We start from the raw sequence: 72,089 nt of genomic DNA, 5'->3' as shown, positions 1-72,089 counted from the left end.
CTCCAGACTAAACAGCCCCAGTTCCGACGGCTTTTCCTCGTATGAAAGATGTTCAAATCCCCTGGAACATTTAAAACATAAGAAAAAGATAAGAAGAAGATAATAAAAACATAAAACCATAAGAACATTAAAAAAATATAAAACTATAAAACATATAAAAACATAAAAACGTAAAACATAAGAAAAATATCCAGTGCTCTGGAACATTTAAATATAAGAAAAAGATATTTTACTGTGAGCATGAGGGAGCCTTGGCGCAGGCTGCTCAGGGAGGTTTTGGAATCTCCTTCTTTGCCTTCTCTGGAGGTCTTCAAGACCTGCCTGGACATGTTCCTGTGTGACCTGGTCTAGGTGGCTTTTGCAGGGAGGTTGGGCTAGATGAGCTCTAAAGGTCCCTTCCAACCCCTATCATTCTATAATTCTGTAATGCTAAAAAAATTGAAGTTGTATCTCACCTTTGAAAGCCAGAGGGTAATTTCAGAAGCTGTAACTTCTAGTCAGCAACATTAGCTATGGGTGATTAGGAATGTTTTGAACTAGAGATTCAGTGTCTAAGGATAATTATAAGAAGAATTAATTTTGTTTTCAGAAAATATTGACTATTAGAAACAGTATTTTTCTTTTATTTTATTCTGTATAAATAGAATGCATTCCTAAGGTAATGCAAAAATAATAATTTAGTATTCATATAAAGTATTTTCAAGACATTAGCAATTTCAGAGTTGTAAGGGTAACTCAATTTACAAACATAAACCAAAGATATTTGGGAGAAAGCTGATATTGAAATACCTATTAATGTAGTAAAAAATATATTAGAAATTTGCATTATGTGTTGAAATTATATAGAGCAACTCAGGTACTTTTTCTCAACACCCCCTTAATCATTGCAGCTCACAGATTTCTGTGCAGTTATAGTCCATAATACAATAATTACAACATAAATATTAAAAAAATTATTTAGATATCATAATAGACAATAGCAATAATAATAAGATTGACTTTTAGGGGGAAAATTCTTATAAAATATATTTAATCTACTTTTATGTTTTATTACTTTATTGACAACAGAAATATACTCTTTTAATATTGACCTTTTTCAAGTGACTACATTTTTTTTACAAACAGTTGTACTTGTGTAGAGAAAGGGAAGTGTATGTTTTTGTCAAGAGAAATATTTTGGAAACTTTTGTTACAATGGAAAGCCATTCTGTGATGAAGTGTTGACAGGAAAGAATCTGATGAAGAGATGGTATTTGAAAGGCAAATAACTCTGGTATATCTGATGTGAATATGCAATCAGTATGTTTTCTATTCAATGTCAGATTTTAACTATTCTGTACCCATACATATGCTAACATGGATATGTAATTTTTCCTTTCACTGAAAGATAATTTATGATTTCATACAACAAGAAATTGCATATATTTAAGACAAACTGTCAAAAGATGCATGAATACTAAAATAACACCTATTGGAACATATACATATACTAAACATAGAAGACTTAAGCCAAAAAAAGTTCAATTGGAAGTCTAGCTTTCACAGTGAAGTAATATACTGCCAAGTAATACTGCGTAACAGCAGCTTTTAAAAATAACAGCATGGGTGGAAAAATGAAATAAATAGTGAAATAAATAATGAGTTGTTTTCAGATGAGCCTTTTGTTATAAAGCCAATCTTTAAGCATTTGCATTCACCTTCCTGAAACTGAAACCATGGGAATAGCCTATTATTTTGAAGTGACATTTGAGATTCTTATATGTAACAGGATTCTGCCTGTTCTGATTTTATCACATTTCTGATAGATGATTTTATCATCTGTCATCTATGATAGATGATATTGCTCATGTTAGTAAGGCATTAAAACAAACTTACACTGAACAGCTCCATATTTAATAGGAATTTGATTTACTTCAAGTGTTAATAAATTCTTATTACAAAGAGTTTGTTTTCAGACAGGTATGTCTGAATACTAGTTTTTGACACAGAAAAAAAGGAAAAGAAAAGATTATGACCCAAAGATGTGAAAGGTGTCCCTAAGAAGTGAAAGTTAGGTGAGTTTTGTAAATGAAGTGTGCATTGAACCAGGTTTTTAACGCTGTCCACTCTTCGTAACTATAAATGTCAAAATCATAACTGCTTTGCTCTTATTTTCCTTCTTACCATTGCTTGATTAGTTGGTTGATGCTGACCTGTAAACATTTCTCTTATATACCTACATGATTGCCCTGGCAGAGAGCCAAATGTATTACAGGTGTTTGAAAATTTCCCACAAATATTCTAGCAACACCTTGAAGGAAGGACTTAACTGGTCGTGGTTGGTATTCACTCAGTTGAAACCATTAATCACTGGAAATGTGGCAGCCCTCAAAGATCTGCTTTTGTCATGTTGGTCTGCACTTGTAGGAAGTATTTTCTAAATGTTAGTTGTAAGTGCTGTAAACACAGCACTAGAAGTTTCATCTTTTTTCTTGAGGACTGCTGTACCACCCAGCCACATCAGAGTCAGTCTTGGAAACAGGGAACCTTGGTAGCTCTACCTTCTTACCGCTTTTGTAGAAAGCCAGCTCTTAAAACTTCAGTGGTGCAGACTCCATTTACTTGAAAGTAGTCGGTGCTTTTCTTGTACCACAATTATGTATGCCTCCACCACCGCTCTCTGTGCTGGCCCTCCACTGCCTGCCCAGGCAGCGACAGCTAGGGTCCTCATCCCCTCTTGTACACCTACACAAAGACTGGGTATATTTCACATACACAGAAATTACACAAGACTTAAGCTAAATTTATGTAGATTGTTTTTCACCCATACCAAGTATTTTGCTGTTTTAGCTATAATCATTGCCCACATTCAAACGCAATTGCTCACAGTGCTTTGAGGTTCCAGTGCAAAAATCTCACAGCTGGGTGAGGTTCAGCTTTCTCACCAAACTGACATGACTAAGCTTGCCTTGCTGAGCTCATCAGAAACCATATCACTTGCTGCAGCTTTCTTAAATTACTTCAAAACATGTCTTCACCAATCAAATGTATCTGTACACAATATATTCTGGATTGTATGTTCTAAAATGATATATCTTAGAATTAAATTGAATTATACTGTACATTTAAAAATTTTGTCAGAGTGTTCTGGTGTTGAAGAGTGGAATATTCAGATATGACATAGCACATTCAAAAAGAAGATAAGCTTGTGGGAACCATATATACATATATGTGTGTGTGTATAGATATATAAAATTCCCTCAGTTGTACTAAATGTGAGGAGATAGTTTTACTTTCACCCATATGCTTAAGGTACATGGGGAGTTTGATGCTGTCATGTGACTAAACATGTTCACATGAAGATCAAGCAAAACCATGAGAAAACCCATCTAATATCCTGTCTTCTTTTTTTTTAATTCTACTTTTTTATTTGGTTTTGTATTTTTTCTAGCCCAATTCAGAAGATGTGCACACGTCAGATTAGGCATGACCCTTAAATTTGCCTTCTGTAGACAAGCCAACATGTCTAACCTAAACTTTGTTTTTCTCAGAGTCTATTTACCTTCTTACAGACTGGAAACTAAGTCTAAATTAGTTGGGCTCCTGAATAATGTCTTGGCCTAATTCCGTGATGTCCTGTTAACCAACAAAGGACTTCAATTCACTTGCAGTTTCTAATGAGGGAAAAAGGCAGTTGTTGCCATAAGGCCAGTAGCTTTATACCAGCTGAAAACTGCACAGCTGATGAAGCAAACTGCCTCCCCGTTCCAATTATAACAAAGCTCTAGGAGCCTGTATTAAACAGACACAGGAAAGAAGTGTTGAGAGCTTTTTGAGCTGTACCACCAACACTAAACTACCTGTTTTTCTTGTTTGGAAGAGGAAAGGGCCATGAGTTTTGGTATGGAGTAGTCCACTCCTCCTTGCTGAACATGCACTGGGATTGTCATGGAGCTTCTTTCCTACCTGTGAATACCACTCCCAAAACAGGGAGAGGTGCAGGCTACTGGGTGAGGTGAGGCAAGGCACTCCTGTCTGGCCTGAGGCTGAGACTCCATTAGCCAAACACTCCCTGCTCAGGGAGAAAGAGCTCATTAGTAAGGAAAGGAGGTGAAAATACACATTAAAAAGGCCTAAGGTATTCCTCCTCTACCATCCATTTTCTCCCTTTTTTTTTTTTTGTGGGTACACTTTGCAACTTCCCTCCTTGTTTTTGTATCTCTGTTTTTGTGAGTCATATCCCTAGTTTATGCTGTGACATTTGTAAAATTAGTATCAATTTCTTTTCCAGCACTGGAAATATTTTTTTTATAAGCTCTTTTTTTCAATGTAGTTTTGTTTAACTTCTGTTCATTTTTCCTACCTACTGCTTATTTTTATATTTCCATATTCTTTGCTTTATTCTATAAAAAATATCGTTATTTTCTTTTACTTCTTGCCCAGTCTTTTAACCTCATTTACTTTGCTTATTACTTTTCATTCTTTTTTTTCACATCTATCTATCAGCTCTTCTCTCACATTCCCCTTTAACTCTTGTTATCCTTCCTCTAATTCCTTCATAGTTTTTTTTTAATAACTTTCAGGCAGTGTCCTGTATGTCTTGTTTGGTCTTTCAAGCCCCAGGGAGGAGAGAAAATGAGGAAGGAGAATGGCTTGAATACACTGTCATCCTACAGGAAAAAAAAAAATGCTATCTTCGCAAAGTCCATAAACACAGTTTGACTGACTCACTGTATGCCATACTGAGTAGCAACCTCCTTTCCTAGGATAATGAAAGCCTTGGAGGGATGGTGGTTCCCTGAAGAATGAAAACATGAAAGAGGACTTCCCCAAAGCCATTGGGTGGAGCACAAAGGATGTGGAAAGACTGGAGGGCTGGAGAGTAAAGACTGATGATAGATAAAAGTGAGGAATTCAAGCACCACAAATATCAACAATTGAATGCCCTAACATTTTGTCCTCCATTGGCCAGTCATCTGTTGAGCCTGATGAAGTCCACATTGTTTCTGTGAGTCTGGTTAAGCCCAGTGCTATGAATTCTATGAAAAGAACCAGTTTCAAAGTATTTAATAACATTTATAGTATTCATGAAGTAATTTAACTGAGAGATTAGAAAGAATTTTTAGTTTTTTAAAGATACTGAAGAGACTTTCATTTCCATGTCAATACAGGTGCTTCAGCAGATTCTAGTGATGTTATTTTCATACAGAATACCTAAACCAGTATACAATAGTCAAGCAAAATGTGTGTATACTAGAAACACAGTTCATGTAAGCTTAACTTGAAAAAAATATTTTTTTATTCTTAAATGTATGAGATATAAACTTCTTTACTGCAGATACAGGCTTAGTTTTTACAAAGTAAGTGATGGTATGTAATTTGTAGATATTGTATAAAATACCTTAGTGATGCTCCTAAGTCGCAACAGGGATCTCCTATGTTTAAACACCACCATCTGTGCCAATAATGTCTCAGTTGTACATTTGTCATTTTTCTTTCTTTTCTCCTTTTTTAAAATACCAGCTGTTTGGATGGTTTAATAAAAACATGGATTCTATTGATTACTCACTCATATTTCCTTTCCATTCTTCCTACAGTCTGATTAACTTCTTTTCAGTGCAGCTCCCTATAATGGAAAATTGTAACAAATGTGTCTCCTTGTAAGCCACTTTCTCATTTTATCATGTGAAAGAATCATGTAATGGGACTGTAGTTCTCTACAATTGGTTTTGTGGTTTTATTTATTTTTCTAAAAAATGAGCACAAAATTATAAAACAAAATCAAAGTCTAATTTACATTTGTTTTTCAAAGATCTAGATTTCTATGAAAAGCTTCAAGAAGCAGAGTCAGGCTCACAAGAACAACTGTCGTGATACCAAAAGTGATGGTTTATGATATAGTTTGAAATTGGATCTAATGTACAAGTTTAATTGTTCACACAAGGACTCAAGAGTTTAAAGGTAGAGGAAAACCCAGGAAAGTTTGTCCTGTGCTGGGCAGCTCATGCTGTGTAAGCAGTTGTACATCCTCATAATTCAGGTCTCTGTCTGCTGGATCTGTGTATGTCAATGAGAGATATATATACTGGTGATATGATATATGATATTCCAATATTATGTGAACCTTGGTCTCCTTAATCTTCACAATCTTCACAACTAAAGCTCTGTTTCATTTTGTGGTAGTCAACAATGCAATAATGTACCAAAGATAAAAGCTGCTTAATGTCATTTGCTCACAGCAACACAATGAAGAAGAAAATTAAAACCATTTTATTTTAATTTTTAAATAAGATATTAATTCTTTTGAATATCAGACAAAAGTAGAGATCAAATGAAAGAAAGAAGAGAAAAGATACACAAAACAAACTGATTACAAGAAAGGGTATAAATTAATTAGACTGGGAAGTATTTTGATTTTGCAGTCATCTACCTCTACAATCTCATAAAACATCTAATCTAATAAACGCTAAACGTGTGCCGAAACTGCTGCACGTGTATCAACTTGTCTGTGCTTACAAATGGAATAATTTAAACAGAACATGGCAAGGGAATTAGAAAAATAAAGAAACAACCACACCTATCCTTGTAAAGCATGTAAAACTGAGTAACATGAAAGAGCATGAGTGAATGAAAGAAAATTGTATGTGTGTCTGTATAAGCTACTTAAGGTAAATATTAAATGAATGTATCACTAATGCAAGGTGGATGAAGTGGACCCGGTCAGATTCTTCTTACCATGACAGAATAAGATCTGATCAACAGAATAATTAAACAAATGTTTCATCTGTTAATTGCTCTGTTATTGTCAGAGTTTTAACATTTCTTGTGAATTTAAGCCATAATGCTGAGATTTTTCAGGAAAAATATTTTAGGATTAAACTGCTAAAATGTCAAGATTTTAATGAGGAATATAATCAGGACAAAGATATTCTGCTTAACACTTCTGAGATTATAATTTTATCCAAAATGTACACCACACATTGTAGAAATCACAAGAGGTCTTCTTTTATAGTTACTGTAGCCACCAAACCAGAATATCATAACAAAATTCCATGGCATTTGAAATTGATCTCAGCAGGAATAAATCTAAAAACAATCTAAAAACCAAGCTACAAGCTAGGGACTCATCCCAGTTCAAAGTTTTGCCTTGGTAATGCAAGGCAATTGTTAATGGATTCTCTTTTCAAGGCAGGCACATATTTGCAGACTTTTCTATAATACAAATGGAAAAATAAAACCACCCAACCAAACCAAAATTACTAAGTATAAGTAACCTGAGAGCAATATATAAAGTGAAAGATATGACATTCTTGAAAATATCCTTCTACCTATCAATAAGGAAATACTTATTTCTTATTTCGGAATTTGAAAATAACTTTTGGTAGTATAACAATTCTATGTATATTTTTAGCACATTTATCTTTTAGCACATACGACAAGACTTGGGAGTCCTCCAACATCAAGCAGAGAATCCCAACAGTGTCCTGACAGAAATCAAAATCATCCCACTTTCTCACCACCTCTTCTCCTCAGTGTTCTGACTTCCACTGGATGGGAACTTGTGCATGCAGACAGCCCTTTCTATGTCAATATGTTCTGCCCAGTGTAAAAATGTTTCTCCTTTCCTCAGTCATGATTAAAAGTTTTTCTTGGGGATAGTTTTCTTTGTGTCATATGGCATACAGAAAATAATCAGTCTCCATTCAACCTTCTGAGAAATAACTGTTACAGGATACGATCTTTTGACTTATTTTTTTTGTCACAAGTCAACTCCTCTACCAGTAGGCCCAGTAATTTGTGCGGATTAATACTTAAGCATCCTTTAGTGGTTGAGAAGTAATTATTCTGAAAAGTCTCTGGTTTTAATTTAAGATCTTCAGAAGTATGAGTCTCCAATACCCTCACTCCTTTTTTTTTTTTGCTATGGTGGACTTTTACGATCTCTCACAGTGTACCAATTTAAAAAAAATATTTGCAGCTTTTTATCTATTGCATTTAAATTCTTTACCACAAGAATCTTCATTCTAGTACTTTTCTCACCAGTATTGGATACAGATGTAAAACTTCTATTTTTTCCCCATTCTGTATATATCTGAGGGTCATATGAACTCTGCTTTTTGACTCCTTTCATTGGAAACTTGTGTTCACTTGCTGCTTCTGGTATAATTCCTTCAAAAGTAAAAGGCCAAGATACTTATTTGACATCATCTTTGTTTGTAAGACCTACCTTTATCAATTCCTGAGACCAGAGGGAGAGTCTGCAGCCAGGAAGGCTTACTCTCAGCGGAGAAGAATCAGGTCAGGGAACACTAAAACATACTGACTGTATAGAGATCCATGGAACTAAAGGAGCTCACTGATGACTTTTCAAAGGCACTCTTGATAAAAAAAAAAAAAAAAATTGTGGCTGTTGTGAGAGGCTCCCAAGACTTGGGAGAATGCAAATGTTACTCTTATCTTCAAGAAGGCTGACGAGGAGGATCTAGGGAACTACAGGGTCGTCAGGCTCACCTCAGTTCCAGAGAAGGTGATTGACCATGTAATCCTGCAAACCATTTCCAAACCGATTAATGATAAAAAGGTGACTGGGAGTAGTCAGCATAGATTTATGAGAGACATCCTGTCTAAACAATGTGATGAAATTACTAGCTCACTGGACAAGGGAAAAAACACAGTGGATGTTGTTTGCTTTGACTTTAGCAAGGCTTTTGATACTGTTTCCTGTAACATCCTTAGATAAAAAATATTGAAGTATGGGCTAGATAAATGGACAGTGAGGTAGATTGAAAACTGATTCAACTGCTAGGCTCAAAAGGTTGCAACTAGATGCACAAAGTCCAGCAGTTGGCTGGGCACGACTGGAGTATCTCAGGGGTCATCACTGAGTATGATACTGCCAAACATCTTCATTACTCTCCTAGATGGTGGACCATCTCCTCGATATGCACCACAGCTAAAATTTTATAGTAACTTCAGGTATCTGGAAACAAAATGAATGATTCATAGTGCTATGTATGCTATTTTGAGACAATGATTTACCTGAATTATAGTAGGATAAAGACTGGGTATTAACACACTTCAGGGTGTGTATATCTCAAAACTAATATCAGAATTGACTTGAGGCATCTTGACAATGTAGTCAAAGTTAGGTAGTGGCAAAGGACATTTCACATGCAAGTAGGTTAGGATCATGGAAACTGAGAGTTTGGTCAGACACTGGAGATTGAAGAAGTAGTTTCTACTTCTCAGAAGGCTCCAATAGACATCTGTGTGTGATGAGGTAGAGTTAAAACACATGGGTTACTCAGCGAGCTTCATTGGAGGGAACGGAAAAGGCCCGTGTGAATTCTGAAGCTGGAAGATCTGAGTGCCTTTCCAGGCTCTTAAGCTAGGCAGAGGCCTGGGATAAGATGTGGAGACTTCAGGAGGCTGTAGAAAGTTCCAGAGAGGTTCGGAAACTTCTTTTTTTCTTCTCACCTTCGTCTTCAATTACCAGCTGATTGGATTTAAAAAGGTGGTGTCTCACACAGAGCAGCCAATTCAACTGCCTATATGGAGTTATATGGGAAAGTTATATATGTTATCCTGTCATATTGGGAGCTGTAATGTATGTAGGACAGGGCTGCTCCTGCCATAAGAAAGATGAAAGAGTGAAGCTAGGCCAGGGGGCCAGGAGCAGAAATGAGCTGCTGATCTTTGATCAAAACCAGAGAGATGACCGTAGCAAGATGCAACGTCTGTTATAAGAAGGAACCAAAACCAGCTGCCAACCACTGATTTGAACTCGTTCTTTGGAAGCAACTGTGCAGCCACCAAGATAAGTGTGGGTACAATTGCATGTATGTCAGTTAGGATATTACATGGCCTTCAATGTGAGCTACACACGATAACACATCTTCATATACATCTCTGAGAATGTATACAAGTTCCAAGATTCTGTTTGACTCTGAATACTTTGTCTGGGTCAGATTTTATAGCAGTGTGCACAGGGGTGGTTTCTATAAACAAAGAGTAGCCAGAGACTTCCTCTGTAGCTGACAGGACTAATGCCAGTCAATTCTAAGATGGACCCACAGCTGACCAAGGTCTGGCCAATTAGTGATGGAGGTAACACCTCTGTGAATAAAGTATTGGAGAAGGGAAATAAGTTGCTGAGCAGATGCTAAACTGCAGCAGCATCAGAAGGGAGTGAGAATGTGAAAATAGCTCTGCAGACACCAAAGTCAGTGGAGAAGGAGGGGGAGGAACTCACTGCAAGAGAGTTTCCACTATGAACTGTGGTGAAGACCATGGTGAGGCAGGCTGTCTTCCTGCAGTCCATGGAGGGGCAAAAGATCCACACTGGGGCGGGTGGATGCCTGAAGGAGGCTGTGACTCTGTGGGAAGCTCATCCTGGAGTAAGTTCCTGGCTGGACCTGGGAGCCCATGTAGCGAGGAGCCCATGCCAGGGCAGGTTTGCTCTCAGGAGTTGTGATCCTGTGATGGACTAACATTGGAGCAGTCTGTTCCTGAAGGACTATTCTTCCCATGGATGACCCATGTTGGGGCAACGTGTGATGAGCTGTCTCTCTGGGAGGCCCCATGCTGGAGAAGTTCTTGAAGAACTGTGGCCCATAGGAAGGCCCACATTGGAGAAGTTTGTGGAGGACTATCTCTTGTGGGATGGACCCCACAGCATAACAGTGGGAAGTGTGAAGAGGCCTCCTCCTGAGATGAAGCAGCAGCAAAGTCCATCTGTAATGAACTGACTGCAGCCCCCATCCTCTGCACTGCTTGGAGGGGAAAGGAAGGAGAGTCCTGGGAAGAAACAGGGGTGGTGAGAGTTGTTTTAAGAGTTACTTAAATTTACTTTAAATTTTACTTCTCATTTTTCCTTCTCTGTTCTGATTGTTCATTAATAAATCAAATAATTTCTAAGTTGAGTCTGTTTTGCCCGTGACACTGATTGCCGAGCGATCTCCCTGTCCTTATCTCAACTCACAAATCTCTCACTATATTCCTCTCTCCTCTGTCCAGTTTAGGAGAGGGAGTGACATTACGACCTGATGGGCACCTGGCACCCAGCCAGGGCTAAACCACCACAAATACCTATGCCAGTATTGGCTTAGCTTGTCAATTATTTCTACATTTCACAGAATCACAGAATCTTAAGGGTTGGAAGGGACCTTGAGAGATCATCTAGCCCAACCCCCCTGCCAGAGTAGGCCACCTAGAGTAGGTCACACAGGAACTTGTCCAGGGGGTTTTGAATGTCCTCAGAGAAGGAGACTCAACAACCCATCTGGACAGCCTTTTCCAGTGCCCTGTCACTCTCACAGTGAAGAAATTCTTCCATATGTTTCTTTGGAACCTCTTATCTTCCAGTTTATACTCATTACCCCTTGTCCTATCATTGGACATCATGAGAACAGCTCCTCTTCTGAAATACTTTGAGGCTATTGGAAGGAAGTTCCAACCTGGGCCATACTTAACTATAAAAAGGTTTCTTTAATAAAAAAAAGTTTCCTTTAATAATGTTTCAGAGATATTCATGAGAACACAAATTTCACAATTCAACTAAGGAGCTTTCATTTCACCTGTCTTCCTGTAGAATGATTCTTTAATGGTCTTGATCAAGGTCATAGCTGGCCTTGCAGAATGAATGTATATAGAAGGCCTCCATGTTACATTTTCAGATGGCACCCCTTTTTGGACTATTGCTAATTACATATATATGACTGATATCAATTTGGGCAAACTCTATTCTATATTGCAGAAGCAAACTAAAGAGTAAGGTAAACATATACAGAAATAATCTTAAAGACTAGTACTAGTTCTATAAATACATTTTTTTACTAGTCATACCAAACATCAAACTATGTAAATCAAGATTAAGAACCCAAAAATGATACATTATCTATTTGCTTTTCTTAAATCAACAATGCAGTTTCTTTTGTTTGAAATGAAGTAATCTCTCTAAATACTTTAATTGCTTTTATTCTTTACTGGCCACAGAAAACTGAGAAGGATCCAAATGTAAACAACCTAAGTAGGAAGCTTTCACTTAGAAACATCAACTAATCGCGTATATAGTTTCTGTATACGTAGTGGATGGTGTTCCAGTCCTAGTGCGATCACAAAGAATAGGCTTTTTAAATGTTCATTTCAGAATACAGAAATGAACAAAACTTTACATAGTACAGATTAAAGAAAGTTGTTGGATGCTTTTTTATTTTATTTTTTTTTAATTTCAAGGAATTAAATCTAGAAGGTATAAAACCCGCACTTTCTGAAACACTTTCCTCTAAAATTGACACAGATAAATGAGTTTGATCACAAATCATAGAACTGCACACTTTTGAACGAAGAAAAAGAGCGTGCTAGTCTCAATCACTACCTAATCACTACTCTAAGAAAACCCTAATCATTTCATCCCATATTTACTGAAACGGTGATTATTTGCAAAGCTTTTCCATATTTTTTAGTAACAATTCCAGATGCATATAGAATTTGCAGTTTGGCCATTTGCCAAATGAATTCATTGGCATATCACCTTTTTTTTTGTTGTTTTTTGGTATCTTGATGTGGATTTTTTCAGTTTTATTACGTCTGCACAAATAACTAGAACATTAGAAAGACGCATAACATGCCATCTCACAGAATCACGGGATCACAGGATCACAGAATCACAGAATGGTAGAGGTTGAAGGGACCTCTAGAGATCATCTAGTCCATACCCCTGTCAAAGCAGGTCCACCTAGATTAGGTCACACGGGAATGCATCCAGGTGGGTTTTGTAGACCTCTAGAGAAGGAGCTTCCGCAACCTCCCTGGGCAGCCTGTGCCAGGGCTCCCTCACCCTCACAGTAATATAGCTTTTTCTTATGTTTAAACAGAACTTTTTGTGTTCCAGCTTCATCCCATTACCTCTTGTCCTGTCACTAGATACAACAAAAAAGGGGTGCCTCAACCTCCTGACATCCACCGTTTAGATACTTGTAAATATTAATGAGACCCCCTCTCAGTCTTCTCTTCTCTGGACTGGACAGCCCCAGTTCCTGTGGCCTCTCTTCATAAGGAAGATGTTCCAGTCCCCTAATCATCTTGGTGGCCTTGTGCTGGACTCTCTCCACAAGTTCTCTGTCCCTCTTGGGCTGGGGAGCCCAGAACTGGACACAGGACTCCAGATGAGGCCTCACCAGGGCAGAGTACAGAGGAAGGAGAACCTCCGTTGACCTGCTGGCTACATTCTTCTTGATGGATCCCAGGATGCCATTGGCCTTCTTGACAATGAGGGCATCTGGCTGGCTCATGTTTAGTTTCCTATCAGCCAGGACTCCCAAGTTTCTCTCTGCAGAGCTGCTCTCCAGCAGGTCAATCCCCAGCCTGTACTGGTGCATGAGGCTGTTCCTCTTGAGATGCAGGATGTATATTTCTATTTACAATAACTAATTTGGCCTAATAATAGTAACACTAAAACATTTACTGAAGTTTCTATGAGCTAATTAAAAAAATGTTTAGAAATCAAGGAACAGTTTTTAATATGTTAAAACTGTATTTGTGAACTGAAAGTTTTATCTACAATTAAATTGTGGATTTCACTAGCACAACATTGGAACTTGGGGTTAAAAATTTCCTGGTCACTCCTTTTTCTTCTTGAGGTCAACAGTTACTTGTTTCATCAGCCACAAGAAATACTATTGCCCTTTCGTAAACTCCTGCATAGAGGCCATTCCACACATTGGTCTTCTCAGAAACCCTTTGCATCTTGAAATTTTGCTACTCTTACGTTTATGTAAGAGGAAAATGAAGTATGTTAGAGTTGTACAAATTTCCAAGTACCAGTCAGGAGAAGCCACAGGAACCTTGAGACTTATTGCTTTTATTTCAACAAAAGATGAAGTGCTGTAAAACAATTCACTGCACATATCTCCATTTGCTACCTTCACCTATAGATGAGAAAGGAAGACTCAACAATGAATGAAATAGAATGAAAATAGAATGAAAATGTGTGTATATGGTTGCCAAAGGAAAGACCTTTTTTGGTTACAAATGCAAATGTCTATTTTAAGATTCTCAAGGCTAGTTTCTCAATGCCATTTATTAGCTGAAGCATTACATTTCTGTAATACATTTTTCATTCTCTTTATACTATTTGCATATGCCTCTCTAACACACTTATAGATATTCTTCCCTATTGTACCCAGCAGAGCAAGGAAACAGACTAGATGTAGCAGGACTAGATGTAGCAGAGCAAGATGTAGTAATAGAATTACAAAACAATATAGTTACAAAACTAGTACCAGCTGTAGTAATATTTTCAAAACCTGTTTAGTCATTCTACTTTCTTTCTTGTGTCTGTAATAATATTTTTTCTGACGTGACACAGTACCTAAATGTCACTGAATCACGGTTTTCTGCACAGTACTAAACAGTTTTGTTGGGTTTTGTTAAGAAAATTAAAGTTTGCAGACATACTAGTATTTGTTAAATTCACTCTGTTGTTTAAATAATCGGATGACCTAAATAATGTGTTTTTACACAGAAAAAGAAAGGAAGTAAAAAATATTCTTGGGCAATTCTCTGCTTGCACATAGAATACCAAATGATTGTTATTCATTTTCATTCTGGCTTTCATTTTCATCAGCAATGGACAAGTTTTTAATGATATTACTGATGCATAGAAAAGTACTGAAATTTCTTTTAGAGACTTCCCCTTCCAGGAAGGTTCACCTTCCTGAAAAAGCTTCCATATGATGCTGTATGGAAGAGAACAGGGGAACATGTCTAGAGTTCAATGACACACACATATATTGAAGCTGTCTTCAACAAAAACTATCTGAATGAGAGACTGATGTACTAGGAACTTAACCAGATCTTTTACCAGAAAAATAGTAACATACTGCTTTGAACTAGAGTCCCTCATTTGCCTGAACAAATTGATTCATTAATTGGAGTGAAACAATAGTTCTTCTGGCAATCTTTCAACATCAGACTGCTACTTTTGCCCTTTGCTATGTGCCCGCTAGGTTCTTTCATTACTTATAAAATAGTTGTCTCACATATTCTGATCATAACCCTGTATCATTAAAATAGATAATTAGATTTAGGTCCTTGATTTTAAATCCCTTACCCTTTGTTCTATGTTGTCCACATCACAATATTGGTATTCTATTTTCTTCCTTTTATAACTACCACATCAGTTACTACTTTGCTATATAGAATATAATCAAAGCAAACCCATTATTTAAAAAAAATGATTAGTGAATTGATATTTCCTGTGAAAAATGATGCTCTGATATTTCCTATTTTGCTTCAACTGGAAATTATTCTATGGCAATACACATTCTAAAAACATCCTTAAAAATACACTTTTAATTATATATTCTATGTCTAAATATTTGCCCAATATTTGATAATCTTAAAAGAGAAATTTAATGTTCATATGCAGATGTGCATAAAGATTAATGTCTAAAAAGTATTCTCAGCTTTATTTTTGCAGTGCAGAAAACTAAAGAAAGTTGATGTCAGATTCTTTTAAATTTCCTGAGCTTTCACCAGTGCAAAAGTTAAGTTCTATAAAATTTCACCAGGCTAAATGACAGAATACAGTCTTTTTTTTAATTTATTTTTTATGCTGGGGAAGTTTTAAGCAAAATCCAGAATACATACATTCTCGTGAATACAGGATAAATAACAAATCATTGCTTATTAGTGAGTTGAGAGGATACACTACCTGACCTGGTACCATCAGCAAATCAGCAATATGAAGGCAAAAGAAAAGAGGAGGAAGTTAGAGTAAAAGAAAGAAGGCAAGAGTAAGATTTATTATACAATACTGAGTCAATATAGAATCAGCAGTATCATTTCAGAGAACAGCATAGCAATACTTCTATCACAGTGGTAGTATTACGTTCATACTGTCCCAGTTGTCTTCTAAATCTGTCCTGCTAGAGCTTAACTTTGGGAGCTAAGGAGACTCTCAGAGTTGCTCGTACGTGAGGTGTTACAGTCCCTTCATAATTTTTGTAGCCCTTCATTGGACTCTTTTCAGTATGTTCATGTCTTTCTAGCACTAGGGAGCCCAGATCCGGACACAGCGGTCTAGGTGTGGCCTCACAGTGCTGAGTAGGAAGGGAAGAACCACCTCCCTCAACCTGCTGCCAGCACTCCAGCACTTCTTTGCAGAAGGGGTACATTGCCAGCTCATGCTCAATCTGACATACACCAGGATCCCAAAGTCCTTTTCTGCCAGGCTGGGTTGTCTCCCAGCATATATTGCTACATGAGATTGTTCTTCCCCTGGGGCAGGCCTATGCACTTCCCCTTGTTGAGCTTCAAAGTAAAGGAATAAAAATTCCCCTGGAGTCTAGGCTGTGTATGAAAATTTGTAAGAATTTCCTCTTGCCTCACATACAAATTCATTGAATCTATGATCCATGGAATAAACTGAATTCAATAAAAGATGCTGCAACAAATACTGGCAGCGTATTAAAAACAAGTATGAGTCAGTAAAACACTCCATAAACTTCATGACCATTATATTTAAAAAATAAAGATTTCTTATCTATTCTACTTCATTTTAAAAGCATCCAGAGTTTCACTCTTTTAATGCCTTTTGTAACATTATTATGCCTAAATGTTTCTCCAGCTCTAATGATTATTCAGATGAATTTTAAAGAATAATCGTATCTCTTCTAAAAATTCAACTTTGACAGATTAAATAGACTTTTTAACTGTATAAAATACGTTCTCCTAGTATTATATTTGCTTTTCTCTATCTCTGTTCAAAGTTATATTATTTTGTAAGCATGGGTGAAAAAAATTTGAAGTGACATTTTAAAGAACTTCTTGTTATTACTCTGCACTGTGACACTGTATTACATTCTCTATTAACTGAAAATAATTTTTGTGACCATAAAATGACTCTGTCATCCTAGACATGATAGTCCTCTTGTGATCTACTCTCTATTGAAATTCCAACTCCAGCTTCAATAACCCTTCAATTTAGAGAAAAAAAATTTGGATTTAGTACCTATGTGTATTACTTTCAACTTTGCTATTTTATCCTGCTTCTGTAATTCCAGTTCATAATGTGTGACCCACCTGTTCCTATCAACACTGGCAGGATCCTTCAACTGTTGCATAATTCATACCATGCCTTATTAATACATTAATATAATTTTTTTAAAAACACTATTATGAACACTGATGTTTACCAGAAGTTGTTCCAAGACTGGTTCTTGAAAAATACAATTTCTAGCCTCTGTTCATCTGGACAAGTCTCTTATCAATGTATCTCACTGCAGTCTTTCCTTCAGCTATCATATTAATCTTTCCATAGTCCTTGTTTTAACTCCCATTTTTATTTAATTTCCATTGACATTAATTTTAATTTATTTGAATTAATGTTATAGTTAAAGATAGATTATTAAAATGACGGCATCTAAAGGATATCAAGGAAAGATATAAGACACAATCCACTTTTGGTAAAATCCTATTGAATTTATTTTATTTATCCTCTACATTCTTGGCTACTCTTCCCTTCAAAATGCGCTACAGCACATTATATGAAGGAGAAATGAAATACTCTTTTGGAGTACACTTTGCCTTTTCAGATACATCTATCAACTTACTATTCCTAATGAGAATAAATAAAATACCACTCCCAAAATTGGAAGTTCTTTTAAAATCACTATACTGGACAATATCTAGGCTGTTCAGATTTCACACAATACATGCTTATTTCTATATCCACCATGGACATGATCATTTCCTATCTTTGTTGGATAATATTTCCTTATTTGTATACTCAATTTCTTCTATTAAAACTGGAGCAAAGTATTAAGATCTGTGACATCTGATGCCCCGTAATTTGATCCTTGGGATATGGCCCCACTTTTCCCCTTTGTTTTATCTCTGTAGTACTATGATTAGAAACTTTTTTATAATTTCATTTAGTGTCTTTGAAGGGTCCAGCTGAGATATTTTATCAATCTCAAATTAATCTTATACTTTCTGACACAGATTGATAATCTTCTCATTTCAGCAAGCTCCTTGATTACCAACAATATCCCGTGTTAGATGTTTAGCGGTCCAGGTGGGTCCATAGCTCTTCCCTACTTACATACTTATGCTTGAAACTCAATCCCAGACAAGTGAAATTTAATCTTCATGTGATCCCATACATTTTTGTCCATGAGTGGCTCTTAGTTGTTTTATAGCCTCCTGAATTCCGAAGCTTGAATTATTACTAACCTGTTTGTCTACTCTGCACTTGAACTTAATATGGCAGTTTTGAACCTATCTGCGCTCGTTTATTCCAAGATTAATTTCTCAACTTTTCTCATTGCTCAGTCCTCACTCTTAAGATTCATGGCTTTTAAAGTAAATGTTAACATGGCAATTCCATCCTTTTACTTAGTAAAAAAAAATCTGTCCAATGTTGTCTCCACCAATAATTGAGCTACTATCGTGATATGATTGATTACTATTGTAACTTGTTAGCATGTTTTTTGTCAAACTTCTGCCTAGGAAATCTAAAGTTTCCCATAACAACTCAGACTATTATGTGTTTTTCTCATATTTTCATATCAATTTCTAACCCCATATCCAACTTTGTTTTGCAGATTGTACCAATTGTCCAATGTGTTAGGGGAGTGCTCTTGTTCTTTTTAAAATAAAATAAAATAAAACAAAATTAAATTAATTTTTTTAAAAAAATCACCTCTTCTTGAAGTTATTTCTATTGAATTGTTCTCTTAAATGTAAGGAATATGAATATAGGAAGTTTCAGTTTTGATACCCAATATGAGTAAAAGGGAGTCATAGGATTAGTACAGATAGTACATGAAAGACATGTTTGATGAATAACACTCAAGCAACTCTTATATCAGTCCCTCCTATGCAATTTTTATGCTTCTTTGATGTAAGACAAAATAATGCTGAGCAAAACAAATACTTCCTGTTTAAAAATGTTCAACAAGCTACTTTCTTTTTTGTTTACATTTAGGTATACTACTTTCTTAAATTATTATCTTAGTACGTAACTAGGAAAATATAGAAGAAAGCATGATACAGAACTAACTCGAGAGTTTGAATGTGCCCTATGAGCTTTTTAAAAAGCAAGGAAGTACTTTTGTCTAATATCCCTTAACACTCTTTCCTCTGCCAGATCTCTTGAAAAATTCAACAGAAAGACTTATGAGAATAAAATTAAATGGCTTTACCTCATTTTATTGAAGGACCATTAAATTCATCTTCTCTCTCACAGCAGACAGGAACTGATGTTGAGGGGAAAAATATAAGCAGCAAAGCATGTCTGGCATAGCCTTTTCCCTGTATACTCTCCAGCTCTGCCAATCAATATTTAGATACTTTCAAAGGTCTGTCCTCCCTAATATGACAGCACTGAGTGGCACCATTTGCTTATTTACTGTACAAATAAAAGCACTTGCTTTTATTTGTTTTATTGCTATTGCCTGATAATTTCCTTTGATGCCTTCAGAAGTCTCAGCTTGCAAGAAACTGTGACTAAATATTCCCTAATTTTCACTGTAAATCACTTGTTACCTTACAAATCTCTGTTATAGTCCTTTTCCACATGTATGAGTGGCAGTGTTAGGTTAGTGGTTTGACTTTATGATCTTAAAGTTCTTTTCCAATTGAAATAATTCCATTATTCTATATCATCTTCCCTACTGTGACAACAGGTACACTCAGATCATGAAAAGTGTCCCTTTTGCTAGGCAAACAATGTTTTTTGAATAAGAAAAATGAGAATTTTTAAGCCTGAGCAAGAAAAGCTATTTTAAATACAGAAGTTGTGTTTTATTATTCTGTGATGTAGAGCAGATATAACTTAAAATTTAGAAAAATGTTTAAATGAAAGCAATTTCAAAAACATATATTTAATCTTAAATTTCAGAGTACGCTGGTACTTTTTTATGAGGGAAAAAAAAAAAAAAGTGCAAAAGCATGAGGCCATAGTCTCCAGAGTCTTATTCAATCCAACCCTCATGTGGGAATGAGTAATGTATAAATCTTCAGACCACTAATAATAATTATTGTCTAAATTAAAGATGAGCTTTATGCCATCCTCTTTGATGATTAAGAAAGCCAAATTTTCAAAGCTAATTAGTGTCTCAGTTAGGGTCATTGTTGTTTATTGTTCAGGCACCCTTAAGGTAATTAATGTGCCTGACCTAAATGAAGAACATTTAGCACATTTTATTAACAATGCACGATAGATACCACCTAAACAAAATATGTGCTGACCCTCTGTCTTCTGAGGTGGTCTACCATGGAAGCAAATTTCCCATCCAAGGATGCTTCCAATCTAAACATCCAACTGCAGGTTCTTGGTTACTTGACTAGCAAACATTGCACCATCCCACAGCACAGGAAAAAGTGGAAAAGTGGCTTCCATGTTTTCCCAGTCCTTTGTTGGTGTTGTATCGCTCTGCATGTTGTGAGGAGTTGAGCATGGCCAGCCAAGAAAGCTCTCTGATCTACCTAGGGATGCAGAAAGAACCAGTTTCCTCTTCTAGCGCAATAGTGTGCTGCCATCAGAAGTAGAAAATAGATGATTCTCAGAGAAAAACAGTAGAAGTCAGAAAATACTGAATGTTCCTTCCTGTCATGTACCCTGCCTACTTCTAACAGCAAGCCTTTTACAACTTTCTGAACCAAAAATGTCAATGCTATTAAAGTCCATGGTCTAGTTACTCTGGTACTCAGATTATGAGGAACAACAAGCAGTCCTTCCCAACTCATCTTCTAACAGTTCCAGTTGTATAGACCTCTGTCATACCTTCTTTTCTCCAAGCTCAAGATTCCTGCTCTACTCAGTCTTCATAACCACAATCCTTGTTGCTTTTTTGTACCGTTTTTACTTTTACTACTCCTTTTATGAAATGGATTAATAGAATTGCAGACCAATTGTTATACGTGAAGTTACCTGTGGTTACAGAGAATATCTAAAATTAAACATAAATAGGTTTATGATGCTTCTTTCTAAATAATTACTAGTGTTTTATTTCCCTTTGACTGACATTAGTCACTGACTAAATTTTTATTTCCTTTGGATTGACATTGGTCACTGAGTCATGATATTCCCAGAGAACTATCCAAAATCTATTCTCACCAAGGTAACAGCAAGGTTAGAGTTTGTCATTCTGTTCGTATAATTTCAGTTAATCTTTCCATGATTATATTAATTTAAAATTTCAGTTATCAATTTATCATCTGTTTACTTAATATGATAATATTCTCATGTAACATTGAATAGTCAGCCTTAGATTTTGCTGCCATGAACATTACTAACTCTCCACTATCAAGTGTGTTACTTTTAATCTCCTCTCCCACATCTTTTATGGGTATATGGACAGGTTCTAACTGACAATCTCGCCTACAGAAGTACTTCCATAATTACTCTTTTCCTTATTTTAAACCACTTATGATCGCAGCAAAACCTAAAACCACCTACTGTAATATTCACTAGGATTTTTTTCGATGATGGGCTTTATAAAACTTTTTGAACTCTCTTGCACCAATTAGGTAAAACTCAGCAACATGCTTATTGAGTCCAGCGTTGCACTGCAGTTGATTTGTGAGATATAACTTCCTTCTACAAAAGTCACGCTAATTCTTCTCCAAGAAGCCGTCTCATAAAGCCTATGTATTGATAATTCCACAAATGAATTGGACTCTGAGCTAACCAAACAACAAATAACTTTTTTTTTTTTTTTTTAAAAAAAAAAAGATCTTTTCCAAGTCTATGGTGCATAATGGTATCAAACTTTGGCTTAACATCATTGGAGGATTCATTGTGCAAGAATGTGATTCTGCTGAGGATATTCGTAGGGTCTCTGTGCTCAAAGTAGTGTGAAACAAAGGATTGCTTTTCCTCTCACATTCTTGTTCCTTAATTGTAGCCCTAAGAATGCATTCACAGGAACTTTAAGTATAAGCATATCCATGCACACCCATGGCCAAAAGCATTGCAAAGGAAGAAAGTTAATTCAAAGCTCCCGTTATGAGAGGTTCCTCACATTCAAACAAAACCCTTGAAATCTGTCTGTAAGCTCATGGATCCATAGCAAACAGGGCAAGGATTTAATGCGATTATGCAACATAACTCTTCTCATGGGCAGGCAAGCCCATTTTCAAATACCTCTCTGCTGCACAAATGCTTCCTGATGATGAAGAAGAAGGTAGTATGAATGACTCTAAGAAGTGCTATGACAAAAAGGCATCTACTCACTTGGGTGGAACAGCAGAACAACTTTGACACTACTGACACTAAGGAAGGCTCCAGATTCACTGGAAGAAACTCACAGAAGTACAGGAACACATGAGTGACCATGTTGTGTCAGACCCAATAGCCTATCCAGCCCACTGTACTTTCCCTGGCTGAGGATACCATGACCCCATCCTGTTGCTATTGCTATGTCTTCCACCAGTAATTGCTCAGTCTCCCCTTGAACTTCTCACAACCACTGAAGGAGCTTCACCTTCAGTGTAGAAGTCCAGTGTGTTACAGCAAGTAATGAACAGCACGTAGGAGGAGGAAAACATGAGTGGTACGAAGCCAGGTTAGCGTTTTAAGATTATTAATTAGGACTTTGGAATAGACAGTCTGGGTCAACTGACTCTAGGCACCTATTCTGACAGCTGTGGGTTTCTTCTGCACTGACACTTGAATTAAAAAAGTTCAAAAAATGAAGCTCTGACCACAAGGTTAGTGTTCTAGGTTATTACGCTTCAAAGTTATTACAGGTCCAGATGAAGTCATTCCCTTTCTACGTCCACAGTTACTTGAAGAGAGCGTAATGAATTGAAATACTTAGAAATTAGACCCTGTGCCTCACACACTGTGAAAACTGCTATGGCAAAGCAAAGGTCTGGGTACAGATGGCAGGGGATTGCAGAGGGCTGCGGGCTTTTGCCATGTGCTTAGGTGAATGGCTGAGGTGGGGCACATCAGATGAAGTTGACTGAAGGCCAAGGACACAAGATTGCTTCTTAAAACAAATCAGGCTTTACCAGTTCAAACAAACAAAAAGAAACATTGCAGCAAATTTTCCTCTGTTCCCATTGAGTCTGCATGACAAAGTTTGGTGCCATGTTGTGTGTTTATGGTGCAACTGTCAGCAGAGCCAATCTGCAACACCAACATGCCATGGGGTACTGCAGCACACAGCTGTAAGTGTTATCATACGTTATCATGAGTTACCTCAGGTTATCGCAGTGCCCTATGCCTATGGAACTTTTCCAATCCACTTCTCCCCCAGTGCACCGGGCCCAGGATGAACTTGCTTGTAAGCAATCCATACAGCACACACCTTTATGGATTGCCCACGTGACTAGAGGAGAGCATGGCCGTGTTCTCAGCCACTCCAGCATGCCTTATGCCTAAATAAATGTGCAAGTGTCCTACTGCAATTGCCTGATGGCTATACCTCTCCCTATCTACCTTCTTGCCGCCTACTACAATATTGGTGAGCTCAAACAGTGAATGTTTCATGCTTTCACGTGCAACAATGTAATTTATCCCCCTTATTAGTTTGGAATAGTGAGAAATTGTTTATTTGTTTAACTTTTGGTTCTCCTTTGAATATAATCAAGTATTGAAATGTATCTACCAAACCACTTGACCTTCTTTGTGATGTGCTTTGTGATGTGCTTCGTGATTGGCAGATAAAAAGTTACAAATTAGTAATAATGGTTTCTAAAGCAAAGCGTGAAATAAAACTCCCTCTGTCAACTAGCTTGCAAGAGAAACGCCACCCCCTCCTCGGGCTGAAAGGTCTTGTTCGGGGTGTTTCCTTGGAAAACCCACCTCCTGCGTGGGCAACCACATTTCTGGGGTTATTTCTTCCTTTATTCACATGAAACCCGTCTGAAACCAAGGACATGCTGGTGAGCACGTGTGGCCCGAAACAAAACATCTCTCCCGAAAAAAAAGTACCAAGTCCTGCCCGAAAAGCAGATGGTTTCGCTCCCAGTAACCACCCGCATTCCTCCGAACGACCCGGCGCGTTCTCCACTCCCGATCCGGCCGGGCAGGCGGGGGCTGTCCCCAGCGGCACGGGAACCAGCGCCCCGCGAAGCGGAGGACGGCTGCGGCGGGACGGCGCGGCGAGGGGGCCGGGAGCTGCAGCGCAGGCTGGAGCACGAACGCTGCGGGCCGCGGGACTCCGCGCACTCCCCGTGAGCAGCTCCTCGCATTGCTGGCGCCGCGGCGGGGCGGGGCAGCGAAGGGCGGGGAGGGAGCCAGCGCGCTTCGCCGCGCAAGTGGGCGTGCAGAGCCAGGCTGGGCCGGGCAGGGCAGGAGGGCGAGCGCGCTGTCCCAGCGCCGTGCCCGGGACAGGCATCACCCAAAAGGTGGATTAAAAAAAAAAAAAAAAAAAAAAAAGAGAAGTAATTAAAGTCGCCGCTGCTGCGCGCGGTCCCACCCTCCCCACCGGCCGCTCCTCTGCCAGACGGGAGGGGACAGCGGGAGACGGCCCACCGCTGAGACGCGCCACCTCCGCCTCCTCCAGCACTGCCACCCCGCACTCGCTCGATCGCCGCGGCAGCACCGGCGGCGGCTGCTCCCCCCTTCCCGCGCACCCCCGCGCGCACCATGGCCCCCGCAGCCCCCCGCCTCCTCCTCGGCCTCCTCGGCCTCCTGGTGAGTGGCGGGGCGAGATGGGGGGCGCCGGGGGGCAGTGGAGCGGCCGGCGGCGGGGCGCCCCTGGCCGTGCCGCGACGCTGATCCTTCGCGCTGATTCGGGCTTCACCGCGGGTGCGCAGCGCACGGAGGAGCTTCTGAGGGGTCGATCTGCGGCTCTTTATTCCCGATGAGCTTTCCTCGCTGCGGGATCCGTGCGAGGGGCACGGCGCGGTGCGGGAGCGGCCGGCGGCCAGGGCCCTGCGCAGGTCAGCGCAGTGGCTGCGCGGCGCCGGGGCGCATATCGAGGCGGGGTAGCTTCGGTGAAGGGACGAAAGCAGTTGTTTGTTGGATTAACTTTCGGACCTGTGGTCGGGCGGCTTTTGGAGCGTCCCGTGAGGTTGGGCGGCGAACACATGGTATGGTCGTTGATGATACTTGTGGTGATTCCTAGAAAAAAAGGACAAAACCGCGGTTCGTTTCATTTAAATCTCCGCTCTCAGCCTCCCTCGGCGGTTATCCCCCTGCCGTAGGAAGGGTTGTGTATACGGTGCGGAGCGTGTGAAACTCCTCTGGAAGACTTGTCAGTGCATTGAACGGTTTCAGCGTTATCCTTTGCCTTCAATTTACTGTGTTCGTACATAATTATCAGCTACAGAAAGGCCATTGTCGAGGAGAGCGGGGCAGGTCCCTCTTTTTTTTTTTTTTAGTGGATGAGTGAAAATAATTTGTCTTTTGTTTCTTATCCTCTTTCTTCTCTACTTTCCTTGCGTTCACAGAAAGAGGGTAGGTGATCGTTTATGCCTGAGAGAAAAATGCTTGGTAGTGCTGAAGCAGAGAATTTATTATTTTTTTATTAATTACATATGCACATTTTAATGAAAGTGTTGCTATTCCAGACACTGTGTGCCTGTCTTTGGTATTAATAATAAACCCAAAGAAACCCAAGTGAGTTTACTCATACATCTAATTAAAGTAAAAGAAATACCCATGTCAAGTAGCAAAAAACCCTACTTGTGTGTTACCCACACCCCAAAAAAGCTGCTGTAATGTCCGATTTGTATAAAGTGAAAGGACATCACCTCTTATTTTTACTTAGTATTTCCTTATATCTTAATATCTGCAAGTAAGAACAATTAAAATTTGTTTAACTCCTCAATAGTTCTTCGGTGACATCAGACTAGTTGGACTTTACTATCTTAAAAATTAGATGTCATTGATTTTTAAAATGTCTTAGAACAATGTGGGAAGATGATGTGATTTTAGTAACTTAAAAATTAGTACAACGTCTATCTGTTTATAAAAAAGTGCCTACAAACACATAAGGAGGAATGTTTAAATTGTTTCATGTATACCTATTTTTATATCTCTGTGTGTATATATATACGGGAACAGTATGAAGAGCTTTTACGAAGCAGACACAGCATTTAAATTGCTTTACTGTAATGATTAAATTCCCCATTTCAACTTTGTTCTTAGCAGATCATAGTTTTTCTAAAGGTTCCTAATGTCTTAGAGATTTTAAAGAATTTTTATTTAAACATTTTCTTAATAAGAATCACAAGTAATTTTCAGAATTTCCATTAACTGTTTACTTCTTTACACGTTTAATCCTAAAAGTGTGTGCAAAATAACAATTATTTTCCTTTTTGCTAGACTTTCATCCTGAAAGAATAAATGTACTTAGAAGGATGAATATGTTTATTTACATTTCTCTATTTCTTTGTTTAATGGACTGCTATTTTTGGGTTCCAGTTTAAAAAATCTGGATAGAAACTAGGTGAGATACATATATATATATATATACACACACACATACATAATCTGAGGTCAGGACTAAATTGTTCTGTGCTCAGGAAAATCTTTGTACCTCCATATGATTCTTTTTACAAAAAGGTCTGATTGTCTACTACTCACTTGAATTTTGAGGAGGACCCCATTTTGTAACTGGTTATATGGGAGTGGATTGCTGTGATACACAACTTTTTATTTATGTCATATCTAATTGCTGAAGCTAGGTTTAATTAGTTTGTTAAGAATGTACCTTGAAGATGCAAAGTGATATGTAAGTGCAAGTGTCGTCATGTGGTTTTAGTAAGATACTTGTCCTTTCAATGTTGAGCATCGCCACAGTTCTACCAAACTGAGTGTTGATGGATTGAACTTTAATACTTAAAAGACCTAAATTGGCCAAGAATGCTATTGGAGGGAGTGCACGGCAAAGCTATGTTTTCTTTCCTCTAGTTAAGTAATAGTATAGGTAAAGTCTTCTAGTCAAAAGGAACTCTTGCTGTTAGTGCCAGTGCTGCTGGGATTTTAGGAAAAAACCTCTCACAAGTCTTGGATAGATCCAGGAGCAGTGTTCAGCTCTTGTTCCCAGTTTGAAACGTTACACAGTATGCTGCAGATTACCCATTTTTTTTTAGATGAAGAGTGCTTTCTGTGGTGTTTCATTGGCTTTTTCTTAAACACCAAACCAACCAAAGGCAATTTCAGTATCTGTAGTTATTGTTCAAAATACCATGTGCTTACTTTTTGGTTTCCCCCCCCCCCCCGATTTTTTAATTTGTTTTCTAGGTACCGAGTTTGTGCTGTGAAGCTTGCAAGAAAGTCGTTTTTCGTGTTCCTTCTGAACTAGAGGCTGACACATTAGTTGGCAGAGGTGAGAAACTGCAAGATGCCTGTCTTAACAATACAACATTGTGCCTTTGCTGGAGATGCCATCAACAGTCGAGGAGACTTTTATTTTTTTTGTAAAAAAAAAAAAGGAATGAATGGATGACTGGACAGCCAGTTAAACAGCTGGATCAGCTTTTTTTTTTTTTTATTGATGGATACGTCCTATGTTCGTTATGGATTTGATCACTGGCTCCGTGCATCCATTTGACTTTTGCATGAACAGATATTGTCAAGTTATAGTATTTATGTTAAAACTAGAATGGCAGAGTGTAATGTTTTAAAACTTTTAAAGCTCACCCAAAGATTTAAATAAGTGGTTTGATATTCCAAAGCGTACCCATATGACCAGAGTCATATGAAGAAGACAATATGTCATTTGGATAATGGAAAACAAAAAAATAGAAGATAAAACCCATGCAACCATGAAACCATCACCCAGAAACTGCTGCTGTGTGAAACATGGACGTGAGTGCTCAGTGGTGTGGTGGGCATTCAGGGCATGCAGAGAGACAACATTGCAAAGGTGTCCTGCAATCACATTCAATGGGGAGAGCACTCTTGTCTGACTGGACAGTCTGTCTTGGTTTAGGGCAGCGTGCAGGTGACTGAGAGGAACAGGGGAGACCAGAAAACATACCACTCCCTTTTTTTTCAGACCAGTGTTTGAAAGGCGGATTTTAGAGGTGTGGCTGCAAGGTTCTGTGCTGTCTGAGACTGAATTTGAGCATTTAGAGGTGTCCTGTTTCTAGGACAACAGAGGAATATGCTCCAAATCTGCAATCTTGATCCACATTCCTACAGGAAGAACAAATAAAGTGGATTGGTAGTTCATCACAATACAAATGCTCAGAAAGTATAGCTTTAAAAATGAAAGTTCATTGCTCTCACTACTAAATTTAAAATTAAAAGGTACTGCAGGTGAGTATTTAGTGTCTTCTCAGAGACTTCTGCATTTCTCCGTGTAAATAAACTTGGTTTATATAAAATCAAAACTTCGTGTTGTTACAGTGCCATGAAGGAAGTTGCATCACATTGAACTTAAGCTTTTTTTTCCCCCCTCAAACATTTAACAAAATCTTTATGGCCTGGATAGCATTACTTAAACATTTATTGAGAAAGCACAATATATTTTGCGTTGATACAAAGGCCATACCTTGACAATAAAATGAGTCAAGGTTTTCCTGGTGGTTGTTTTATGTTTCTGACTTAGACAACATATATGAGAGGCTGTAAAGAGAAAGGTCCCACAAAGCTGTGGTAAGCTGATCATAATGTTAACCATCAGAAGCAAAATCTTCAGTCTGGTAATCTTGGAAATGCGATGCTGTAATATATGGCAATATAAGACACCTTTAAGTGAGGCAGTGATATTCTCACAGTACTACACTTCAGTATTACAGATTGACAAAGGAGAGGAGTTGCTGCTGCTGTGCTGAAGAAAGTCTAGGAAAGTGCTTAATTGGACAGTTAAAAGAAGGACTTACGAAGGGGAGGGAAGAAAACATATTTAAAATTGTGCCTCCCATCTGTTCTTGCATTCTCGAAAGAGAAATGAAATTTGTTCTATTGGAAAGATCAACTACATAGATGTTATTTATATGAAACTCTGAATCTGCTCCACTCTGGGAATTTTGCAGTCAGCTTTCATAGAGCAAGGCCCCATCCACTATCACAGTGGTATCACTGAAGGAGTATTGAAAAATTTTCATATTCAGAACATGACAATGACACCTCTTGTACTACACATGGGTCATTTGTCTAGAGTTTAGGTCACTGGCTGTCGTATTTTTCAGGGTGCCCAGTTCTTCTGGCTTAGTGCTGTAGTCCTGCTTCAGTTCATTATTACTATCCTGACTTTGCTTTTTCCCCATCTGTACTGCTGAGTTACTCACTGATGAACCAAGTTTAGTGTAAGTCCATTAAAGTTTATTTTAGCCACAAGTGATAGAAAATGCAGTTAAAAATACCTCACGAGTATACTGAATTTACTTGGTACTTATACCTGTAGACTGCATGGGACTCTATTATGTACATATTAAAGAACTGCCAATTGTTTGTTCTAGAGTTAGTCTTTATCTCTCCCATCTGTCTGCCTCATAATTTAAAGGCCTTTGTCCTCCCAAGACTGTTCAATCACATAGGACTAGTCAGTGCTTTCTTCCTGAGGGCAAAACTTCCAAGATGTAATAACTCCATTGGACATTTGCATTAATTAATCATCTTCACTGATTTGGTGAGGCATGAAGGACAAGACAAATATAATAGGTACTGATCCAGTAATGAGCATGTCTACAGTGTTTTTTTTGCATTTGAAGGTATTAGTTGATCTGTAATGCTTCAATAACTTTGCCAGTGCAATAGTGTCTTGTTGACAGATATCCATGAAGCACAAATGACCTTTAGGAAACATTTGTGAACAGAAGAGTGGCAATTCATGTAAATTTGGTCAAATCTAAGTGCTAGAGTCTATATTTCTGATGCATAAATACTGAGTGAAGAAATTTTTGCAGACTCCACGTGTCAGTAAATAGGATTTTTACTTGGGGAATGGGGTTTTTCTTGTTTTGTCAGGGATAGTATTGTTGTACTATTTCAGCCATTGTCTCAATATTTTTTCTTACAGTTGATTTGAAAGAATGCCTTCAGTCTGCAGAGTTTATCAGTTCCAGTGATGGGAACTTCAAAGTTCTGGAGGATGGTTCTGTGTACACAACATCTGCTATTTCTTTGTCTGCTGAGAAAAAGACTTTTACCATATTGCTTAAAGACATTCAAGAACAAGTACAAAAGAAAATACATGTTAGCTTGGTGGAAGAAGAAAAAAAAGTGAGTTTCTATTTCAAGATACCTTACTTATTTGGAAATACTGTATCATAGAGTACAGCTTTGTGTTGGGTAACTGTAGTTGAATTTTGGAATTCAAATGGTCAGACAAAGCAGTCTGCTGTAGAGTGTATTTTTATTTATCAATTGTTGTTTACTGTGTAGCTTAAGTCAGTAGACTTCTGATCTGAAATGGAGGATGCTAGGTAGGAGCTTAATCAGGAATGTCAATCGTAAAAGCCATGTTTGAGGAACTAAAGCAGATTTTATTTGTGTATAACAGTGAATGAAAAAATCTTTTGGAATACTATCACAGGTATAATCAGAAATGAAGACCCTGGAAAAGCAAATGTTCAGTAGGAAAAGTAGAGTGGAACGTGAAGAGATAGAAGACAGTAGTTAAAAAAGCCCACACAGTTAAGAATGTATGAATATATTCTTACCTGTCTTTTTGTCTTCTAGGCCCTGGCACAGAAGACCAGGTATGCTAGAGATACAGTTCTTAAGCGAACCAAAAGAAGATGGGGACCTATTCCATCTGTTATGATAGAGAATGCACTGGGACCTTTTCCACTACAAATACAGCAGGTATATTTTATACAAATCCTAATTTTGTGACACAAGCTATTTTTATATGTGACTTTTATGATAAAAGAAGAACGAAAGTGAGCCGTCTTGCATTCCCTACTGATGCTCTTCCTGCTTGTTCTATCTTGTTCTCTCCTGTTCACTGTGTATCTGGTGATCTTGTAGCTGAAATAACTTGTGATCGTGTTTGTTGGGGTAAACTAGAAATGTGCAAATTTGTAAAAGGAGAGGCATACTATGAGAAGAGAGTTCTTTGGCCTGGAAATCACTGAAACGTGTAATTAAAAAAAACCTCAATGAGCAACGCCCCCCCCTGCCCCCCCAACATTGCCTAGTAAAACAGCGGGGGAAATGCTACCTGCATGTCTACATCCTTTCTGGAGTTTGAGGTGTATACTTGTAGCCTGGAAGACTGAGTATGGCCTATATTATTAGCAAAAATACTTACTGTAAGGAAACAAGTAGGCGTGAAAGAGAAATGCAAGAACTAAAAGTTATCATCGATTCATCTAGCCTTCGCTAAATTACAGAGTGGCTGGTAGCAGATGTGTAGAGACAAGTGTAATAACAGAGTCTGTGCAGAGCAATCATTCTTCTACTAATCTTACCTTTCTAACTCCTGGCATACAGTAGGTAAGGAAAGTATTTGGGGAGGAGAGTGTTTATCTATAAATAGATAACTGCTAAATGTTACTTCCTTGATACTTGTCATGAGATGCAGAGAGTCTACCTGAATTTGCATACCTCTGGACTATACTCTAGGTGGTCTTCTTTCTTTCTGTCCTTCCGTCTTTCTTTCCTTGCTTTGTTTTTTGTTCTGTAGTTGCAAACCACATTCTTAGTGAGTGCGCTTAAACCAGAATGTCTTGAACAGAGAATCAAGACTGTGCCTTGTGTGTGTGTTATTCTGGGTAGATTAGATTTCAAAACAGTGTTGGTTTTTTTTTATTCATACTGTTATTTCTTTAGTTATTTGACAATCCTAAACATTTCTGAGTGTGAATGTTTCTCGTGTGCACACATTAAAAAAAAAAAAGGAATTACATGGCAAGCAGTTCTATTCTGTGAAGTTTGTGCTGCTAATAAAGTAGAAGTAAATGAAGTTGTGATTTTTTGTGTTTTTTTTTTAAAGCTCCTATTTGTGCTAAATGTTATCATGAAAATGGGGAAAATGTATTAGAATGACAGTGCTGTTTTTCCTTGGGCTTAAAAATGCATTCTTTACAGGTCCAGTCAGACACAGCTCAGAACTACACCATTTACTATTCTGCAAGTGGACCGGGAATTGATCAAGATCCAAAGGGTTTGTTTTACATAGAAAGAGAAACTGGAAATATTTTTGCTACTCGTGCAGTAGACCGTGAGCAATATCCAAGCTTTCAGGTACAAGCCTAAACTGTTTAAATATAATTAAATAGTGTTGTGGGGGTTTTTTTTCTCATGCATATATTTGAAAGCTGGGTTACAGGGGAAACTGGGAGCAGACAAGATCGAGAATCAAGTGGCATCTTTCTGTTCCAAGTAGTATCCTTGGTGTTACAGAGGTGAAATGAGTAACAAATGAAACAGCTGGTCACCTGGGTCTTGAGAGTAGTTTTGATTTTGATTACTTAGACTCTAACTATAGCATAAGTGTAGTGAGCTATTGAATTTGCACAACTTTTGGAAAGAGTTTGAAGTTATCCCAGAAATTTTCAGGGAAGGCTGAAAAGTTCTAAATAAAAAGGGAAGGTTGAAAAGTTCTACATAAAAATCATGAGTAAGTCTAGACGGCTGTGGTTTTTTTGAGCCTCTCTTTCTCAAGCTGTTCAGTGTTGGTGTTTTATTAACAAGGTAAATTGCTCTCTCTACTGGCTGAGAAATGTAAGAAGGCAGTTAGCAGAAACAAACAGCTTCTAAATAGGTGATTCGCTGTATCTATGACTGCATTTTATTAAATTATGTTGTAATGGGCAAATAGTTTAGCTCTTGTTCTTGATTAAATCTTTGGTAATGCTGAGATTGCCTCACGGACACCTGGAAAAATGTATTCAAGAGACTTTGAAAAAATGACAGAGTTGGGTTGAAAAAAAAATAATTAAAATACTTGTAGTGCGAGGAATGGAAAGGGGAAAGGTTGGAATACATGTAAATATTGTATGTTGCAGTCATCATAAAGTATCAGTCACTTCCCCTTTCTTGTGGCTGAAGAGCCTACTGTTCAGAAAAGTATACTTGGCACACTGTATTTCCTACTGTTGACTTCTCCATTGAACTAAAAGTGTAATAATACTCCATGTTGCCTAAGCATGAAGTGAACTAATGAATTTATGTCTTACAGATCATTTGCTTTGCAACCACTCCAGATGGTTATTCACCAGAGGTACCACTTCTGCACACAATCAGGATAGAGGATGATAATGATAATGCTCCATATTTTACACAGGATCTTTTTGAGTTTTCTATTCCAGAGAATTCCAGACCTGGTAAGAGTTTTTTTAAATGAGTGAACACAGATACCACTACTCAACTCAGTTCCATACTATTATAACTAGATGTAATCCTGTATTTTAATCAATGTCAATGGGATTTCCTGAGGAATATTCTTTATAGCAAAAGCTGGATTTGTAAAGAGCAGCTGAAGATTTCTTAATAAGTAGAAATACCAAAATACCATCTAAATCACAGTGAAAAGTATAGTTTTAAAAAGTTTTTTTAAAAACTGAGGTGATCCTAAAACAGTGTAAGAATTTCAGAACATTGTTCGTTTCATTTTATCCAAAATTATTGGGTAAGTTACTGGTTTAAAATCAAGTTCCAAACCCACTCGGGCTATAGGGATTAGGTAAAGCAGCGCTCCCTGTGAGGCAGAACTACAATATGAACATGTCAGAAAGCACTGAGCTTCCCACTCCATCCCCCTGGCAACTCCTCTTCAGCTGTGTTTGGGATGCTCAATTAGAAATCACCATCAAAAACACTATCTGAAATCTAAACTTCTAGTATTGATTTTGATTATTCTTTCTGACAGCTGCAATATTTACACCATGGTCTAAGAAGGAAGAAGATAACCAGCTGATTAAATGTAGACAATTTTCCACTACTACTGTATTTTTACCACTGTTTACTCTTTTTTTCAGCATCATTTTTCTTTAGAGATATAGGACCAAATATCTGTTCTCATGTATCTAAAACAGAAATACTTGTTCACATAATTTTTTATTTTTTATAGATTTTTCTGGAACTAAAAATTGCTGTATTGTGTTTGCAGGTATAGTTGTTGGAAAAGTGACTGCGGAGGACAGAGATGAGCCTTACACTCTGCATACTACGTTGAAATACCGCATTGTGTCACAAAATCCATCAGTAACCCCAGCATTTTCTTTACATGGTGACACAGGTGTCATTACTGTATTATCACCACAGCTGGACAGAGAGGTGATCTTTCCTGAAGCATCTTTAGCTGTCTTCTAGTGCACACAGATAGCTTCTTAGCTCTGAAGTGATGGCATGAGAATCACCGGATAAAAAGTTTCTGTTGGCCGTTTTTTGTTTCCCTCTCTTAATGAGCTTCCAGAGCTTTCCAGAGACCTGTCTTAAGCTTTTGCATAAATCTACCATATTCTAGCTACTCTTGGCAGGGGACCTCCTGCTGCTCAACTATTTGACCTACATATCGAAATCCTATGGATTTTTATTCTTTCTGTATTAATGAATTACATGAGCAACTGTTTCCTCCTAATCAAACTTCATTTGAGGTGCTTCTTACTTCTTTCTAGGGAAGATGAACCAATTTTTCCTGGAAGTAGTCAGTCATCCTGTACTCAACAGAAATAGCTCCAGTATCTGAAACCTAAACAGTAATATTTCCTAAAATTAAAGTGCAAACCATTTATTCTTATCAGCTAGCTTTCAATTAACTAAGATAGAAGAGGTTTTAATATTTATTGTATTTGTTTGGGTTTTTTTGGATAAAATGTCATGTGAGAGATTCTTTATGCTAGAAAAACTGTGACGTGTAATTCAAAATAATAGCAGAGAAAGAAATGCTGCTATAGGTACATCTTTTTTGAGGATAAAAAAAATCTTATTCTAGCATACTTAGGTTGCTTCATGGCTGAGAATCCACCTTAGCAGTGTGTTGCGAGTACACTGCTCAACTTTTTTAGCAAGAGAAAAATGCAGTGACTGTAAGCATCACCATAACTACTAAAGAAGAAATTGCAGTGACTATTGAGGGAAGGAAACCTTGAAAAATTAGTTCACTGCTTATGTTTTTAAGATAAACTTTTGAAGTGGAACAAGAGATTTCTTCCTTCCACCTGAGAAACCTAATGCTACTTACAAGTATTCAAAACTAGAATTACTGTCTTGCTTTACAGACTCCCTCATTTTGTGACCACTCTCCCCCAGTCCCCCTTCCCTGGCTTGTTCAGGAGTTAATAAGGCCCAAAAAAGTCTTCTGTTGTTGTGACTGAAGTCAGGGATTTTAGTGGCCTGCTTATCAGTAGTCCTCTTGGAACTGATAAGAGCATTGACTTCTTCCATGCCAGACTGTGCCAAATGGCAGGCATTGTCTTGTCATGTGTAGCCCAGACAAAGACTGATTTTGGCACTGTGGTCATCCTCACTGAAGTGAGACACTGAAGCACTTTACCAACTGGAAACCTAAGAGAATACTCTGCTGCTCCAAGGAGGGGACAGAGATAGCAGATCAAAGTGCATCACTTATATCTTTCAAAAAACTCAGGTATTGAAAAATAACGCTGCTGTTGTGAGTAGCTTTATTTGATACAGGTTATAGCGTGCACATTACTAACAGATACTGAAGTCAGTGCTGCTTAGCCACTGAAAAGCATTTCACTTGTTTTCTTTTTGGAATTATAGGGAGAAAGCCCCAAAGCTAATTGCCTCCTTTTGTAGGGGAGCACTGAGTTTAGAGTGGAGTTGGATAATAGGAGTAAAATATGTTGTTCTACTCTTGTGTGTAACTATGGGATTAAAAAATGAAGATGTCAAACTTCTGTATGCTTTTATTCATCTTTGCAGATGGTATCCAGTTACACTTTATTAGTTGAAGTGAGAGATATGGCAGGTCAGCCTTTTGGTTTGTGCACTACAGGAACAGCTGTCATTATGATTGAAGATACAAATGACAATGCACCATCCTTTAAACAGATGCAAGTAAGTCTTCTGGAACCTAAAGAGGATCTACAAGAAAGCTGTAGAGGGAATTTTTACAAGGGCATGTGATAGGACCAGGGATAATGGCTACAAACTGAAAGAGAGTCAATTTAGATTAGATATCAGGAAGAAGCTCTTCCCTGTGAGAGCAGTGAGACACTGGAACAGGTTGTCCAGAGAAGTTATGGATGCCTCATCCCTGGAACTGTTCAAGGCCAGATTGGATGGAGCTTTGAGCAACCTGGTCTAGTGAAAGGTGTCCCTGCCCATGGCAGGGGGATTGGGACTAGATGATCTTTAAAGTCCCTTTCAACCCAAACCATTTTGTGATTCATAAATGAAATGTCTGTAAAAAGGTTAAAAAAACTCCTCTACTTTTATCCTTTTTCTAATTTCCTTATGGGCAGTCCCTCAAATATGAACCCTCTTACCCTGAGACAGTTTGTATAAACATTTCAGAATGTCCTGTTTGGTTGATGTGCTATTTGGCAATTAGACCTATTGATATATTAATTGTATTGAATCATTTGCCTTACCTCCACTGGGGGAAAGCTGACAGGATTCATTCATTCACTTATATTCCAATATTTTTTGGGAGAGGAGAGATTTAGTCCTAAGTGTTACAATTTTGTTACCATTTGACCAGCTTTGGTCAGCTTCTGTATTGCAAATGAAAATGTAGTATCAGTGAAGCAGATGCAAGGGTTTTCACCTTAATTTTCTAATGTTTTCTAACTTTTTTTTTCTTCTACCAAAGTATTATTTAAGAGAATTGTTTTTCACCATTAGCTATAGCTCAGCCTTAAGTCTTTGCTTATTGTAGCCATCTGTGTTATTCAGGACAGAGAGTATATCTTAATAACATCATATACAGCTCAAATACCACAGGTGATTTCGTAATGTGAAATTTATGAAAGATAATTAATTATCCATGAGGAATACACATACCTTATCCATTGCACTCACTACTGTAGAACACCATCAGTTAATTCAGAATCACTCTTATCTGTGCTTCTTGAGCTTGTACACAGCTCTTTAAAAAGATGAAAAAAATAAATCCTTTTGTCCTTTTCCATCCAAGTAGAGATGTATTTCACCCTTCCTGGCTTTTCTTCCAGTTCTTGTAAGTTTTATAGATATTTTTTAAAAATTTCCCCAATAACTTTTCTAAATTTCATCTTCATCATGTTGTATGCAACTTAGCATCTGTATCTGATGTAACTGAGGGGAAGTGTGCTACTATACCTTTTCTAGAAGGAGAATTCTAGATTTAATCATGTCAGTGATAGTTTGAATATATGAAGGAGCTATCAGCTGTTCTGACAGAAAAATTTACTGTTTCACTTAGGATGTAAGGGAGGAGTGGGTGAAATACACTGGCTAGTGCATGAAAACAAAATTAATCATTACAGCAGCTTGGTAAATTGACACCTTAGGTTTAAGTAGTCATCTCAACACAATGTTTTTCAGTCCTGCATTGTGGAACAGTATTCTCTGGTTTAAATTGTTTTTTTAAATTATTTTTTGTTTTTAATCCCTGTAAGTATGAAACACGAGTGGAAGAAAACAGAGTGAATGTAGAAATACTCAGAGTCTCTGTTGTTGATCTTGATGAACCTGGTTCACCTGGCTCAGGGGCAGTGTATGAAATTATAAGAGGAAACGATGATCGGTCCTTTGAAATTACGACAGACAAAAACACAAATGAAGGAGTGCTGTGTGTTGTTAAGGTAAGTAAAAATGGAACTGCTAGAGTAATTTTATGTATCTTCAGGTGTTACTTTTAAAACCAATAACTATTTTTTTTTTTTCAAACTACCTATGACTTAAGACAAATCACACTTTCTTCCTGATCTGAACTCTCTCCTAGAACAGATTGCACAATGCGCTACAGATGAGGCTTGTGTGTTGTTGTACACAACCTACAAAACTCATCTTTCTGATTGTTCCTTACTTTTTTGTGTGTGCAGAATTCAAGGTTTTCCTTTTGGTTTGTCATTCAGGGAAGAAGTTGGTGCTTTTGCCTGGTTCCACAGTGGAATTGTTTAGGCTTCGGGATGTAACTGAGAAATGCATCATGGCTGGGTTATTAGCAGAAATGGGAGTGTGGCAAAGGAGGGGAGCATCTCTTCCAGTCATATCCTCTCTGGGAGTTGATTAAACTTGCTAATTCAGCATAGAACTCTCCAGATTTTATTTTGCAAAGGAGTGACTTCAGGTTTGCTTTTCTGGGGTGTGAGGGAGTCTGCATACAGATAAGACTATGCATTAATTTAGTTGTTGTACACAGTACTTTACAGATGTGAGGTTAAAGAACCACTGTGCCTGTACTGCAGCATGTCACTTTGCCTTTCGTGCCTCTTTTTAAAAACTACAATAACAAGTAACTTATACAGACCAGAGAAGATTAATATTAAGATAGAAATTGTAAGAATAGAGATGCCACTTATATTTGTTTTATTTATGCGTTTATTTGGGGTTTTTTTTTTTGCTAGTAATCATGAGAGCTTTTCTAAAGCTATGGCCCTGGTAGATGAACTCATTTGAAATTTCTTATATTTAGTGTAACGCTGTAGTAGACCAGAGACTGTTACAAGTTTGGTATATAAGTAGCTTCATTAAAAGTGTATGATGATGTTGGCGAAGCTGTCTGAAGAGAAAATGGTAGATACTTCCTGATCAGCCCCACAAGTTGTGACATACATGCAATGGTTAAAGTCTTACTAGGAAATAAATGTAGAAGCATGATTGACTAGTACTAGAAAGAAAATGCATGTGACCTGAAATAACAGCCAACTAGATATACGAGGGCAAAATTCCCCGTTACATTAAATTCTTATCTCAGTTCTATTAGTAATTGACTATCAAAGTAGTCACCAAAAATTTTATTGGTGCTGCTTATCCTTTTAGGGATAGTTCCTCAGGTTCTTTTCTTTGACTAACTGTGAACTCACTCTTTTTCTTCTTAAATCATGTTGCTTTACTGTGTCTCAAGATGGATGTTCTAGAAGGATCACTGACTTTTTAAAATAAATGCAGTACAATTTTATCATTTAATAATTTGGCAGTGAAAAAAGTGCTAAGTTTTGCATTGGTTTGAAGGGAAAATAAATCCCAACATCCTACTTTTCTTACAGGGACTGGACTATGAAAGCGCCAAGCAAAGGGTCCTTGTGATTGCAGTCAATAACGAGGCACCCTACATACTGGCACCACATTCACAACAGCTTTCCCAGAGCACCAGCACTGTTACAGTGAATGTTCTGGATATGGATGAGGGGCCAGTGTTTAAGCCCTGTTTCCTTCGCATAGACGTTAAAGAGTGTGAGGATATTGGGACAATCATTGGGAGATACGTAGCAGAAGATCCAGAAACTGGAAATAGTGAAGGAATAAGGTATGAAACAGTGTTATCTACTGGTTTATTTGGAGTATAGCATGGGTGGGTTGCAGGAATGGGGAAACACTGTTTGATGCTGTATGTGTATATATCTGTGTGTTGGCATGTGTGTGCACACACCTGTGTCTGTCAATGAATACATGTATCTATACATGTCTATATGTGTATGTACATACACATGTTTGTGTATACTGAACACTTTTATCTAACGAACAAATTATTCTTGACAGCTACCGGATACCACCTGGACAATGTAATTGGATCAACATAGATGAAAGATCAGGTGAAGTCAGAACCGTTAAAGTCTTGGACCGAGATGTAGGAGAAATGAGGCGAGGTCAATGCAATATCACAGTTCTCGCAATAGACAGAAGTGAGTAATAAACGTTGTCAATATCCTTTTTAGGTTTGTAACGATGCTTATGTGCAAATTGAGTGTGGGAACAGCAACACTGCTTCAGACCTAAGGCCACCTAGTCTGTTGTCATGTGTTTGGGACAGCTCTATCAAATGCTTAGGGAATGTTACACAGCAGGGAAAGCATTTAAGAAATTGAGGCAAATTCTCAATGTTTAAAAAAATTATCTGTTTCCATTTAAAATGCTTTGTTAAGTTTAAATTGGTTTTTCCTATGGATTGAATTGCTTTTTCTTAACTATTATATTTAAGCCTTAGCACCTGGCAGCCATAAAGTTGACAACAGAGAAAGTAGGGAGAGAACTTTTTGAAAAAAAGCTATTGACCTTTTAACTCTTACCATTTCTTCCTCTGTTTCACTTCTCAGTGTCTTGCTTTTGAAGCCCTTAATTTAAAGGGTCTTGTTTTCGTTGCTGTATGTTATTGCATTCTTAGTCTTATTCTCAGTCATGTAGATTCTGTGTTTACACTATGTGTTACTCAGGTGATGAGCTCTTACAGATTACTCTGATTGTGAAGGAAGAAGAGTTGTACACTCAAATTCTCATTCTAAACCAGGTTTTGGTTCTGATTTAATCTGAGTAATCATCTATTTGTTCTGATTAATTTGAATGTATGCATTTATTGTAGGAAAAGACAAAGTTTTTCCTCAGTATCAGTCTAGCCAAGAAGTTTAAATGCACTTTTCACTTCCCAAATGCTAAGTGTAGCAAATTGATTATCAAAGACAAAAATAGTAGGCTTATAGGTCACATTTTTAATTTTTAAATATATATATATTACATTAAAAAGGGAAAATGGACTGCCTTTATAGATCCGATGGCAGGATTTAGCTTGAGACTTTATGTCCTTAAACATAAGTGTGAGTAAAGAGCAGGCCTCTGGAAGCTGCTTTACGGCTAAAAATTAATTCTGGCCAAAGCTTGCATTTTAAAACTAAATGTAAATAATATGAATTTAAATTGTTTAGAAGTTCTGTTACACCTGCAGTTGCACACCTTTAGATAACATTTTTTAAAGTGGGTGATGTCATTTCACTGGAATATATAGCCAAACATTGACCATTCCAGTATTGGAAAAAAATTGTAATTGGGAGTCAGGACTTCTTGCATGTGGACTTTGGTGACTGTATGTGTCACTGCATGGTGACTCAAAGGGAAGAGGAGAGAAAGAAACTCACTGTTTCTGAAAGTGTTTGCATTGCCAGGGAAAATGAGGTTAGGGAGAGTGTAATTTATTTTCTCTTTTCAGAAGCAGAAAGGCTGTTGATCATCACTTTCTGCTCTGAACCCTCATCGTGGCTTAATGTCCTTTACCCCTGTTTTTCTGTCTTTTTCTCCTTTCACCCTCGTTTTAGAAAGGTATTTGTCCTCACACAAATACACACACACACTCCACAAGGTATGTTGTCTGCACATGTGGAATATGGAGCTTTGGGCGTTGTCAATCCATTCTAAAACCAGCCAAGCAAAAAGAAGCAGCCAAGAGAGAGCTGTGAGAAGTCCCTCTCTCCTTTGGCTAAATCAGCAGCCGCTTTCCTCTTTACTTCTAAACTTGGATATTGAGGTTGATAGTATTTCATTGTGAAAGTTTAGAACTAGAAGTAAATATGGGAATGTTAGAAATAAGTGATAAATTAGGGGTTTTTTTATCTCATAGATGGCAAAACAGGCACTGGAACAATTCAGGTTTTCATCCAGCCTGGGAACAAGAATTACCCACGAATCACTAAAACCGACTACATAATGTGCAGAGACAGAAAACCAATCTGTCTTACTGCTCAGGATGGTGATGAGTCTCCTTACAGCACACCCTTCGTATATCGTGTAACTGACCGTAACTTGGCCTCCATGTGGAAGATAACTCAACACAATGGTATGTTCCTCCTCTTCCTGGCATGGCAGAAGGTTGCCAGAGTAGGCTTTCCTACCTCTCCCTTGGGTGGACTGTAAGAACAGCTTGGATGAATGCATGTAGTCAGTGGGGCTAACAAGGTAGCCCAAATGATCTGTCCTAGTTCCTCAGTTTCATTTGCTGTGGAGGAGGAGACCAAGAGTGTGTCAGAAATGGAACAGCTGAAGTATTTCTTACCTTAACTGTCCTGGATTTGAAAGAGTTTACAGAAGATAAAGAGGAGCTGGCACTGTTATCATCACAAAGGCCAGGAGAAAGATATTTTGTTCTGCCTCTTAAAGCATAAAAAAGAATCTGTCCCCAGCATCCTGGGATCAGCAATCAGCTGCTGTCTGAAACTGTGATGCATGACGGTTAGCTAGGACAACGAAGACCTGTGTAATGTATTCCATCAACACCTCTAGAAAAAGTATACATTCCTAATTTGTAAGGACTTTAAGAATGAAATGGCTGATACTCCAATGAAAAATACAACTTTTCTTAGGCTGCTAATATGTTGAAGAACTGGAGAACTGAAACTTTACCTAAATTTGATTACAGGCTGACTAAAGAAGCCCTGGCAGGTGTTTGATTTTTTTTTTTTCTTAGTACTGCTGTCAACAAGTACATTTTTTGTAAAACTGAGCTAGGTGAAAGACAACATTAGTATCTCCTTTAATGTATTTTTGTTAATTTTTATAGTTTTACTAGAAGTAGATAAAGAATTTATTACCAAAGCAATCACTGTTTCCTAAAATTTGCTCATTAGAAAAGTTATAGACAATGGTAGTTTCCTGGTAGGCACCAGATGATGACAACAAGAACAGCGCATAGATGTGCTACTAGATGATCAGGAGACTGGAGCATCTTTCTTATGAGGAAAGGCTGCAGGACCTGGGGCTTTTCAGCCTGGAGGAGATGGATAGGGAAACCTCATTAATACTTACAAATATTTAAAAGGTGCATGTGAAGAGGATGGGACAATACTTTTTTCTGTAGTGTCCAGTGACAGGACAAGGGGTAATGGACACAAGCTGGAACACAAGAAGTTCCACTTCAGGAAAAACTTCTTTCCTGTGAGGATGATGGAGCCCTGGCACAGGCTATCCAGGAAGGGTGCGGAATCTTCTTCTCTGGAGGTCTTCAAAACTCACCTGGACATGTTCTTGTGTGACCTGATCTAGACGGACCTGCTTGAGCAGAGGGGTTGGACTAGATGATCTTTATAGGTCCCTTCTGACCCTACCATTCTGTGATTTTATAAATCAGCTTGAAATGGTCTGATTCTGAAGTGTTCAGTCAAACATTCATGAATGACAGGCAAAAGATGGCAAGGTCTGAGAGCAAAAACATCTAAGAGTTTCAAGGTTTATGTAAGATAAATTGAAAAAACCATTCTAGATGGTGTGTGTAGTTCCTCATATCTCATCATAAAGCGACCACTATGGACATCTTTGTCTGTCTTGTACATATTTGTTACAAATGGTTTCTTTTGCACTTTAAAATGTGTGGACACTAATCATTGCCACTAAGCAGGGCACCAGACTAAATGAATTTTACTTCCCACTGGATATAGTCAATGACAGTGAGTACAGTGATGTCAGTTTAGTTGATGATCTTTGCTAGTAAGCCCAAATAGTGTTGTGTACTATAATGAAATGAATTAACTTTAGAGTTTCATATGTTGTCAGCAGACTGTGTAAGGTTTGCTTTTTGAGTCCTGACACTGAAAAGGTGCTGAAAGCATAAATCCTGCCAAACTGTATTTTTGTGTCACCACATTTAAGTGGGCTTTAAAGTAGCTAATGCAGATATGGTAGCAATGTAGCTGGAAAAGAAAGGAGGACTGTGATTATGATTGCATTTGTGACAACAGTTTCAGGTATTGTTAACACTGGATTTGGCTTTGCCTTTTTTTTTTTTTTTTCCCAGATAATTCTGTGTATCTTTCGCCAAAGGGTGATATTCCATTTGGGGTATATGATATTCCTGTCAGTGTCACCGATAATGGAGGAAAGGTAGGAGAGAACAGCATAAGAGTTAACGTCTGTGATTGCGTTACCCCATCCGAATGCAATGGCAAGCCTCGCGTTCTCTCTGCTGGAAATGTGACTCTTGGTATATGGGCCATCCTTGCAATGATTTTAGGATCACTGTTATTGCTGCGTAAGTACCCTGGCTTTTTTAACACAAAGTGCAGACATTTCAAAACTACCTGAGAACGTGATTCAAGCTCGATTCAATCTTTTTTTTTTCATTATGTAGATTCTATAGCACTCATCACTGACTTAGTGTAACTGCTCTGTTTGTATTGCTATCATGGGCTTCCTGCTCTCGTCTTGTAATTAATGTATATGGACTTTTGTTTATTCTTTTAAGAACATTTTATGTAAGATTTTCTGGGTGTTAATGTTGACAAGGCTAGAAATCTGCATTCAGTGCTTGTCTTGAAAAAGAATAGAATTCGTAGTGCTTACCATATCTTATCTCGGAAAGTATAGCAAAGTGTGTGTGAGTTTAGTACTGCTTTTGGGATCCACGCTGCTGTTTGTAGGAAGGCTGAAATCAGTTCCTTAGAGCTTTTTGTGACCTTTCTTGTAGCATGGATTAAAACATGGATTAAACTACTGAGGCAGTGACAGTGGTATGTTATAGCGAAGCCAGTTCATTTTTTTTACTAGAATCAGACACAGTCTGACTAACATCATCTCTAAAATGCACCAGATAACATATTATAGTAACAAATACTTCAGAGCTTTGTGGGATTTTTATCCTTTCTTACTTTTTTCCCATTTTTTTCTGATAATGATAAACCTATTTTGCCCCTGTTAGTCTCAGCTAGCCATTCATACTTGGGTAGACAGAACACAGGGACCTGCATATGTTTTGAAAGTTAGATAGATCTGTATTTTATCTAAACAGATAAGGTACTCAAATTCAGATACAGTCCAGAGGTGGAACTTTCAGATGTGCCCTTGTGGCCAAGAAGGCCAATGGCATTCTGAAATGCATCGAGAAGAGTGTGCCCGGCAAGTCAAGGCAAGTTCTCCTCTCCCTCTGCTCAGCTGTGGAGAGACCTCATCTGGAGTCCTGTGTCAAGTTCTGGGCTTCCCAGCTCAAGAGGGAGAGGGAACTTGTGGAGAGAATCCAGCAGAGGACTGCCAAAATGATCAGACCACTGGAGCATGTTTCTTATGAGGAAAGACTACAGGATCAGACGCTAATGTTTAGCCTAGAGAAGAGAAGACTGAGGAGGGAGCTCATTAACACTTAAAAGTACTTAAAGGGTGGATATCAAGAGGAAAGGTGACACTTTTTTCTGTTGTCTCCAGTGACAGGACAAGGGGTAACAAACATAAGCTGGAATACAAAACACTTAAACACAAGGAAAAACTTCTTTCCTGTGAGGTTGAGGGAGCCCTGGCACAGGCTGCCCAGGGAAGGTGTGGAGTCTCCTTCTCTGGAGGTTTTCCAAAGCTGCCTGGACATGTTCCTGTGTGACCTAATCAAAGTGAACTTACTTTTAGCTTTTACCAGGGGGCTTGGACTGGATAATCTCTAGAGGTCCCTTCCAACCCCCATAATTCTGTGATTCTGTGATTTTTTGTGGAGACACTCAGTGGGGGAGCGTGTGAAGTAACTAGCTTTTTGTCACTACCCCTTGACTATATCCCTCTCAGATAAACTCATTATTTTATTGTGGCTAGGTTTTACTGTGTGTATCCTTTACTCAGTGCTGTCAGAGATATCTTTGTTCTATCAGCATCGGGTGGTGACCTGACAGAACTGCTGACACAGATCTCGCTCACGGCTGATAGCTGCAGAAGCAGCTGGCCAATACCGAGCTTGAAAATGTCTCTTGGCCAGTTTGCACAGAAGTCTGTGTGTCCAGAGATCAGATTGCTCAGTGGAAATTAGGCAGAACTGTTGTATTCTTAATGGACTTCTTTATATTTAGGCTATCAACTTGAGAAGGAAAGAATAGTTCCTTGAATTAAATGTTTAGTCCTTTGTTTAGGAGAAGTATTAGTTGCTCATGATTCTTCTATGCAAAGTCATTTCTGTCTGAATCTCCATGACATCATGAAGTAGTATTATAGGAGGAATCCTGAATACAAGGGATTAAGTAAGATTGTTCTGTAATGTAATGCTGAAGTCCTCCAGGGTTCTTCTGCCTTTTCTATTCAGCAGAAGTTTTTTATATTGGGACCTTTAGCTTGCATGTTAGTTCCTTATGGTATAACTTGACATCTATGTATTCATAGATGAAAAATGTCCTACCTAAAACCTTGTTGTAGGCATAAGATATTGTTTTTCACCTGGATTTTATATGATTTTTTTTATTTCTGTGAAATTTTGCAGTCAACAGTGTTTTCATAAAGGATGCTTGCATTTCTTTTGGGGAAATCAAGATGCGTTTTAGAATAAAAAAGTTCCACAGCGTAGTGAATGCTCCATGTCCTGTTTGAAAAAGTACATATATTTAGTTTTGAGAATGGGCATTTTTGGAAAGGAAATATTTTTTTCAAGCATAATTCATGCCTAGGTATTTAAAAAAGCTGATAGAACAAAATTCATTATCAAACACAAGTAAATACTGTTACGAGATCAATTACATAGTATCTTCTTATTTCTTTTCCATAGTAATTCTTATCACAATTTGTGGCTGCTGTGGCTCTGGGGTAATGCACAGGCAAGTGACTGATGATTGTGCCAATCACAATTTAATAATTTCAAATACAGAAGCTCCAGGAGAAGAAGTGATGGTAAGTTGTCTGTTTACTTCAATGTAAAAAAATATAATTAACATATCCATAGCATTTCAGTTTGAGAACACGACCTGCAAGTAAGGGATTTAGTAGAGGAAACAAGAATAAATGAAGGAATCACTAGATGTGCTTTGCTACTTAATAAGGATTTGAAAATTCTTACTTTAGGCAGAGTTGGCAGTACCATATGTATTTAAACATGTCCTGTGGTTGTTAGCTTGGCTACTTGTAATTCTTCTAGACAGTAACTGTTTGGTTGAAACTCTCAGGTGAACATTTTAATCACTTCAGTCATTTTCAGCAATGAGATTAGATGGAAATATACTATTTTGCCTATACTGAATGTATGTTTATGGCAAAACATTATTGCTTTTCCTAAGAGAAGGACTTCCAAATTTAGCAGATGGTCATTGCAAATTGCAGGTGCGATTTCTTCCCTTCAGAAAGAGTTGATTTTTTGAGACAGTGGAAAAAATATAGTTGAATATGTTGAACTAGAGTTGAACATGTAATTGTAATATGTTCTTGCTTTTGGCATCTGAAGTCTTTCAAGATTCAGTATACCATGAACAGGACTGCATTCAAACACAGGGACTTAGCTCCTCAGACTCTTTCCTTTCTCCACTCTCCCTCACCCCCTAACTTTGCCTGCCCCTTAAGAAAAGAAAATTAGTTTAAAAATCATTGAGTTTACTTCATCTCGAAAGTGAAGAAATTCTAATGGTGACGTGTCATATTTCTTGTGGCCTGTGAAGCATAATGTAGTGCCATTATAAAACAATAAATTAGCTTTTTAATTGTGATCCCATACTTTTTTTTCCATATTTCACTCAGTATAAAGATTTAATGTGTGAAGAAACGGGGTGAAACTTATGCGTATGACTGTTTACCTGGCTGAATGAGTTCCAGGTTGTTGACTTTGAAAATCAAACATTATTTTTACACGAGAATTTAAGAAACTAGCATATGGATCATAGTACAGCTTTCACTGGGATAAAGATTCAGTTTTCATAGCAGATTTTAATGCAGATTGATGTTTTTTCCCCCTTGTCATAGTATCCTGTCCAAAGAGCACTTTCTACACTAAATATTAAGGATATCTTTTGTTCAAAGAATCACAGTCGAAAGCTGGAGTTGTTTCAGTTTTCAGTATTGACCGTTGCTGATTGCTGTTTCATCTTTTAAATTAAAAAAAAGAACAAACAAAAAATCCCAACATCTTTATTTTTTTAACTTTAAAAAAAATATATCCATACTATTGCATCTTTTTTTTTTTTTAAGGATCAGAATATAATTCCTCTACAAACTACAAATGATCAAGGAGGATATGGAATAAAAACAGGAGATCAGCAAACATTTGAAATGACAAAAGGAAGAGGGCATACCTTGGAATCAGTCAAGGGAGGTGGACATCAAACTTTGGGATCAGTTAAAGAAGGAGGAGGAGGACAGACTATGGTGGATACATGTAGATACTCCTACTCAGAATGGCATAATTTCACGCATCCTCGTTTAGGTGAAGTAAGTATTCAGAAACTGTGTTTTTTTGGAGTGTAGGTTATGGTCAGTATATGTCAGGAAAATTTGTATTTGTTCTAGGAAGATGGCTTTCTGGTTTTGTTCTTGTTTCATTTTTCCTCTCCTTTGCTCAGCTGCATCCCCTTTGGAATATTGCCCTTTCAAAAAGTTGTTCTTTACATATTTTAGACATAAGTGTAAATTTTTTTATCTTCTTGGCTTAAACTATAGGCAGTATGCTATTTTTCCTTTATAAATAAATAATCTTTTGTGAGTTTTTCTGTGAATGTCTGTCTGCTTTAATTCTAACTGCTTGCTTTGTACTAATTTAAACTTGAAATGTCTTAGCGATGGTGCAGGAATGAATGTACGGCATTAGAAGTGTAGTTGCACCATGTTTTGGAAATAAAAAACTCTCACTGCTTGCCAGACTAGTTAGGTGTAAATCAGTATTTTCATTTTGAGTGGAATTTAGTTGCGTAACAGGTTATTTAAACAGGTTCTTCCTCTTTTATTGTTTATTGTCTACATGATTAGTAGAAATGATTTCTTTATTAAATACTTATATTTTGTAGTCTTAATGATATAGACCAATCATGTGCATTTTTTGTATATAGGAATCCATTAGAGGACACACTCTGATTAAAAATTAATCAATGAAAGGTAAATCAAAAGAAATTATGCAATTTTATGCAATATGTTTAGGACAACAATTTAAGAAAATAATAACGTGTGTTTTCTTCCTATGCAGAAGGTGCACCTATGCAGACAGGATGAAGAGCAGAAGCATTCTGAAGATTATCTCCTTTCATATAACTATGAAGGAAAAGGATCCTTGGCTGGCTCTGTAGGCTGCTGCAGTGATCAGCATGAGGAAGAAGCACTTGACTTCTTAGATCAACTGGAACCCAAGTTTAGGACATTAGCAGAAACATGTGTAAAAAGATAAATGTGCCTTTTGCAGTGCTGGAAAGAACTGTAAATAAGTGGCTGTCATACGTTTGTGATATTAGGTATTTTGGAGTTGAGGGGAGCAGAGGTTTTTCAAAATTAGTGTAGACTGGTAAGAGTATAACTAATTCCTACTTTATATTGAAAGTATTTTTTTTATGCCTGCTAGACACATTCCATCAAAAATAAGGGATTAAAAATATTTTTTCTTTAGACTATGTTAATGTAGTAATGCTGGTTTCTACTTAGGTTACGTTTCCTTCGTGATTACATTAAATGCAAAACTTGGTGTTGTCCTTTTAATTAATTGTTCAGCTTCAAAATTTTATTTGGCTTTGGAGAAGGAAAGCTTTTTAACTCACTGTTACTTTGTTTTCTTTTGCTTCTGTAGAAATAAATGAAAAACCATTATTGGTGGATATCAAACACCTTGTTAATTTTTAACTTATATGAATTGAGATACAAAACACTTTTTCATCTTTCACATAAAATATATTGAAGAATACATTAGAAAAGTTTATATTTTGGTTGAAAATTAAATATATATATATATTGTATATATGTAAAATAATATTAAAAAATATATTTTTCTCCTAATGGGTTACCACCCATCAAACTTGCTATCCTAAGGGATTTATGGCATCACCACATAGGGTATCAGCATTGTATGCGAGTATATGTTTTTCTTTTAAGGAAATTATAGCTTTTTAAAAAATCAGGAAGTAGGGTAACTCACACTTCAAATGAATGCAAGACATATCTCACGTTTACTTGACATAAGTTTGTACCTCAGGTTGTTTTAAGAGTTTTCACGTAGTATATCATTGCAGAACTGATGAACATTGCCAAGAGCTTTGTCTGGTGCAGCTACCACTACCTTTTTCACTTGTCTTGTTATGATCTTCATTAAACTGTTCCTTTCTGTAAGTAGAACTTTACAGAAGATGCAACTCGAACAAATTGAGCATACACTGCATTAATAATGTGTTTTAAAGATATAGCTTCATTTGAGATGGAAAATTAGACTGGGATAAATTGTTCGAGTGTATTGTGTGGTGGTTGTAGAGGTAAACATTTACACAGATCTCTGGCAGAAGTCATCTGAATCCCATTGCTGTTTTATTAGATTAAACATACATGTACAGTATATATATAGATATATGCATATATCTATATATATATATATACAAAAGTCTGAAATACTTTTGGCAGGTGACAGAAGTGAGACCCGAATGCTGCCATAAGTTATTTCTGGAATTCAGCCTCTGCTTCCCAGGTTTTATATGTTTTTAAAATTTGCACTTCTGGTTAAGTAATCTCTCCTCTGCACTCTGGGAATTCTCTTGTGCCTGAAAAGAATGCCTATGAGAAACTTGTGCAATTACTTATTTCTGTTGCTATAATTGTGCTTTTAGGATTTGCTCTGTAAACATATGCCTTAAGGAGATATTTTTTAAAATTTACTATAGCTAATGATGTGTAAAAGGAATTATTAGTAACAGCAGAGTCATGCTGCTTTAAATTTCAGTGCACAGCTGCTGCTGACCTCCAGTGGTTGCAATTCATTCCACAGAAATTGTCAGTGAAAACCCATAACAGCATAAGAACTTACCAAAGTTATAAAGTAGTACTTTTAAAACCTTCAGTTTCACACTCTAAAATGGTTTCAGAATATTTCTGATAAGAGCTAGCTGTGGTTTATAACTTCAGACACCAATGTGCAACGTATATCATTTGAAAGTGGTAATGAATTCATCCTGCACTAGGTACACTGCCAGTGGTAAGAGTGTCCATCACCAACAGCAAAATACTAAATGAGAACCAAGGTGTTATGAACTTACTTCATTTAAAAAATACACGCTAATACTACTCTTCTGAACTTTACTCTGTCACTAACATAAATGAGTTTTGCTGTACATTGATAGACAGATCTGTGGCTGATGTAAGTCAGCATAACACTGCTGATGTAATTGGAGCTATGCTGACTTTGTGCCACGTGAAGATCTGTCCCCTAGTGATTTCTTTGCTTCTTGTTGAATTTTTTGTCTTTATCTTTAGTTATTAGCTATATATCTTTTGAAGGTAGTCTTAATGTCTTTCTCCCCTCCACCTCTGCCCCTGCTTTTAATGTTTAGTGTTTTGGTTTTTTAAAATTATATAAAAGTACAAAAGTTCAGAAGGATCTGGGATTAATAAAAGAATGCACTCTTTTGAAAATTACTTGGGGGGTGGCATAGAGAAATCTCTGAAAATAGTTTCTTTCCTCAAGGAGTATAGTAGTAGTACTGTACTAAAAGCATAGACCAAATTTGCATGAGCTTTAATTGAATTGGTGTTGGCTATTATCAGTAAATGGTTGCCAACTTTCTAGTCTAGAGTTAACATAATAACTTATTGAAATAAAAATAATGTTTTCTAGTCTAATTTACCTTAAAAATGTTTTTCTTTTTTTTTATTTTTACATTTCAACAGATACTTGCATTTTTTGTCAGTTTTCAAACAAAGTATAAATTTAGAATCACCTCTTGTTTTGTCACTTTCAAAACTTAAGGTACTGAACTGAACCAACAATTTCTGTAAAAACAAGACTAGAAAGATTGAGATGCTTTAAAAAAGGAACTATAAAACATTCTTTTCATTGTATCTTCTAATCATGTGAATGAAAGCTTTGTTTAAAGCAATAAGGTTTACAAAAACTAAGTACCAAATAACATTTGTGTAAAGCTTACAAATGAAATAATTCAAAATACGTCATTCACTTGTTGTTACTGTCTTGAATCACCTTAAAAATTGTGAAGATTTGTTCTTTTCAACTAGGTAATTTGCAAACCCTCTAGGTGTGTCAATGTTATCTTAACATCATGTTTTAGATATATTTTGTACAACAGTGAGTAATAAATTTTTTGCGAAATAAAAGGAACTTCTACTAAACTGTTCTTGTATATGAACTAGTTTATGAAGGTAAGCGTGCCTATTTCTGAAGAGGATTGGATTTTTAAATTTTAATTGAAGTGTTTTTGTGATGTTACAGTGCTGTAATGCTAGTAGTACTTGTCCTTTCAGCATGAGCCAGGGTGAGTTCTGGCTGAAGTTTTATAGCACAAGCTGGGCAGTTGTCTGAGGCTTTCTTAGTGCTTCTAAAATTCATTGGAGATCTTAAAAGCACAAAGTATTACACTGTCATCTCAGTGATAAATTGCAAAAAATTAATAGAATCATAGAATGGTTGGGTTGGAATGGGCCTTTAGAGATCATCTAGTCCAACTCCCCTGCAGAAGCAGGTCCACTTAAATCAGGTTGCATAGGAACGTGTCCAGGTAGGTCTTGAAGACCTTCAAGGAAGGAGACTCCACACCCTCCCTGGGCAGCCTGTGCCACTTCTCCCTCACCCTCACAGTGAAATAGTTTTTTCTTGTATTTAAATGGAACTTTTTGTGTTCCAGCTTCATCCCATTACCCCTTTTCCAGTCAATAGAAATACAATAGAAAAAAGAGATGTCCCAACCTCCTGACACCCACCCTTTAGATATTTGTAAATATTAATGAGATTCCCTCTCAGTCTCCTTTAAACAGCCCCAGTTCCTGCAGCCTTTCCACGTGTGAAAGATTTTCCCTAGTCTTATTTTTTTATTAGTTACGGGCTTATAGAAACCCTTCTTGTTGCATTTGACCTTCACATCTGTCATCAAACATGTTGATGAGCCACAGTAGAGCACCTCCCTTGCACCTCTACCATTTGTGTTAGGAAATTGTCATTGATACTCTACAGAAACCTCTTGGATTGCTTATTCCCTTCTCTGTTGCCCCTCTAGCAAAAATCAGGCTGTTTAAAGCACCTCATGAGGACCAGGGCTCGTAAATGAAAGGCTACTTCTACCTGTCGATAGAAGACCTAATCCACTTGTTCTTTCTGGACTGGGGCCTCATAGCAGACTCACAGTACCTAGTCACCCATACTGACCTGCTCTTTAATCCTAACTTGTAAACTCTCAGCTGGCAAGCAACAAACTTCTTTAGACCAGGTCAGGTTTGCAAATGTGTGTGCCCATTGCATGCAGCAGGGAGTTGCCCACTGCTGTCACTCATTTCTTCCTCCTGGTGTTTCTGCATGGCTCAGGTTCAGTTGGCCAAGATGCTTCTCTTGACAAATGTAGTGGTTTTGTCTGGGCCAGGTTTTGGTAGTGAGGGGGCTACAGGGGTGACTTCTATAAACAAAGAGCTGCCAGAAGCTTCCCCTTTAGCTGATCGGGCTAATGCCAGTCAATTCTAAGATGGACTCCACAGCTGATCAAGGCCTGGCTAATTAGTGACTGAGGTAATGCCTCTGTGAATAATGTATTGGAGAAGGGGAGAACCCTTTGAGCAGCATCAGAAGAGAGTGAGAATATGAGAACATCATCTCTGCAGACACCAAGCTCAGTGGGGACGGAAGGAGGCGAAGTGCCCAGGCACTGCAAGAGAGATTCCCCTGTGACCTGTGGTGAAGACCATGGTGAGGCAGCTGTGCCCCTGCAGTCCATGGAGGTCCACAGGGTAACAGAGATCCACCCGCAGACTGTTCTCCCCATGGATGACCCACGTTGGGGCAGGGTGTGAGGAGCTGCCCCTGTGGGAGGCCCCATACTGGAGAAGTTTTTGAAGAATTGTAGCTCATGGGAAGGACCCACACAGGAGCAGGTTGTGAGGGATTGTCTCCTGTGGGAGGGACCCCGCAGTGTACCAGTGGGAAGTGTGAGGAGGCCTCCCCCTGAGAAGAAGCAGCGGCAAAGTCCATCTGTAATGAACTGACCACAACCCCCATCCCCTGCGCTGCTGAGGGAGAAGGAAGAAGAGTCCTGGGAAGAGGGAGGGGTGGTGAGAAGTGTTTTAAGATTTGGTTTTATTTTTCATCTCCCTCCTCTGTTTTGATTGTTCATTAATAAGTCAAGCCCTTTTCTGCCCAAGTTGAGTCTGTTTTGCCACTTTAGGAGGGGGAGTGAAAGAATGACTTGGTGGGCATCTGGCACCCAGCCAGGACTAAACCACCACAGCAGCACACCTGGGTTGTTCCTTGGCTTTGAGGGCAGCGACCCTGCCTAAATATCCAACTTCTGTCAATATTCAGGCAATTGATGTGTTTCACCTATAGGTCATACAGAAGGCAACATTTCTTCCAGCCCTATGTTACCTGATGCTGTGGGGCATGTAAGAGGAGGAGAAGTATGTGCACACAGGTAGCATGGAGAGGATCTGCATGCCTTGGCACTCTATGTTGTCTCGTTGAGTAGCAGGTAGTCGAGGGGTAAGCATTTCTGTGCTGGACATACTCATGAGAGTTGTTACACCCTCAGTGCTGAGTGCTGGGTCAATTGAGCCAGGAATAAACTGACAGAAGTGGAAATTAAAAAGGCCTGAAATTGAGCTGAGTCACCTCAACCTCACATTGACGCTGTACTTCAGCACCACAATGAGAATGGGATTAAAAATTTCCCATCAATCTTGATTTTTTCCTGCTTTTAAGTATTTTCCTGGGGGATGGTAAGGGGGGTAGAGCAGAAAGCTATCACACAAGGTGCTGTTCTTGCTCATTTAATCCCACTCAGAGCCTTCTGAATGCATCAATGTAGATTTAGATTAAAATGACAATGTTATTAAAACAGAAATGTACCAACTTGCCTAACGGAGTAACCTACACTGCAAATAGACTACCACGAAACCTGTCACTTGTTGTATTTCTTTGTTTTGACCCTACATCATTAGTAGATTTGTCTTAGAGGACAACATGTGTTTCCACATAAAGTATTGTTGATCCATTATTATTACCATTCAGTAAATATCCACTTCAAGTGCAACGATATGAATATTCATTCAAACATCTGTGATATCTTCAGATAAATTTATGATGTTAAAAAAAAGGATTATGTATAATAATCACAGAGACCTCGAAAGATCATCTAGTCCAGCCCCCTGCCAGAACACAACCACGTAGAGTAGGTCACACAGGAACTGGTCCAGGTGGGTTTTGAATGTCCCCAGAGAAGGAGACTCCACAACCCATCTGGGCAGCCTGTTCCAGTGCTCCGTCACCTTCACAGTGACAAAGTTTTTCCTTGTGTTTCTTTGAAATCTCTTATGTTCCAGATTGTATCTGTTGCCCTTTGTCCTATCATTGGACATCACTGAGAAGAGTCTGGCTCCATCCTTCTGACATCTGCCCTTTACATATTTGTAAACATCAATGAGATCATCCCTCAGTCTCCTCCAAGCTGAAGAGCCCCAGCTCCCTCAACCTTTCATTATAAGGGAGATGCTCCACTCCCTTCATCATCTCGGTGACCCTGTGCTGAACTCTCTCCAGCAGTTCCCTGTCCTTCTTGAACTAAGGGGCCCAGAACTCGACACAATATTCCAGATGTGGTCTCACTAGTGCAGAGTAGAGGAGGAGGAGAACTTCTCTGCACAGTCCTTCTAATATACCCCAGGATTCCATTGGCCTTCTTGGCCATGAGGGCACATTGCTGACTCATGGTCATCCTGCTGTCCACCAGCACTCCCACCCCCAGGTCCCTTTCCCCTACACTGCTCTCTTCGATCCCCAAACTGCACTGGTATATGGAATTTTTCTTTCCTAGGTGCACTTATCCTTGTTGAATTTCATTAGATTTCTCACTGCCCAACCCTCCAGCCTGCCCAGGTCTCATTGGATGATAGCACAGCCTTCTGGGGTATCAGCCACTCCCTCCAGTTTGGTATCATCAGCAAACTTGCTGACAGTGCCCTCTGTTCCCTCATCAAGATCATTCATGAATATACTGAACAGTACTGGTCCCAGCACCAATCCCTGTGGGACTCCATTAGATACAGGCCTCCAACTAGACCCTGTCCTATTGATCAGCACTCTCTGTCTTCTTCCCTTCCACCAGTTAACAATCCACCTCATTACCTGGTCATCCAGCTCACATTTTCTCAGTTTTGTTGCGAGGATACTGTGGGACACGGTTTCAAATGTTTTACTGAAAGGTAAACCACATCCACTGCACTACCACCATCTATCCACCTGGTTGCATCTTCATTAAAGGCCTACAGATTGGTCAAACATGACTTCCCTTTGGCAAAACCATGTTGACTGCTCCTAAAGACCCTCTTGTCCTTTAAATACCTGGAGATAGCACCAGGATAAGTCGTTCCATCACCTTTCCAGGGATAGAGGTGAGGCTGACTGGCCTGAAGTAGCCCAGCTCTTCCTTCTTGCCATTTTTGAATGCTGAACTGACATTTGCTCTCCTCCAGTCCTCAGGCATCTCCTCCACAACTTACTGAAGATGATGGAGAGTGATTTAGCAGTGACTTCAGCCAGCTTCCTCAGTACCTGTGGGTGCATCCCATGGGGGCCCATGGATTTATGTATATCCGGATTGCTCAACTGATCCTTAATCAAGTTCTCATCAACCAAATAAAACTCCTTTAACCTGAATTTCTCTAGAGTCTGACTCTCCTGAGGACAGTCTCTGGCAGTAGAGACAGAGGCAAAGAAAGCATTAGGTAAATCAGATCTACTAGATTAAAAGTTGCTCTGGTAATACTGATGATGAAGAAACTTAAGCAAAGAAAACTATGGAAGTGTTTTTAAATATCCAGGGTCTTGTTTTGTCTGCAGCACGTTGAAAACTCTATGTTATGCTTTCCACCAGCAAGTACCTTGAAGAAATCTGCAATCCCAAAGTACTAGCTTCGTACGATTTGGAGAATCAACATTATTTATGTTCAAGCAACTCCCAAGCAATTTGTTCTTTGTGCTCAGTCTCCTCATATTATTTTGGCACTTGTCCTCTTTAGCTCTAGCCTCCAGATTCCCCTTTCATCCTAACTCTCTCTTCCCCTTTCCTTTCTTTGTTCTCAGTCCTGGCCCCAGGACATGTCTCTGTGTAAATACTGGTATCATCTCTCACCTCCCAAAAAGTTTTTTTTTTTTTTTTTTTTTTCTTTTCTCATATGTCAAACCTCTTTGTTGCAATTTACTCTCTCTTCTTCCAGTTCAGCTCCTGCATCATCTGCATCTGAACATGGTGTCTGCACACCAGGAGAGGCGGTATTGGGTATGCAAGGAAAAAGCAAATAACGTATCATAAGCATAAGACACCTACAAATAAAGTAATCATCCTGCAGTGAGTTTATAGTTAGCAGAGATTTAAACAAGGGAGTTTTGGACTATGATTCATTTAATTTCAAGATAAAAATCTCTGTTAGGTCAAATGAATCTCACCTGTGTATCTAATTTCAGTTATGAGGCCTATGGTTACAATGACAACTGAAAAGAAAGCCTTGGTCAACACCTTGAAAGACTCTTAGATGAAACACGCTTCAGAAAGATCATTCTTTACATATGAGCCAACAGACACTAATGCTTTGTCTGCAAAGTGCAAATCAGATTCCTAATGTGCTCAGATGTGACAGGTATGATACCAATACATGTATACCTGAGAGTAATCACTGGGAAATAGCCAAGTTCTTATTAAAAAAGCCAGAGATATTGAAACTTTTGAACAGATAGACTGTGTGTGTGTATGTGATGGTTTCAATTTTAGTTTTTTCACTTTCTAAGAAAGCATTATATTTTTGAGCTAAAGGTAAATATGCTGTTGAGAAAAAAATCAGCCTCCACCTGATCTCAAACAACTTAAGATTTTCAACACAGATGATGTTCACTTGTTGAAATTATTATGAGTGACTGAAAGTAATGTTGGGTAAATAAGGAAGCATTATGCAACTCTTTAAATACAGGTAGCTTTACCAGATCAACCTATAATTACGCCACCCCACAACCACAACCAAACCACTACAAGCTTATCACATAAATGTTTAGACAGATCAAATGAGCCCATAAAGACCTATCTCCCTCCTCCCACTTTAAGAAGGCTACAATTTGACCAGATCAAAGAGTATACGATGAGGTTGTGTGCTCTACCTGTGCTCTAGAACACAAAAGCAGTTGGCCACTTTTCTAATATATAGTTTAAAGATCACCTTATAACTTGGATTTTATTTTGCACACAGCTCAAACACTCACTAAATACATAACAAAAATCATGAGAAGTTAAACGTATAACACTAACATAAAGCACATACAGGAAGCCTTTAGATAATAATCTAAGGATACATGAATTTCTCACACTACTTCTGAGTTTTGTACTAACACAAAAGAGCATTTGCTGACAATCAATGCCTATGTATGTTACTGAAAGTAAAATTTTAGCTGTTTCCTTACAACTTGAATGAACCAGGTGATAGCTATGTTCTAGAGTCACAGTACTTTTAACATCTAGCAAGATTTTATACAGTATATAATATTTTACACTTAAAAATGGTGATGGGAATAGCAATATTAAAATGAAAATTCAAAGATCATACCATTATGTGAGGTAGCACTACAATCATAACCTCTGCAAGATTAACTTTATTAGTTTTTATCTATCTTAGAGAAATTGTGAGGGAGGAAAAAAAAATGTTTGATAAAATATTAAGCCTAATGTGCAGCATAGATTCATGACAAAAACCACAACACTTTCTCTCTAACTAGTGATGTTTTAGATAATGAGATTGTTTCCTGGGATAGTTTCTGTACTAGTGACAGTATAGCATGGATCCTACAGGTTTGTAACAAGAATATTTGGAAAAAAGGAAAATCTGGTTCACTCTTACTAGAAAAATGGTGACAGGAAGAGTTAGAAATAGCTGTGTCTTCTGTTCATTGTAAGGCTCACTTTGAAGGTAGTCAGATGTAAACATTGAAAGTCTATCTCCTACATCATTCTTATTAAAAGAATTTCATTTGGTATCCCGTTTTGGCATTGTGTTGTCATATATGAAAATAAGGTGTAATACAGAATATGAAAGATTCTGGAGGAACGTGCATTTATTTCTAAGTACCCCATAGAGGTAAGGGGGGGGATAGGAAGCATGTGAGATGACAGGCCAACTGAAACTCTTACTCAAGTATGACTTGTTGGTAGGAATGAGAGATTCTGGCAGCAATATCTGCTTTGTTTCTTGCATCCTTCCCTCTACCAAAGGTGTAAGTCTACACTGTTCTCAGCTTTGCGCCCTGGCAGGGCAGCCCTTGCCACTGAGCCATAGGCAAGCGTTGCAGGAGGTGTCAAGCCTAGGAGAATATGACAGGCCTGCTCTGGGTTGTATTTCTGGAAATGAGTTTGCAGAGTCTCGCCAGTGATGCAATATATACTTTCCAGAAATGCAATGTTGTAAATTTCCTGAAATTTGATCCCTTACAGAAAGGCTGGAAGTCACTCCTGAATATCATTTGACCCTTTTGTTTCCCGTGATAATTTGCTGGAATAAATAGCAGTGCTATTTTGGAACTTTTTTTTCCAGACCTTTAAACATGCTTTATTTTTTTTTTAGTGGGGATACATATATACACGATAATATATATGTAAAAGAAAAAAAATGTAGATGGGATGAGAAATCTGTTTGAAGTGATTTTAAAAGGGAGGATGAACCTTGCAATCTCTTGGTCAGTTAAGCACTTCCTAGGCAGTTACTTCTGCTTGCATGATAAGAGATGGTTTAATCCATCAAAGCAGGATAAGTATTGCAATAGGACAAACCACAGTTTGATCAATTGTTATTTTAGCCAAAAAGCATGGTTTGATTTAAGCAGGAGGTAGACTGTGTAATCAGCTGATGCTGGAAGTAGTAGTTATGTTTGCAACTGTAGACTTGCAGCCAGGTGTCAGACAGTGGCTATCAGTTTCACAGACATTTCTATACATACAGATTTGTGAGTACAGAGACTGACAGAATACTTCCTCCTCTGCCATTTGTGCATAAAGCTGTTAGTGACAAGTTGCTGCTGTAAACAACAGCTACAAATGAAAGCTGGTTTCCTTCATGATAGGAATCCAAGTAAGGCAAAAAGAGAAACTGCAAAAGGCAGTCATCAGGAACAGAACACTATTTAGCTATTGGTATAATGATCGAGTATAAATATACTATGATTCATGTAATTTGAGATTAAAATGGAAATATTAATTGACTCTTTTTGACTTAGAATAACAGACCAATAGTAAGTATATCAATTCCTTGCTACATGAAGTATGTATTTCCTCTCTATGACCTGCGCTGTGATAGATATTGCAACAAAAAGCAGCAAATCGTTCAACATTTTTGCCTTAATAAACATCGACATACAAGCTGTTTTAGAGAGAATAAATTGGAGAGAACATTACTGCATAAATATCATGAGAATATACTTAACTTCGAAATCGTGGTTTACTCTTTTAGTGAAAGTAAACGGAAACATTTTTTCACAAATAAAATATGGAATAAGTTAGTTACCTCAAGACAAGACTGAAATAGATTCAAAACTGAGTTTGAAAATGATTTTTCATCTGCATAGATCTATTTGATTCCAAGGAAGCAATCACTCCCTTTTAAAATATCATTTAAAATCCATTAGATAGTGCTGGAAATTGCTGGCACAAGGTAGGTTTTCCAGAATCTCCCTGCACACTCCATGAAAGGGTAAGCAGAGCCCAAAAGCTAATCCAGAAGGTGCTGTAGGAGTCTTGGACTACTTTTACATTAGCAAACGATTTGGCACACCCACACTGCACCAGTAGGTTAAAGTACTTGGTACCAAGGCTTCTGTTTATATGCCAGAGATGATTATGACAATTTCAGGTGGCCTCAGTCAAGATTTACCCTGGTTCCCTGACATGAATGGCCCCTTCCTGTGATTAGAGGCTATTCAAAGGGCTGTTTGTTTTCTGATTCAAGCTTTACCTCTTCATTAGGAGTGGTGAGTGTGTTTGACGAACACACAGAACAGAGCTTTTGATTGAGTTTCCTCCTAAAGAGATCCAGTTTTCTGGTACCAAAACTGGTCTGAGAACTGCACTGGTGTGCAGTCAGTGGGGATGACTGGGACATTCGCTTCAAAATACTCTAGAGCAAAATGTGAACAAAGACACTGCAATGATGACTGGGACGCTCTTGCCCAATGCGGGAATTGTACGACCCAGCAACTTGTCAAAGGAATGTGAGACCTGGGATCTGTTACAAATCTCTCTTCCCTTTGACATGTGAGAAGCCATCCCTAAATTAACATTGTGCGATGTTTTCATGGACCTCTTATCAAATTTCACTAAATTTAGAGATACATGGGGATATAATATTTTTACGGTAGCCCTCAGCCACAGCTACCATATTTAGCTGTGGCACTCCACGTGGAAAGACAGGTTCATTGCAATGAAAGCAGAAAAGACAGATATTATAAAAATATCAAGTGACAAATTTGTTGATATAATTTAAATCAAGGCCATATGCAACCCAGCCTGGGAAACTCCAAAGCACAAAGAAAACAGGATTTGTTTGTCTGGATCAACTAGTAAGTCTATAGCTGTGCAGCAATGAAGCACAGAAAACTTTTGATGACATAGTAGGTGCAGAATCTGGGACAATAGATAGCATCATGCTAAGAATGAAGAGAATATTAAAAGTAGTTAAGATCAAGGCAGAAAGAACATATCAAACCTAGTTAGCTTAAATGTAGATAATAGCTCTGTGAACATGAGTTGTTCAAAATAAATTTCAAGCCAAGTTCCAAAAAAAAACCACCCAACACTCCAACCATGAAGTGTCACAACAGCTATGTCTTTGAGCTTTTATAAAAAATTACTACAATTTAATTGCACTGAGAAAGTATTTTTTCTTATTTACAGAAGGAAAACTGTCTTCATCTCCTGGTGTTCTGAAATGAACATTTTACTCTTCTTAAAATGGTATTACTGATTTGTTTGTCTTTGAGATCTGCAATAAACACTCCTTTCCCTTCCAGGCAAACTCAGGAAATAGAAAGACTACTAGAGGAAATGAGCAGAGAAAACATGTATGCCAATAACCCCTTCAAAATGCTAAAATTCCTAGTTGCTCAATAAATAATACTTCTGAACAGAGAAGAGGAAAGAAATGTATTTAAAAGAATTGCTTCCACCTATGCATCCATCAGTAGATGTACAAATATTCAACTTACATCAATTCACTTCTTAGTCTCTGTTTTGGTTGTGCAACCTGCTTTAAAAAGCAAGCTGAAATTTGTATATATGTTTGTGTGTTTTGATACCTGATGTGATTTGACACTGTTACTGGGTATTGTTCCGCTGCTACAAAACAGTCTCCTCTTACTGTTCAAACATGCCTTACAAACATGATTTAATTGGCTCTCAACAAAATGACTATGATAATAAAAATTCTCAAAGAACAACGATTGCAAAATTTCCCACAGCAGTGACTCAGTCATAGACAAGATCAAACACAAATGCAATAGAACAAGAGAGAAGTTGAGCAACTAAAGCTGACTCCCTCCACATGAGACAGTCAGTAAAGCTAGTTTTTCCAAAAGACATAAGACTCTTTAGTTTACTCTGCTGGAAAGGAACATTAAAATACAATGTCCTGTGAGGCAACTGGGCCAACACAATCACCAGAAAATCATATTTGAAAGGAAAATTACACTATAAGGAAGATTAAACTCTTCAAAGTGAACAACCTATTACAGAACACCAAACTACAAATGTGATCAGTGAATGCCTGGAAGCAGAAGTTCAGAAGCTGGGGGGTGGATCTTTATTTTAGCTTGCTTAGGTACATGTCATCAACTTACTCTCTGTTTCTTGCTTATGAAAGTTCTTTGTTCTTCCACTGTGTTTTCTTTTCTATTTTCCTGGTTTTGGCCCTCACCCTGAAGAATGAAACATATAAAAACACACATACGATCAGAATAGCCATAGTTGAGTACAAATTCCCCTGAAACACATACAGTGTAGACATTGCTCCTCAATGTCAGTTGATTTGCTCTACAGATCTCTTTCCTATTCATTCACACTGTGACATGTAGATGGAATTGTTATGTCCCTTTTCCCCCACTGCTGTTCATACCAAATGCATTCCCAAATGCTTAATGACATTCTGTTGAGGTTTAACCCCAGTCAGAAACTAAGCACAACACAATCTCTCACTCACTCCTTCCCATCCCACTGGGAGATGGAGGAGAATTGGAATAAAAAGTAAAACTTGTGGACTGAGATAAGAGCAGTTCAATAACTGAAATGAAATAAAATATAATAGTAGTAACAATAATAAAATATGAGAATAATTATAGTAAAGACAAGGAATATAACAAAAAGAGAGAGAAGTAAAACCCAAGTCAGGGAAGTAATGCAATTGCTAACCATCTACTGATGGATTGACCAATGCCTGAGCAGCAACTGGTCCCTCCCAGACCAGTTTATTGGGCATGATGTTCTGTGGTATGGAATATCCTTTTGTATAGTTTAGGTCAGCTGTCCTGACTCTACTCCTTCCCACCTTCTTGGTAGAGTATGGAAAAACTGAAGAATTCTTAACTTTGGGTAAGCACAAAGCAATGACTAGAACATCAGTGTGTTATCAACATTATTCTCACACTAAATCCAAAACAGAATTGTACCAGAAATATGCAAGAAAATTAACTTTATACCAGCTGAAACCAGAATGTGTTCATATGCAAAATAATATTTAGCTGTGAGAGGAAATGTAGAGTAGAAGCAAAAAATCCCCACCAAAACAAGTAGCAAAAACATACTTCAGGGGGATGAATATTAAGATAGATAAAGTGAGCCAGAATGGAGTGCATAGACTTCAGTGCTCTCTGAGACACAAATGCAGGCAAGAGCAAGCTATCACTGCTTCTTTAAATTTTATGTCCTTTCAGAACTGCAGTACATACCTTTTGGACTGATTCCAAATCAGCATCAGCAAGAACAGTAGGGTAAAGAACCAGGAGCTGCTTCACTGAGTGCACAGCACATATACTGACAGAGACTAGACAAGTGTCAGTTCTGTTGTTGACTGTGAGTGAAGATCATTTTCAGGGTCAAAACAACATGGGCTATTTTTCCCTAAAGTTGCTTAAACATCATCTACTTCATGGATTTAATGGTAAGTGATGCTCAGATTTAGACCAGCCAGTCACCTTTTTACAAATATATGTCCATCTTAAACAGCAAAACCACAAGTGGCTGTGAGGTATGACCACATTAAAAATGTATCTCAGGAACAGATTTTTTACTGGGGTATGAACAGTTAAGCCTTCTGAAAGGAGGAAATGGAAACACTTTGCAAAGGCACAAAAACATTTACACTATGCAGAGTGAGACTAGCTAAAACCAAAGACAGCTTTGCATTGGATGTCATTTTAGACCAGTGCACTCACTGCTTCTATATGAAACAGAAGTAGTGTAGTAAATAAGGATGCTACTACTGTGGAATATACACATGGTACATAGGTCACAGAATCATAGAATGGTAGCAGTTGGAAGGGGCCTCTAGATATCATATAGTCCAACCCTCCTACTAAAGCAAGTCCGCCTAGATCAAGACATATAGCAACATGTCCAGGTGGTTTGGAAAATCTCCAGAGAAGGAGACTCTACAACCTCCCTGGGCAGCCTGTGCCAGGGCTCCCTCACCCTCACAGGAAGGAAGTTTTACCTTGTGTTTAAGTGGAACTTTCTGTGTTCCAGCTTGTGCCTGTTACCCCTTGTCCTGTCACTAGGCACTGAAGAAAAACGACTCACCCCATCCACTTGACACCCATCCTTTAGGTATTGATAAGCATTGATAAGGTTCATTCTCACTCTTCTCCAGACTAAACAGCCCCAGATCATAGAATCATAGATCTTGCAGGCTTTCCTCATAAGAGAGATATTCCAGTCATCTTGGTAGCTATCATCTTGGTGACCCTCCATTGGACTCTCTCCAGAAGTTCCTGGTCCCTCTTGAGCTGGGGAGCCCAGAACTGGACACAGGACTCCAAATGAGACCTTACCAGGGCAGAGTAGAGGGGGAGAAGAACTTCCCTTGACCTGCTGGCCACATTCTTCTTAATGCACTCCAGGATACCACTGGCCTTCTTGGCCCCAAGGGCACATTGCTGGCTCATGGTTAGTTTGCTGTCCACCAGAGCTCCCAGGTCTTTCTCTGCAGAGCTGCTATCTAGTAGGTCAACTCTCAGCCTGTACTGGTGCATAGCATTGTTGATCCTGAGGTGCAGGACTCTTGCTGAACCTCATGAGGTCCTCACTGCTTAATGCTCAAGCTGGTTGAGATCCTGCTGAATGGCAGCACAGCCTTCTGGGGAATCAGTCAGTCCTCCCACTTTGGTGTCATCAACGAACTTGTTGAGGGTATAGTCTGTCCCCTCATCCAGGTCATTGATGAAGATGTTGAACAAGACTGGCCTCAGAACCGATAACTGTGGAACTCCACTGGCCACAGGCCTCCAACTCAATTCTGTGCAATTGATCACCACCCTCTGGGCTCTGTCATTCAGCCAGCTCTCGATCCACCTCACTGTCCACTCATCCCACCTACACTGCATTAGCTTTCCTATGAGGATGTTATTGGAGACAGTATCAAAAGCCTTGCTTAAGTCAAGGTAGATGACATCCATTGCTCTCATCTAACCAACCAGTCATATCATTATAGAAAGCTATCACATTTTTCAGTCATGTGTTCCTCTTGGTTAATCCATGTTGACTTCTCCTGATAGTGTTCTGTTTGTGAGAAATATTGATGTTGCTTTTGCAGAATCCGAAAGAAATTAAGACAAGGAATTTTGACTGTTATCTACCTCTGTGTGGTGTAAATCAGTGGATTAACCATGACTGTTATCTACCTCTGTGTGGTGTAAATCAGTGGACTGACCATGAGACTGTTATCTGTTTGTTTGCAATTAGAGTTTAAATCTTAGGATTGTGAGGGAATCTATGATAAGATACGAAAACCAGACATCCTCTGAGGAGGATTTTAGGTGCCTCGAGAAGTTGTAAATCTTGGAGTACCTAATCAATGGGGAAACAAGGCAGGGACCTTGTGGCCGGGATAGAGAATATAAAGCCAAATGTTGTATCCATCGTGTGTGCCTACTAGTTAGGACACCCACTCTTGCAAGAATGCTTAATAAAAGTGTTTCACTGCAGAGTCTGACCTGAGCCTTTCGAGAGAAAGTTTGTTTTGTTTCTCACATGTTCCTTTATGTGATTTGAGATAGTAACCAGGATGAATTGTCATGATTTTGCCCAGCTAGCAAAGAAGCATCATGACAGTCTCTTGATCGGTGCCCCCCATCCACCCCCATCCTCCTTAGGATGGTGGAAGCCCCAGTGAAATGGGAGGAAAAAGATAACCAAGGATGTTGTGTATTGAGATAAGGGTAGGGAGGGCTCACTGCCAATTATGGTTCCGGGCAAAACAGACTCCGGTACTTGACTTATAGAGGAAAGTAGGAAAGTTTATTCTACTCCCTACAAGAACGAGAACATGCAGAAATTCAGAACAGAGCAGGATGATGAGAAAAATACAACCAGCACTTTAAGGTCTCTCTCCCCCATCCCTCCTTTCTTCTTGGGCCCAGCTCACTGCTCCTGATATCTCTACCTCCCCCCCGCCTTCAACAGCTCAGGTGGGCAGGGAATGTGGGATGTGGTCAGTCTCTCACACATGGGCTCCACCGCTTCTCTCTTCTCAGAGGAGGATGACTCCTGGCATTCTTCCCCTGCTCGCACAAGATAAAGTCCTTAACGAACTTCTCCAGCATGAGCCCTTCCCAACAGCCACAGCTTCCTCTCACAAACTCCTCCAGCACGAAACTGCTCTACATCCAGTAGCATTCCAGGCACCTTCTGCTGCAATGCTGCCCTCCCACAAGTTCATGGCCTCCTCTGGACACAGTCATCACCCCTGGTGTGGGATCCTCCATGAACTACTAACAACTCTCAGTTTCACCAGTCCTCTCCGCAGGATGCAGTAGAGTCTCTGCTCCAGCACATCTCCTCCTCTTTTCCCTCACTGACCTTGGAGTCCTCATTGTTGCTTCTCTCTCCTCCAACTCCTTCCACCACTACCACCAGCCAGAAAATAAGAAACAAATGCATCAAAAAACAGCAAGAAGATGGAGAACAGGAAACATTCTTCTCTTCTGGCTTCTTCTTAAAGAATGATTGTTGAAGTGCCCACTTGGCTCAGTGGGTCTGAGCTGTGGAAAGTTTCAAGTAACTTCTTACAGAAGCCATCTTTACAATCCTTTCCCCATTACCAGAAACAGCCCCACACAAAACCATGACAGTTGTTCTATCACCTCTCTGGAGATGGAGGTGAGGCTGACTGGCCTGTAGTTTCCTGGCTCCTCCTTTTTGCCCTTTTTGAAGACTGGAGTGACATTGGCCTTTCTGCAGTCTTCAGGCACTTCACCTGTGATCCATGATCATTCAAAAATGATGGAGTGGCTTAGCCATAACATCAACAGATCTCTTAGCACTTGTTGATGCATTCCATTAGGACCCATGAAATTGTGGGTGTCCAGCTTGCCTAGTAGATCCCTAACCCAATTTTCCTCAACCAAAGGAAGGTCCTTCTTTCTCCAGACTCTCAGTCCTCTAGGGTATGGGCTTCCAGAGGGCCAGCCTTGGCAGTGAAGACTAAAGCAAAGAAGGCATTCAGTAGCTCTACCTTCTATGTATCTTCCATACCCAGGGCACCTACTTTGTTCAACAGTAGGCTCACATTCTCCCTTTTCTTTCTTTTTGCTGCAGATGTACTTGAAGAAGTCTTGCTTGTTGTCCTTTAAATCCCTTGCCAGATTTAATTTCAAGAGAGTTTTGGTTTCCCATGTTCCTGTCATATTCTGACAGCATTTCTATATGTCTTCCCAAGTGACTAGGGCCTTTTTCCACATTCCATTCCATTTCTTCCATATAAAGTATTCCAGAAGATCCCTGTTCATCCACACAGACCTCTTGCCTCCTGTTCCTGATTTTTGACTTGTGGGGATACATTGATCTTGGGCTTGGAGGAAGTGACATTTGAAGACTGATCACCTTTCCTGGGCACCCCTACCTTCTAGAGTCTTATCCCATGAGATTCCCCCAAGCAGGTCTTTGAAGAGGTCAAAGTTAGTTCTCCTGAAGTGCAAATCTTATTGAAAGAGTTATACTGCAAGACAGATCAGGTTCTCTGTCTCCATTGATATTTTCAACATTCAAATTCTCTTTTCATTCTCAGGGATAAACCAGTTGGTAGATTTTCTGTCCAGAGAGAGAGAGAACTTATATTGGAGAAAAGCTCAGGAACTTAAAGTGGAGAAATGTCATCCTAATATACTAACTTAGTAGTACCTCTGGACAATTTATTATCTTTGGACATCTTGGGATTTTGGACTTCATTTCTTGTAATAATTTAGGTAGGTCTTACATCCAGCTTCTTACTTTTAAACTGATTTTCTTAGTTGGCAACAAATGCTGATTTGGTTATATACTCCGTCAGACACCTAAGTTCCTCATATTTAGCTAAGGATGTGGCTGATAACACAGAATCACAGAAACATAAGATTCTGCCAGTGCAGGATCACCTAGAGTAGATCACACAGGAGCTCATCCAGGTGGGTTTTGAATGTCTCCAGAGAATGAGACTCGACAACCCATATGGGCAGCCCATGCTAGTGATCCATCATCCTCACAGTGAAGAAGTTTTAGCTTGTGTTTCTTTGGAATGTTCCAGCTTATACTCATTGCCCTTTGTCCTATCATCGAACAGGCCTGGCTCCATCCTCCTAACATTTTGCATATTTGCAAACATCAATGAGATCACCCTTCAGTTTCCTCCAAGCTAAAGAGCCCCAGCTCCCTCATCATAAGAGAGATACTCCACTCCCTTCATCATCTTGGTGGCCCCATTCTGAACTCTCTCTGGCAGCATCCTGTCCTTCTTGAACTGAGGGGCCCAGAAATGGACACAGTATTCCAGATGCGGTCTCACGAGGGCAGAGTAGAGGGGGAGGAGAACCTCTCTTGACCTACTGCCCACAGCCCTTCTAATACACCCCAGGATGTCATTAGCCTTGGCCATGAGGGCATATTGCTCGCTCATGGTCATCCTGCTGTTCACCAGCACCCCCAAGTCCCTTTCCCCTACACTAGTCTAAGAGTTTGTTCCCTAGCCTGTACTGGTACACGGAGTTATTCTTTCCCAGATGCAAGACTCTACACTTATCCTTGTTGAATTTCATTAGATTTCTCCCTGCCCTACTCTCCAGCCTGTCCAGGTCTCATTGGATGGCAGCACAGCTTTCTGGGGTGTCAGCCACTCACTCCAGTTTGGTATCATCAGCAAACTTGCTGACAGTGCCCTCTGTTCCCTCATCAAGGTCATTCATGAATATACTGAACAGTACTGATCCCAGCACCAACCTCTGAGGGACTCCACTAGATACAGGCCTCCAACTAGACCCTGTCCTATTGATCAGCACTCTCTGCCTTCTTCCCTTCCACCAGTTAACAATCCACCTCATTACCTGATCATCCAGCTCACACTTTCTCAGTTTTGTTGTGAGGATACTGTGAGAAAGGAGAGGAATGAGTACTTAGATGAACATTTTCATGAAAAAAACATGATAAAATAAGTTCCTCACTCGCTATGACTTAATCAGTGAAAGAAGATGACAAAGATATTGCACATGGATTCAAAAGAGAAACAACCTACAAAGGTTCTTACTAGTTCAGTTAAGTATTTAAGATTTTAAAATAATAATAGAAACATATTTTCCTAGACTCCCTCTCTACGTATTTCATCTCTTAACTTTAACATTAAGTCTAATCTCTTTTTTTATGAACAAAAAATGATAAATATTATAAATTGTATGCAGATATGAAGCTGACATATTCAACCCTTGAATTCTAGGACAACCTTTAGGGTTCAAAGCTAATCACTTATGGGGTATACTCCATTTACAGACAGGTAATCTGATCCACAAGAGGCAAAGAATGAAGGTATCAGGTATAATTATATGTACTTAGTGAGGGAATACATCACATTAGGATTCAGTTGTGAAAATAGTAATTAGCAGTTTGAAAACCAAAAATACAAACCAAAAGTCCAATAGAAGCTTGCATGCTTACTTAAATCGAATTTACATACTTGGAATGAAAATGAAAATGCCTCTAAAATTGCAATGATTTCTAATGGACTCAGATATTGTTCTGGAGTCAGATATCACTAAAGCAGTGAGCGCAGTCAGGTGCAGCCGGCCAGCAGTTGAGACGGGTAAGATGCTCTGCCAGGGTTGTCCTCAGGATGGCAGCATCTGACGGCCTAAAGCGAGAGTCTCAAATACCTGTTCCAACCCAAAACTGCATCCTGGGCTACTGCAAGCAAGCGAAATGCAAACTAAACACTGCAGTAATTCTTAAATGACAAAAAACTTGCACAAATCATTTTGAGGATGAATTAGAATTAAAAGGCATTAGCATCCAGATAAAGTACTTTATCTATTTTTGTTCCTAGACTACCATTTCAGTTTGTAAACAATATTGTTTTCAAATTTACATTTACTACATATTTGTGTACTATATACTTCTTAATCATTGACAGATGAAAAAGGAGCACCGATGATCAGGATTAAACTTTGATAGAAAGGAAGTCAGAAAAACAAAAAAGAGGTTAAAAAGGCATCAGAGAAGGGCATCAGCCCTTCTCCATCACAGCTACCAATCCATCCTTCAATTGGGTGGCATAATTACAGTCTGTTATCTTTCCTGTGACTCATTTTGCTTTTCCCTTTGAAAGCTGAATTTTTTTAAAATGGTGCCACAGACAACCACATGTGGAGGACAAGGGGCAATCAATACAAGCTGGAACATAAGATATTTCAAAGAAACACAAGAAAAACTTCTTCACCAAGAGGATGACAGAGCACTGGCACAGGCTGCCCAGATGGACTGTGGAGTCTCCTTCTCTGGAGACATTAAAAACCCACCTGGGTGAGTTCTTGTGTGGCCTACTATAGGTGGTCCTTCTCTGTCAGGGGAGTTGGACTAGATGATCTTTCGAGATGCCTCTGAGCCCTTCAGATTATGTGATTCTGTGATATATGCTAGAACCAGTCTCTGCCTTCAAGCATGCCCTGCCCTGCTAAACCATAACCATAAGCTTGTGTGAGTGAAGCACATCCCAGAGTGCAGCAAAGCACATCTTAGTGTGAAGGAATAACTGTTTGAAGAAAGCACAGAAAATTTGAGGTGATGGAAAAGTAAAAGAAAGACAGTAGAGACAGAAACTCCTTATAATTTTGTGCAGAATTACTTATATAGTCTTAAGAAGATGATCTGTACTGGAGAAGTGATCTTCAGAGACATGAGTAGGATACAGGAAAAGTTCAGGTTTGTCCTTTGCATTTGGTTGTGTTCAGTGACACCCTTCTTCTCAGAATCACTTGCAAGACAGCTGATTCAACATTATTTTAATCTGTGTTGTGGTTACTGTGTACAGCAGCTCCTTTGCATTACACAGCCTGTGCTGCCATCATGTGGCATGCTCGATGTTCGTTCATTGAAAGAGAGAAAAAATCATCTGTTTTTCTGCCATTTCTTCCTCTTTCATTTGATGCTGAACCAACACTGCCTGTCAGGAGAGAGACTGAAGACTTGAATCTCCTGTAGCATCTTGGAATTTTCTTCAAATATGTCAAGGTTTTGTCCTTTTGCTTGCAAAAAGTAGAAGAAATTCCAGCTTGTCATGCTGAACAATGATTGTAAACTGGTAAAAGTCACGTAAATTGCTGAGCTTTTGATATTGTGAGTAATTCTCAGCTTCACTGCCAAGTCTTACCTACCTGTGACCAGAAGGTAATGAAAAAAAAAAAAGTTTTCCATCCGTCATATCTTTTTCACCTATGATGAAGGAAACTTCTGTCTTTATTTGGTAGTAGAGTTTCACTTTCTACCTTAGTTTACATAAACAGTATATCTTTTTCACTATGATCAGAGAAATTGGAAAAAAAAATATTTATTGAACCTCCTCACCCACCAGAGAGAATTACCTACAGTGTTTTGTCTCAAGTCTAAGGAATTAAATGAGGACATTGTGTTTGTGGAAAAAAAGTCACCTAAGAAAACCATTTCTAGAGGATTTTAGCAATTCATTTCAATTGGGATCACCCTAAACTAAAGCATCTCTAATACTAATTTTCTATTCTGCTATGTTCTACTCATACTAGTAAGTACAAAATGTAATGCAAATCCTACTAAATGCAGTGAGAAGATCACATCAACTACAGTAAGCTTTGGATCACATCTCCTGTGGTCAGGCAGTTTTTTTTGCTGGCTAGACAGCACAAGTTGCTAAAATTAATTTCTTAAGTGGAAAAAAAGAAAACCCAAATCATACATGGTTCATGGGCTGTGAC

The 72,089-nt window shown here is 38.5% G+C and overlaps 1 protein-coding gene across 1 annotated transcript; it reads left to right on the top strand.

The window, feature by feature from the left end:
• The first annotated feature begins 30,643 nt into the window (after positions 1-30,643).
• Positions 30,644-48,812, top strand: LOC104549203 (desmocollin-1). The gene is made up of 13 exons (XM_010206657.2): positions 30,644-30,703; positions 31,931-32,086; positions 33,024-33,168; positions 33,954-34,120; positions 35,732-35,866; positions 37,411-37,596; positions 39,004-39,263; positions 39,497-39,639; positions 41,343-41,558; positions 43,509-43,742; positions 46,221-46,342; positions 47,627-47,866; positions 48,615-48,812. Exons 1-13 carry the CDS (start codon positions 30,659-30,661, stop codon positions 48,810-48,812), a joined length of 2,247 nt encoding a protein of 748 aa, XP_010204959.2. The 5' UTR covers positions 30,644-30,658.
• Positions 48,813-72,089: the final 23,277 nt, after the last annotated feature.

Source organism: Colius striatus, chromosome 4 (assembly GCF_028858725.1).
Source record: "Colius striatus isolate bColStr4 chromosome 4, bColStr4.1.hap1, whole genome shotgun sequence".
NCBI classification, from domain to species: domain Eukaryota; kingdom Metazoa; phylum Chordata; class Aves; order Coliiformes; family Coliidae; genus Colius; species Colius striatus.
Note: the sequence above shows the minus strand (reverse complement) of the source record. Positions and strands in the feature narration are given on the sequence as shown.

Excerpts from the sequence above, each read along its gene's own strand:
- LOC104549203 (XM_010206657.2), top strand. The coding sequence starts at position 30,659 with ATGATAGAGAATGCACTGGGACCTTTTCCACTACAAATACAGCAG. Across the intron at positions 32,087-33,023 it reads AGCAATATCCAAGCTTTCAG|ATCATTTGCTTTGCAACCAC; the intron begins GTACAAGCCTAA and ends TATGTCTTACAG. Across the intron at positions 39,640-41,342 it reads AGTTCTCGCAATAGACAGAA|ATGGCAAAACAGGCACTGGA; the intron begins GTGAGTAATAAA and ends TTTATCTCATAG.